The following is a 72,089-nucleotide window of genomic DNA, read 5'->3' as shown; positions in this document are numbered from 1 at the left end:
CATGCAACCATGAACATCCCATCTTTATATTCCCTTCATTATGATCTTTCACTCACTTGAGCTCTTCAAGTCATATTGCAAGCAATAGATGCTTTGTTAAATTCTTTTTTAAGTTGAAATTTATTTGGTACGCATAGATTGATTCAGATAATATTTATGCTGTATATACGTAAAGTGAAAAAGGCAATGGATTTCAAATGTGTTTATATGTTCTCAAATCATCATAATATCACATGGAAAATGTTCAAATATGTTTAGCATAGGGCAAAATCCATTAACCTCCCTTGAGATTCACAAAAAAGACAGATCTCCCCTCACGTTCAAAAAATGACAATGGCCCCCTTTACATGTAAATACAATGACTGGCATACCCCTTCTGTTTGCTGATTTCCCATTACATTGTGACGTGTTTGTCTTAATAATAGATTGGACTAGTTAAATGATTTGGAGGACACCCAACTATTGGAGGAAGCTCACATGTGATTCTTACATGAGTTCAATGACCGTGATTTTGGGAAATGCAAAGCTAGCTCTTTGGAAGATGCATCTATGGAGAATAATATGCATACATGTACAAAGAAATGCTGAGTATTTACTACTTGTCATCATATTTAAATGTTAAAGGAAGTTGATATTTTTTGAATATTAGAGGATGCTTGCGTTTTTTGGCAAATCTTAGGAGAGCTTAGGTTACATTTAACTCATGGAACGTCTATTCATGGAAATATAATGGAATAAATTTGGAATGGAATAGAAATTGTGTAGGGGTATATTATAATTTAGAAAAAATTCACTAATGCAAAACCTTGTGCTATTCCATCCAACTTGGAATAGGATATAGGATATAGGATAGGAAATAAACATTCCCATTATCAAAATTTGGAATAGTCTTTATATGTCCATTCCATGTTATGTATTAATAAAAAAAATTTATATTGTCATTTGTTTTATGATGACAACACATTTTCTTTTTGTAAAAATCCTTAAATTCGGATGACTCTGTTCCTAGGAATGAAAATTTTGCGAAACATAAGGAGAATTTGATGCATCTAAAAACATGGCCTTTGGGATGACAAACAACGATGAATCTTGTATTATAATATGACACCTCTTTGTCATCTTTAGTCTTCTATTGCCATGCTTTTTTCATGATCCTTTCGACCATTAAATTTTCCACCCACTTTCTTCATTCGATCCATCTTATGAGTTTTTCCTTCGCAACCTAAGTGATCTTTTGCCATAATCAAATTCTTGAACTTTGGATCAATCCATGGTTTTCAAGAGGGAGAACATTGTCTTAGTCAACAAGAAATTGCTTATTTTTGAAGAAAAAAAAGTTCATTGTGCACTACAGAGAGAGCCAATTGGCAACTTTTATTCATCTCTCTTTTAGAGAAAATGACGATGATTGTCTTTAGAATGGTGAATATTCCTCTTCTTGAAAACTTTGAATCCTTGGGTGTAGCCTTTGAGGGTACCCGACCATCATGTCATGGTAGGATTGAGAGCTAATGCTGTTGTATGGTACATTTCGATGGAGAGGATACCTAGATGTTAATTGGATGATATGCATACAAGATGGAGACAAGGCAATTAACTTCTGTTAGAAGCTATGGTGCCTCGATCGTGGCTTCCTGAATGTGGGCAAAGACTTTGAAGCACAAACAACATGTAGTAATTTAAAGAGTTGAAGCTCCTCTTCGAGGGCAATGGAGGAATTTTGAGGAGTTTGGGTGAGAAAGGAGAAGTTTTGGGAATGGAAAGCTTGATCCTGTTTGTTTTGTTTTTGGGGGAAGGTTGGGGTGGGGGGGGGGGGGGGGAACCTTTTCTATTTCATGATATCTTTGGTTAGTGTAATTGAGGATTTGAAGAAGGAGAGTAAAAACTTATTGGGCAGTTGAAAGAGTACCAATTCCAAATTAGTAAGAGGCTTCTTCTTCTAGTGCCTAGTTTATTTGGGCAATAAATGCATAGGAAAAGCCCGCTAGACACTTAGCCACAACTCTAGGATTAACTTCAACCTGTTGTAGCAAGCAAGGCAAGGGGAGAATAAGGCACACAACAGTGAGACTCAGGTCTTTTGGATTTTACTTCACATAGACTTTTGAAGGTTTATTGGGAGGGTGAAAATGAGAGCAGTGGGGGAAGTAGATTATCGAGTTAGGATGTGATGAGACTTGCAGGCTTTGAAGATGAGGACAATTCTCTCTACTCATACAATATTGAGAATGATGGGCTATTGATTGAGCAATTCCATAGGAAAGGCGGGGCATCAAAGGCTAATATCGGGGATGATCATGAGATAGAGGATGAGCATGTCGTTGGGGTTTTGGAATTTAAAAGAGATAGTCTATTCAAAAGATAAAGCTGTAAAACAAGTTGAAAATTGAGGAGGTCCCTGCCAAAGTCCTTGGATACTAAGAATGTAGTCAAGCTGCCTTATGACAACTTTGCTGTTCCTAATTCCATCATGATAGCTGGTCTAAGTAATGAACAACTAGAGCCCCAGTAAATAAAATTTTTTCTAAGGTGTTCACCTAGATTTATGGCATTTGATGCAACCTTTGGGTCACTATTGTACTACATACCACAGGGAGTTCATGATTGAGGGGTCGTTCAAAATTGTGGACTTTTTAGAGAGAGAGAGAGAGTATGAAAAAGGAGGGTCCTTAGTGAAACTTATTTGGAGTTAGGGGAAGGTGGAGAGAGAAAGAAGCTTTGGGTTAAGGAACCTAGGGTAGGAAGAAGGCAAAGAAATTTAGTAGGGAGTTGGGTAGGGTAGTGTTGTTGGTTAATTATGAAAAGGGCGGCTGATCCTTAGTGGTTGTTACTTGTTAGAAGTGTCTCAAGTGAAACTTCTTTTTTGAAATGTTTAGTGGTTAGGGTAAGGTGGCAAGAGAAGAGTGGTGAAGGAGTGGAGTTAGTGTTCTCTCTTCTTCTAGTGCGTTTGGGCGTCAAATTGTGGCGTGGGATACAATGGTAGCTTCTATTAAGGATTGCCTTGTGGGATCTTTCTCTATGTATGTTTCTTAGTGAATAGAGGATTCCGAAGTGATGGTTTCTCTATGTCTGTTTATGACCCAAATTCGTCCTCCTTGCGTAACTCTTTCTTCAATGAGTTTGTTAGTGTTTTTGGTTTGTGCAATCTATGGTGGGTGATGTAGGGGTGGTTCATTGTTATCCTCAACTTCAGGAGTAGCCTGGGGGTTTGAGAGTCTCTAACAACATGAGGAGATTTAATTTATTTATATGGGAATGCCAGTGGCCACTATGTCTTATGGTGTTTGGAGATAGATAGGCTGCTTCATGTATTCATAGATTTGTGTTCATGAATGAGTGGGAAGATGCTTTCCCATATGTGGTGAGGAGTCCCTTGCTAGCCTTACTTCAGACCATTGTCCTTTGCTTCTAGATTCCAACTCATTGTAGTAGGGTCCCACCTGTTTTTTCAATTTGAGAACATGTGATTGACATACCCCTTGTTCCAAGAGTCCATGAGAAGATTGGTGAGGTAGTGAGATTCAGGGGTGGAATTTGGGAGGGGTTTTGACTTGATGAAAATGCTGAAGTATGTTAAGTTGAAGAACACCATAATAAAGAGGTCTTTAGGAATGTTGAAGAGATAAAAAAAACAACATTTTTCTTGAAATTCTTGGTTGGAGGAGTTTGGCTTGAAAGATGGGGAGGCTAGGGCTAGAAGATCTACTCTTTGGAATGATTTGGAGGTGGTGGTGTTGAGGGAGGACATGAGTTGGCTCTTGAGAGTGAAATGGGTTGGGGAAAGGGATTGCAGTTTAGGATTTTTTTCACAAGGTGGCAAATGAGAGGAGAAAAGGTGTTTTCAAGGAGCCAGAGTTAGACTCTAGGCACCTAGTTGGGGGGGGGGGGGGGGGATACTGAGATTGGGTATGAGATCCCAAACTTTTACAAGAATGTGTATACATAGGAGTTCCAAAATAGATTGATGTTGGGAGTTTTGATTGGAGTCCCATCTAGGCCAACTTAGCTCATGAGAGGCCTTTTGAAGCTGAAGAAATTAAAAGATACTATTTGAGATGAGTATGAAGAAATATTTTGGCCGTGATGGTTTTACAATGGCCTTTTAGGTTGGCTGGGAGGTTTTGTGGGAAGAAATTTTAAGGTTTTTAAGGAATTTCTACCTTTTAGTCTTAATGACTAAGAAGGAGAGTTCTTTGACACTATCAGTTTGGTTATTAGCCCTTACTAAACTGTTTCTAAGGTCTATCTATGAGGTTGCAAGAGGTTTTCGGTGTTATGGTGACCATGGCTTAGCATTCACTTGAGCTCAACCAATTTGTTAGTCGACGTCAATGGTTTGTTTGGAAAGTGATTCAAGGCTGCTCAAGGGATTTTGGCAAGAGGATCTATTATATGTTTTTGTTTATCTTGGTAATGTCTTGAGCAAGATGTTCTTGCATGCCTAGGGTGAGTGATTAGAGGTTTATTAGTTCTGAGTAAGATGTGGAGGCACATCTCTAATTTGCTAATGATAATGTGGTTTCTTGAGGACAACATTGTGAAATTCCAAAAGATTATTATTTTGTTTAAGATTTTTGAGAAGATTTTGGGGTTACAATATTACCTTGCCCACAAGTGGGTGGCTGATATCAACTTAGACAGTGGGGATCTAAAGAGTTTTATTACTAGCAGGTTGTATTTCTTTAGATTGGCCGCTTTCTTAAATTGGTCTCCCTCTTGTTGAAAATGCTAATTCTATGGCTTTCTGGGATCTCGTAATTGAGAGGGTCGGTAGGAGGTTGGAGGATGGAGGATTGGAAGGCGGTGCACTTATCTCGTAGGGGTTGAATTATTGATGTCTCCTCTCTTACGTTTGTATTTATTTCTTATCCCTTTCTAGAGTTTCTACCATTATAGTCGAGGCTCTTGAGAGGTTAATGTGATGTGTGACTTTCTTTGGTTGGGTTTTTGAGAGAATAAGAGAGATCACCTCATTCGCTAGGAGGTTGTTAGAAGACCTAAATCTGGATGGTTCAAGCTTCGTTTCTAAAAAAAATCTCTCTAATGGGTAAATGGTTGTGGAGGTTCCTTGTGGAGGTTAATTCCTTGTGGTACTAGGTGATAAAGAGTAAATACGGGGTTAATTATTATGGCTGGGATACTAGAGGAAGTCCTGTTGTTCCTTATGTGGGCCCTTGGAAATTCCTAGGGGGCTTGTTTACTCTTTCTACTCTTCATGATGTATGTTTTGCTTCTTGGGACTTCCATTTTTTTTTTTAGGAATTCGAGGAGAGGCTTATGGGCTCGCTACCTTGCTTAATTCCTTGAATCATTTTGCTCCTTTCCATAGGGATGACGTGAGGGTGACTCTTGGTCCTTTTTATACCAAATCTTTTTTCTTCCCTCTTAAAAATTCCTTTCTGCAATCTTTTCCCTTGAGCACATAATTTGGAAGGCAAAAGGTTTTGTTTTAAGATTTAGACCTTTATCTGGACTATGACTCTCAATAGAATTGATACACATGATTTGTTACATATTAGAAGACCCTACAAATCTCTCATATATGTGCTTGACGTGTCGCGAGTCCAATGAAATGAATGCACATTGTTTCCTCCATTGTCAAGTGGCAACCCTTCTTGCTCTTTTTTTCTCGTGTTGTGGAAATACCTTGCTTTTGAGATGTTGGGGTTTTGGCACTGGTGGGTGCGTTTTTTACTATCTCGTGGACCCTTTGGATTGAGAGGAATGCAAGAACCTTCGAGGATTGCACAACCTCTCCTGTTTTATTGGGGGATACAATTGGCTTCACATCTTTCTGGGCTAATCTTTTTTTCCTTCTCCTTTTTTTCCCTTGTATGTGTGTGTCTGCGTGTGGTGGGGCGGGGTCACTGTCTGGACTTTCAAAGGGATTGGAAGGCTGTTTAATTGTAATTTTCTTAGATTTTGCTATTTGCTTCAAGGAAATTTTTTTACCTATTGTTGTACCTTGTTCATTCCCAGTTCATATATTTTTTCTCATCCAAAAACCATAACTGCAGTGTGTTTTTGCTCTCTATACTCTGCCCTGCCTGACCAATAATAAGTACAGTTTTATAACCCAGGAAGGACAGCTAATCTGGTCAACATCTGAGAACTGAAAATTTTATGTAGTAGTTATACTAATGTCATTAAGAGTATGTACAATGGAGTAATGACTAGTGTTAGAACTGTACGTCAAGGTTCTGTTTTGAGCCCTTATCTTTTTGTGTTAGTGATGGATCAATTGACTAGGAGTATCCAAAATGAGGTTTCATGGTGTATGTTGTTTGCAAATGATATTGTCTTGATTGATGAAACTAGGGGTGGAGTAGAGTCTAAGTTAGAATTATGAAGAGAAGATTTAGAATCTAGAGGCTTTAGGATAAGTAGAAATAAGACGGAAAATATGAAATGCAATTTCAGTAATAGTAGGAGGAATATTGGAGACAAAGTTAAACTTGATGAAGAAATCAATAGCACTATTAGATTTCGATACCTTGGATCTATTATGCAAGTTGAGGGAAAAAGTGAAGAGGATTTAATGCATAGAGTAACAGATTGAGTAAAATGGAGAAGTGCTTCAATTGTGCTTTGTGATCGTAGAATACCCTTGAAATTAAAAGGGAAGTTTTATGGGACGGTTGTAAGACCAGCTATGTTATATGGAGAATGTTGGGTGACTTAGAAATAGCATATCCAAAGAGAGAAGTTGTTGAGATGAGAATGCTTAGATGGATGAGTGACATAAAGTTAAAAGATAAATTTAGAAATGAACACATTCACGGTAAGTTAGGCGTAACTCCTATAGAAGATAAGATAAAGGAGGGATGACTCAGATGGTTTGGACACTTGCAATGTAGGCCACATAGTGCACCAGTCGAGAAGAGTGAGTGAGTTACTGTGAGGGGCAGTAGAAGGGGTAGGGGTATGCCTAAATTAATTTGGAATGAGATGGTGAGTAAGGATTTTATAACCCTGAATTTGTCAAAGGAAATTGTCTATGATCACATAAATTGGGGGAAAATGATTCATATAGCTGACCCTACCTAGTGGGACTTAAGACTTGGTTTGTTATTGTTTGTTATTTGTTGTTGTTTTGACCTTAAACTGGCATGAACTAGGGTCGGGGATGGATTAACCTGCCTCCTTGTTTAGGGGGTTAAAACAACATTCTTGGCATGCAGAAGGCGATTAAACCTAGTACCTTGGGAGAATTTGAGGGGCTTACAAGTTGTAGTTTGTTGTTTAATGGCTGGGGACTTGGGGTAAATTATGTGCAAATAACAAGTTATATATGTAAATAACAAGAAATACAGCATATGACAAAATGACTCCAACTTCAACTAGATTTTATTGGAGTAAATTGTAAGGATATTCTATAAAAGTAAGAACAGTAGTACAAATTTTATTCTAGATGACTTTTAATAATTGATTTTTTTTTTTACTTTAATTGGCTACTTTTAATCACCTTTGTAAACATTACTAACAGCCATCTAAATAAAACTTTATAAATATTACAAAAATAATATGACTCTAAAATTTAATTAGCCAATTAAAATAAGTAAAATAAAGGATTTACTAAAGGCCATCTAAATAAAATTCCTATTTGTTTCTATAATATACTAAAAAAATTTCAATCATTGTAATATTTATCTGAGATCCGTGTAACATTATATTTTGTAATTGGTCAACAGTCTAGGTTCTAAAACCATGATAATAAGCCAATTCATAAATTTCTCCCCTGCAAACTCCTTGATGGCCAACACCATGTTTTCCAGAAGCTGGTGTTATTATCTTGGAGAACTAAAATTTGGAACCAAGTCTTTAGCTAGTTAGCTTGAATAAGCTATTAATATTTCATAATAGAATCCAAAAGATTCTTCCACACTTCCTAAATTAGTAGAACTTGTATGGTAGATACATGGCCTGTGAGAGATTCTGTGCTTTAACAATAATTCTAGGCACAACTTATTTTTTTTTTTTTAAAAAAGGGCATACGTAGAGTAGAGTTTTCCAATTAGTTGCAAGATCATTTCCCACTTGTCCTTGTTGTGTGTCAAAGCCAATCATAAATCTGAAGTAACATACACCAAATTGGTGGGGTATGGATTTTCAAGGAGTGGATACTTTTTGAATAAATTGAATTCATTTAGTATGTATAAAGCAGATGATGGAAATCGTAAGACTTTATCATAGCTTCCATTTTTCATTGTGGATTTCAAAATATTGCCTTTTCCCCCAGTTTGTAAGTGTCTTTTTTTTTTTTTTAAATAAAAAAAAAAGGTATTTTCTTTTTCGTTTTGTTCATTGCTTGCAACAAGATGCCTGAAACTGAATAATCAGCTAGAGATCTAGTAATATTCATGCAATGCAATGGTGCATATAAAATTCATGTTAGGCAGTCAATAAATTTGAGGTCCATCACCTAAACATGTGCAAGTGTTTTGATGGGCTACATGCTGTGCTTGAAGCTCCTTCCAAATTCATCGAGTTGTTTCCTTCTTTTGTTTAATTAATACATTCTCTTATGATGCTGCCAAAAGAGTAAGAGAAAACTGATTGTATCATGTAGCCTTATGGCCATAATTTTGTACTCAATTTTGTTGGAGAATGCCCTGATTGTTGTATGTTTTGAAGAGACAGTGGTGACAGTTCTGTAAAACGCATCACAAAGGTGTTAAATGTTTGAAGAAAAATATAATCATGTAAAATACTTCTTTATAAATGTTTTAGTTAGTTTAAGCAATTATTCTTCATGAAGTATCTGGATAATCATTAACATGAACATTTTCTATTTTCAGGTATGGCTTTTATGATGAATGCTTGAGAAAGTATGGGAATGCAAATGTCTGGAAATATTTCACTGACCTATTTGATTATTTGCCGCTTACAGCACTTATTGAGAGTCAGGTTTGTAATCTTCAATGCTTCCTTGCCCTTATCATCCCTGTGATCTCATCTGATGAGTATCTGTTGTTACCATGCAGATATTTTGCATGCATGGTGGACTGTCCCCATCTCTAGATACATTAGATAATATCCGTGCTCTGGACCGTATACAGGAGGTACATGAATGTTTTCTCTTACTGCTGTTGTATTTCCAAGTCTGAACTCTTATTTCTGTCTTTTCATTGCAGAATCTTCATCTTGCTTATTTTGCACATGTGGCAAACTGAGATAAAGTCTAGTACCATATTCTTTTTCTTATTGTTATCAGATGCTTTACCTGCTAAAGAGTGTACCAGATCCTGAGATTGATGCATTTGAAATAGCCAAAACCATTTATCCATAGCATAATTGGTCTGGATGACATTATCTTACAACAGATTCTGAGTTTGATGCATTTGAAGCAGCCAAACCTATTTATCCATAGCATAATTGGTCTGAATGGCATTATATAATAAATGTCGAAGTCATTTTAATTGGTTGCTAGGGATTATTAGCTTCTTGTCAGAAGTTCAACCAAAACATTCTTGAACATTTCCCTTTTTCTCACTGCATGTTCCCAACATCTTATATGCATGCGAGGTAATAGAGTGCATTATTGTTTAAATGATGCCATCTTACAAACTTCAAATAATTAAATTAAATATGATGTGACTGGCAAGTTAACATAAAGATAGTCCTGTAAAAATGTGACAGTTTCGTTGCTCTGGGGGAATGCTTCCATGCATTGATGGATGCTGTATTTTTTCCTTTGGTAGTTGATACTGCCATTTCATTGGGATTGCAATCAGTTGCATGATGGAATGCAAATTAGAATGAAATGTGAGACATGTCTCATGGCCCTAGATTTTGGCATTTCTTTTATTTTATTCCCAGTCCCATGTGTGATTATTGTATGGGACTTCTTATTCAAGGATAGTATCTCACTTATCTAATCAGCTCGCTATATTAATTATAATAACCTTTGCCTGAGTTGTTGAATTACTTATGTTTTTCCCCACTGTGTGTAATTAGGTTCCTCATGAGGGCCCAATGTGTGATCTCTTGTGGTCTGATCCGGATGATCGATGTGGATGGGGAATATCTCCAAGGGGAGCAGGATACACCTTTGGACAGGATATAGCTGCACAGTTCAACCACACTAATGGACTCACTCTTATTGCTAGAGCACATCAGCTTGTCATGGAAGGTTTCAATTGGTGTCAGGTTTGTGAATCTCAAAAAGTGGAAGGCCCCAATCATTTTTGTATTGAATGTTTCATGACACTGATTTTCATATTTTCTGTCTTTGATTATTTGTAGGAAAAAAATGTTGTCACGGTATTTAGTGCACCAAATTACTGCTATCGATGTGGGAATATGGCTGCAATACTGGAGATTGGGGAGAATATGGATCAGAATTTCCTTCAATTTGACCCAGCACCTCGTCAAATTGAACCTGAAACCACACGCCGAACTCCTGATTATTTTTTGTAAACTTCATCACTTACTATCAGTGGCCCTTTTTGTTTACTTCCTGTTGTGCTTTTGTAGATGTGTCGCAGATAAAAAGAGTTTTTGTGTTTGATTCTGGGAGACAACAGAACCATTGTTATGATCATTCTTTGTTTGGAGTTGCCCTTGCTGCTTCATTCATGTGAGTTTTTAGGAATACTTTCTAGAGGATTTTATTCGTCTTGTATTCTAAAGAAGTGACCAAAACAACAATGATGAGGCATCATTTTAGAAATTTTACGTCATTAGGTAAAAAGCATATATGCATCTCTCTCTGTACCAGGCTTGATCCACTGAAGGGAATGCTTATCTGTTCATAAAGTGACGGAAAAAAAAATCATTTGCTTTCTCAGCAACTGAAGGGAAAAACTAATTATTTATTATTTAAAATGATTGTTGGTTATAATTAGTGAATTCATTATGCTGCTGCTTTGGTGAAAAATCTTCTTTGGGTAGTGCTGATTAAAGGAATCTTTAATAAATCTGAGAAAGGCATTTCTGCACTGAGGATTTGCACCAATCAATGATTTAAGTGTTATGTTGGTATTTGGACACATTAAAATCTACTTGTGATTGTTGCATTTTATGATTGTTGGGTTACAAATTTTATGTGGAGGGTGATCTGACTAAGGATTTCCCAATCTTGTTCTTTATCTAACCATGCAGCATCGACGTGCCTACATATCATTTTGTTGTTTTGATCCTATGTATGACATTGTTTTTCTTTGAATTGATATCTATTGCTTAACCTGCGACATTTTGAGAACATTTCCAATGCTGTGGTTATATTGTATTCTTATTTTTAAAATTTTTTTAGTCGTTTAATTGGGATTTTTGTGGGTGAGTATTGAATCGATAATAAGGTTGCTTCTTTGTGATTGGTTGCTCAAGGATCGAGTCCAAGGGAACAACGTCTTTGCACAAAGTAGAGGTAAGTGTGTATACTGTGATGACCCTTCTCCTATACTTGCAAAAGTAGGAAACTTGTGGCCTGGGGACCCTTTTCTTGAAGGGCGAGCTATATCTATCAATTCTAATGTAGGTAAATGTTTATTAAGTAAAGCAAATAGATCAAAATGCAGCTATGATTCTCATCCTCTTAGCCCTTTTCCCGTACGTGTTAAGACTGTTGTTGATGATTTATTTGTTAGTGAACTTAGTAGAGAAGGGGGAAAGGGTTACCTATGTGCTCCAATTGCGATCTTTGCGCTCCATTCCTTTGGTCTGTAGGGTATTGTTAAATTTGAAGGAGCTTAGGAAATACTTGGTAACGTTTTTATATTTTATATTTATATTTATATTTTTTGGTTTTGGCATAAAGTTTCAACTATTGGCGCAATTAAATTCAAAATTTACTTGTATATTAAATCATTGTGTACAAAAAATTTTAATGGGATATATTTCGATGCAAATTTAAAAGAAACTTTAACATAATAAAATATATCATAAAATATTTTTACTAATTTTATTGTAGTTTCTTGTATTTTTACATTTTAATCATATTTATTTATTTTTATTTCATCCAAAGGCCAAAGAGAGGATGTGCTCAATTAGGGTCTTAATTTATTTTACTTCTGAGAATGCTAACCAAAAAGTTTCAGTCCTATGGAGCGTAGTTTTAACAAACACCCCCACCCCCTTTTGGTTGTGTATGTTTGTGGATTTGGGCATATGGGGGATGGAGAAGGACCCAATGCGTTTAAAGGAAGATCCCTCTCGACTCAAATAAAGGGGTTACTTCGTAACATTTCTCTTATTTATTTTTAAACTTTGCTGTACAATGAAAAATAGGTGATGATAATGTATTTGTCTGCGTTGCAAATTTTGTTATTTTTGTTCTTGGTTTCCAAGTGTTGTATAAATAAAAATTAAATTTTATAATTTTTAATAATGGCAATTTGTTTCCAGAGTGCTTTTAAAATTCAGAATTCACTTTTATGAATTTAAATAAATAAATAATAAAATTAAAGTAACATATGAATTTTAAATATAATAAAATAATAAAAATATGAATGAGATCTATCAAATGTTGAAAAAAAAAGAAAAAAAAGCCATTCAAAGAATAATTTTATCAATTTTGAATTGCCATGTATTTTTTGGAGAGCTAAAAAGTGAGTTTAACAACATGATAATTAAGTATTATAATGTTTTCTTATTTGATTCTTTAGTATTTTCGTTATTCAAATAATATTTTTTAGCTTTAAAGACAAAATGAGCATGCATTTAATAAGTTTTTAACTTTTATTTTAAAAAAAAAAAATATTAACCAAACATATTGTTAGTTTTTAGTTTTTAGCATACCATACATCCATGGTGGTCCATCTCTACCCAGACCTGCATGCATGGGAGCCTTGTGCACTAGGCTGCTTTTTTTTCCCCATAATTTTTTACAATGATGCCAAACAATCCCTAGGTGTTTCCTCTAACAAATTAAATGCTCTGAAGACAATGTAATAAAAAAAAGCTGTCAAATTCAGAAAACTTGTTTGATTCTTGAAATATGGATTGCCTTGCCAAATCCAGTCCACACAATCATATCTACTTGCAGGATGGGTCAATAATGCACAAAAATGTTAAACATGTAGTCTTGATCCTCAAAGAGAATTCATCAATTAACAGAACAAAGTTGATCATGCATGAAGCAAGAGAGTGAGAAGAGAAACAAATTATCACTCAAGCTACTTGGTATTTTGAACAGTTCCAAGAGACATTAGGGTCCAACATCTTTGAGCTTTCCTCTAAGATCTATGAAGTTATCTGTGCTGCATTTTCTCCCTTCTCTGACTAGAGCATCAGCTTCTTGCACCCTAGCAACAACAAACAGATATAATACATCAAGAGAAGGGAGAAAGGACCAACAACAAAAGGAAGGATATGTCAGTCAAGCACTGCAACTTTTTCAAGTTTGGACAATTCAATGAAGTGAGGACAATACCACTTCATTTCTACATACCAAACATTTAGTGAGTTGACTACATTGTTCCACTAAAATTAAAATGCTTTGCTGCATTGCAGGTGAAAAACTGGTCAGAGACATCAACAGCAGCTAATCTTATTTGTTTGCACAAAAATGTATCAGAGTTCATGCTTACAAAATTACCATAATATATACGCATAGTATAGCATTGTTTGAACTTCAAGAAACTAGAGCAATCACCAAAAATTTGTTGTCTATGAATCCTTCCATCATCCATCAATTGCTCAGGGAATGAAAAAAATGTAGAAATGTACATATACAAATCCACAATGGGGGGACAACATTCATTACAATGGGGATCTCGTAATGTGTTACTGTTCTACGGGTGGCTCTTGCCCTAAACTATCAGTGTATCATTTGCTCATGAAAAGACTTAAATGGAGAAGTAGGAACATACATTGCTTGGGATATAAAAATCCATGCCTAAGGACCGCCCCTGTCTAGGTGAATTGGTTCTTTGACATAGTATCAAAGCCTCTTTGACCAAATGTCTTAAGAGTTTGATCCTCAGTACCCACATTATGCTTTCTCTACTCTTCAAATCGAATAAGCATGTGTGTGCGGGGCTGTATAGAGTTATTAAAAACCATCCCTAGGCTTGAATAGCTTAAGCATTTTTAGGTGAATTGATTCTTGGACATATATTGCTTGTAACATCAAGCATGCCTTGACTAATAAACATAAAAAGTAGTCATGTTTAGGTTTATATATTTGGTGATTGCCCAACACTTCTGCATAGATAGATTAAGTCACAAAAATATAAAAAAATATAAACAATAAGGCCATGTAAATCCATGATAATTTGTTACAGCCGTTGGACCTGCGATGGCTATTCCAGGCAAAACACAGAAAGCCCTAAAAATTGGGAGAAAAAGAGAAGAAAAGAACATTACCAAAGTCAAAAAAAGGAAGAAAATATCTACAGCTCCTTGAAGCTTCAAAACCAGAAGTTCCAATTTTTTTTTCCAGAATAGGAATAAATGTATTTACATCCTAAAACTTTAAGAAAAAGAATCCTGCAACCAAAAAAAGAACTATATTAATAACTGAATTCTGGCTTATTTAGTTTTAAAGGATAGCTATTCAGCACTCAGGAAAGGCAGAAAGGAATCCTGCGACCAGAAAAATAATTATACAAGTAGCAGAATTCTGGTTTATATAGTTTAATGGACTACCATTCAGTACTTGAAAGGCTGTCTTTGTGCTCACAGCACACTTTGAAATACAAAATACTATTACTATTACCCGATGTTTGGAGAGTTGTCTGAATTACAGAATTAAAGAAAAAGAAAAATTTAAATATGGTGAATCAAAGAGATGATCAACAGTAATGAACTATGCATAGAATGCATCCACCCCCCGCCCCCAAAAAAAAAACAAAATAAATGCATCTTCTGGATAAGCAAGCATCCAATAACCAACAAAAATTTTTTTAACAAGAAAGAAGAAAAAAAGAAAGAACAAAAGAAGCATCCAATAGTCTTCCAAAGAAAAAGAAAAAAAAAAAGAAAAGGCTTTGCCATCAGTTATTCCCTTAGATAGCAGGCACTCACTTCATATAGGAATGAGCTTGCACATGTGTTGCTGGATACATTTACATTTTACAATTTTCAGTGAGGCAACTCTAAAACATGACAATACAATTCTTTTTTTTTTGGGGAGTCATCAATTCACATTAAAAATATCGTAGTGAACAGTTTTTGAAATTAATATAAGCTTGAAAGAAAGTAGCTTGACGTTCCCAATAACAATTAATGAGGAACCTGGGTTTGGGCTTGGCCGTACTTATATTTATAATATGCTTGCTCTTTGATTTTGATGGATAAAGTGGATTAAAATTATTGGCTAACAGTTATGCAGTAACTGCCCTGAGAAAAGTTATTTAGGAAGTAGTTACCATGAAATATTAGGATGAAAATCATGCAGCAACATCTTTCCTGGTCATTTTCTCCAAATGCCGAAGCTTCTGCAAGTGTTGAGCTATCTCTGTCAAAAGCTGTGTTCCGTCATTACCCTTCTGAATTGTCATAGCAGCATGCTTTAAGAATCCACTATCTGCTTCGAGGGCCCTCAATCTCTCACTGAGATAGGATATTTCTCTTGCAATGAAGGCACTAGTTCCCTCTCCTGCCACCACAGAAAGACACACTTAAATGTTATTGGAAATGTAAAAGAGTGAAACAGTCAGTTACCTCTATCTTCCTTTTCATGACTAGCCAAGTCTGTACTTGATAGTGAGGATTGCACCCCATCATCTGCAGTTTTCATCCTCTTCTCCAGCTTTTTCAAGTGATCAAAAAGATATAATCTCTCGCCTTCAAAATCCAATATAGACTCATCAAGGACCCCCCTTCCATTCTCTTCTTGCAATGACCCAGCTCGACCAGAATTATGCTCATTTTCTTCATTATTTCCCCCTTCACTAAAACTAGAAGAAGGGCTGCCACATTCAGATTTTTCACTGAAGGATGAATACGATTGGGAATGCAACTCTTGGTAATCGTTAGCAGCCCGGTCATCACATCCCTCAGTACCTACTTTCCCGTTGCACCCATATTTTTCTCTATAAGTTCCAATCTCAGTTTCTAAATCTTTCATTTCTTCCTCTCTCTTGGCAAGCAAATCCTTCATTACTTGCAGTGCTTCTTCGTCATACTCTGCCTGCTCCTCCATCATTCTCTGATACTGCAAGGCCTCCATCTGAACAGCAGCCTTTTCTGCTTGCAATCGTGTGATCATGGCCATCGCATTGTTTGCAGCAATGGCAGAAGCACTTCTTTCTTCATCCAGTTCCATGTACAGAGCTATCAGCGACTTGCGATCCAATCGAACCTGTCGCTTCAGACGATGCAAGATGGACTCGCAATCTATTTCATTTGTTGAATTTCCCTCAATTGATTCTGAAGCCAACTCCGATTTTTCAAGCGGAGACTTCCTGAGAAGTCTAGTAGTCCACCTTGGACTATTTGTAGCCGAATCAGTGAGTGGGATTCCAAAGAACTTGTTTCCTCTATGGAAATTGGGGCTCTTGCACACTTCATTTAAATATTCAGATTCTGCTAGCAATGGCACTGTAGCAGCTTTGGCATCTTCTCTGCCCGCTGAACAAGATCAAACCGTTCAATGAGGGAGAAGGCATTTAGTAACAAGTCAAAACAAATATACAGAAGATATGACCAATAATGGAGGCATTTATAATTTTAGAGTACTCTAAATTATTATTAACATGTTCAAAAACTAGTCTTGGAAAAATCAGAAAGGAAAATATGCTTTGTATTGATTAATCATTCATGAACTACTGCAATATATAATGTGGTAGTTCTCTGAACTTTTAGGTTCTGACATGTCAAAACTGCACCATGAAATGGCAAAGAAATACTTCAGATGCACTCAATATTTATTTTTCTGTTTTTGATTTAGATTCACATTGCTTACCTGCAATGAATGCATTTGAGCCTTCCTCCTCCTCCGTCATTTCATTATCTGACATAAACTTGAGTTCAGAGTATTGAATGTGGGGCAATTCTGAGCTCCGAGACTCCTCATTCTTCAATGTCACGAAGGATGCCCGAGGAGTAGGTGCGGGAACATGTGAAAGATGATTTCCATTTGTTACAGAGCGATTAACACTGCTCCTAGGCAAGGACGATTTCATCTTCAGGGGTTCCCCACAGCACGAACACCGAAGTTCACTACTCTTCTCAACGTGCACAACTTCATCCTTCTTTCCGACAGGCAATTTCAAATTAACTCCGTGATCATCTTCAACAAAGCACTCAAAATCCTTATGCAGAATCCCAACCAGAGATTTATATGTATCACAATCAGATTCTTTCCCCGTGGCAAAGGAAAGGAGACATTGCTCACACATCCTCCGGATATCAGAAAGCTTCCGGTGAACATGACAATACGCCAGGAACGAAACATCCTTCTTGTGAGCTTCACAAACAGAATCATTATAATAGAAGTCCGAGTTTCTACGGACCAGAACATGATCGATCCTTGTGCAAAGCAAACATGGGATTTGCATTTCGAAAAACTTGGCTAATTCGTTGGCAATGAAAGAGAGAAACCCATCAATAAAAAGCATAACTATCAACACCCATTCGAGAACAGCATAGATCACAAAATGTGGAAACTTGCCCAGCTCCTGTTCAACAAAACGCCTGAATGACCGAGACGCCATGTTTCCTTAACTCTAGAACGAGAATCAAAGAATTCCTATTCCCTCTTGCAGTATAATTAAAGAACTCAAAATGGGTATCGATTGAAAAGGGTCAAAACGTCGGAGAGAAAGAAGCACAATGCAGGAATGATGATGAGATCATGACCTTGGCATGAAGAACCAGACCCAGATCATGATCTCCCTCTCTGTCTCTCTTTGTGGGCGCCCGTGTGAAGAAGGAGAGGAAAGAGAGCAGAGAAGGTAAAGTCCAATTGGAGGGTTTCAGAAGTTGGGTGGTGGTGTTCGTCTGGCCATAAATAGAAATGCTTTTGAAGGAAGTAGAGGCTACTAGGAGGACCGTGTACCTGAAATAACGGTCTGTCGTGAAAATTAAGTGAAAAAAAAAAGAAAGAAAGGCAAAGTCGTATAACAATATAAATAAATAATTATACATTTCAAGTATACATTGGTGCGTTCACTCACATACACATCTTTTATAGGATTGGACGTGACTTTATTTACCCAATTAAAGTTTCAGCTCATTACATGAGCTAAAACTGAATTTTTTAAATAATTAATTAAAATTTAGTTAATTAATTAATTAATTTTTTTTTTTTGAATTACTACAAAAATTTCATTTAGTAATGATTAATATTTAACAATGAGAGCAAGATATAATCATAAAAATTTATAAGTGATGAGGATTTTTTTGAATGGTTATTAAATAATAATCTATTATTAACGATGGTCTAAAAGCCTGTCATTCAATAAATAAATGGGTGGACTTCCATTAGTGTAAAATTTGGGTGCCATAGAGAGTTAACCATTGCTGCAAGGGTAATATGTGCGCGGTACCTGTAGCAAGCAAGGGGAAATGTCGACCTTCACTCTGATCTCCCACACCCCCTCCCTCTTTCCTTTCAATCTCGGCACCTCCCCCCCCCAAAATTTACTTTGTGTGTGTGTGTGTGTGTTTTAAATGTTCTATTGTGCGGGGCCTGCATCAAGCAAGGGGAAATGTCGACTTTCACAATGATCTCCCGCACCCCTCCCTCTTCCATTTCAATCTCAACACCTCCCTTCCCCCCCTCCAAAAATCTCCCTTCCCTCTCAACCTGAATCTGCTTCCCCCCAGAATTTACTGTGTGTGTGTGTGTGTGTGTGTTTTTTTTTTTTTAATATTCCGTTGTGTTTTTATTTTCAAGTTCAAAGCTATTATAGATTTCTATTTTATGTCCAATTGGATTATGCATGGGTTTCTTATTTGAAAATCCTAGTTTGGCCATGGATGCTCCCAACCCATTCAGTCTCGCCTCATATAATCAAAGAAGGCAAAATTGCACATGATGTAGCAGGATTGTTGTAGTCGGCTGGTGTAAATAAATAATAAAACAAGGAGAGGCAAAGGCTTGCTGGTGGGCAGATTTGGTTGTGTGGTGGCACACACTCCAAGGAGGAAAAGTTGGCTTTGTAGGAGATTTGCAGCAAATAATTTTTTCTCTCCGTCTATAAAAAGGAGCACTACTCCTTCATTGAGTCGGCCTCCGGTTGTGAATAAATACACAGAAAAAGAAAGCTTTCCGTGAGTGAGAGTGAGTGAAAACACAATAAGTGTGAGTGCACTGTGAGTGTTTATTAAAGTGAGTGAATTGAGTGTGTTGTAATCCTCCTCCTTCTTCACTGTATACCCATATATAGAGTGAAGTTACTCATCTCTCGTGGACGTAGGCTAAATTGGCCGAATCACGTAAATCTTGTGTGTTTTTTGTGTGTGTATTATTTGATCTTGGGCGGGATTCATATCCCAACATGTGTGTGTGTGTGTGTTTTTTTTTTTTTAAATGTTCTACTGTGCCGGGCCTATAGCAAGCAAGGGGAAATGTTGACTTTCACTCTGATCTTCCGCACCCCCTCCCTCTTCCCTTTCAATCTCAGCACCTCCCCTCCCTTCCCCCCCCCCGCCCTGCGCCAAAAATCTCGCGTCACTCTCAACCTGCATCTACTCCCCCTAGAATTTACTATGTTTTATTTTTTTTAATGTTCTGATGTGTTTTTATTTTCAAGTTCAAAGCTATTATAAATTTTTATTTTAAGTCCAATTGGATTATGCATAGGTTTCTTATTTGAAAATCCCTATTTGGCCATGGATGCTCCCAACCCATTTTAGTTCATTCCTCTCCTTTCAAGGTGATATTTATTGATATTGTTGACTTTTTGAATCCGATCACTATTTTGATTATGACAAATCATAGCATCTCATGTGTGCGTTTAGTCTTTAAACAAATCTATAATGCAGAAGGCATAAATGAGAGATGCAATATGGGAGCCTTGATTCATACCAACGATCATATTCCAAGGCGTATTCCATAGACAATCAGAGGAGCAGAACACTTAAAGACTTTATTTATTATTTTATAAGTTGTAATAATTATTTAGGTTTAATGTGTGCATGCATATCATATTATCTAAATTGAAACTCAACCAATACCTTCGATAGACCATAAGACCTCCAAGTAAAATGAAAAACCTTTTTCATAAAATTCCTAACTTATACAAAGGTTTTAAAATGGTTTTGAAGTTAAAATAAGGCAAAAATTAATTTTTACAAAGGGGTCGGTTAACCGGCCAGCCGACCAGACAGTAGAAATAAGCATTTTTTTTTTCTATGCATAACTTCTTATCTTAAAAATTGTTCAACATGAAAGTTTTGAGATTTTCTCTTACCTTTCTGTTGATACCAAGAACGTTCAATTTGGAGTCATATAGAAAAAGATATGGCTAAAACACCGAAAGGTATCCGTAGTAGAAAAATTCCCTTCATGTTTCTTCTGTCTTAGTGATGAATGTTTTTCTCAATCCATATATTTTTATCTTAAAAGGTGTTCAACATGAAAGTTTTGAGATTTTCTCTTAGCTTTCCGTTGATACCAAGAACATTGAATTTGGAGTTGTATAGAAAAAAGTTAAGGCCAAAAGACCAAAGGGTGTCCGCACAGAAAGCTCCCCAACGGCCGAAAAACGCCTAGTTTTCAAATTAAATCATATTTTAATACCCCAACGGTCATAAAACAGTTAGTTTTGGTTTTTGCTTATAAATACAAGCCAAAGACATTTGAAAAATTAAGGAGAGATATCTTAAGAACATATCTATACATTCTTTTGTTCTCCCTCATTTTTCATACCCCCTTTGTGCATTAAATTTCATATTTCTCCTATTCTTTCACTTTGAAAATTCTTTTTGGGAGAAAATATTGTGGGTTATTGAAGGAAACTTGGAGCATATATCCACTCGTATATTTTTACTTCAAAGACTTCTTTTTCTTGAGGTAATTTTGAAAAGGTTTGAATATATATTCAAGTTTATATATATTGTTTGAAGGTCTCTACTTTTTATTCTTGTTGTCTTTCAAAGATCAAATTTCTCCTACCCTTTTTGAAAATATTTTTGGAGAAAAATATTTTGGAGGTTTTATTTAGAAAGGCCTGAGCTTATATTCAAGTTTTATATATATATATATAGCTTGATAGCCTTTTTATTATTATTTTCTTCAAAGATCAAATTTCTCCCATACTTTTTATTTGAAAATATTTTGGAGAAATTTATTTTGAAATTGTCTTGAAGGCTTAAGCATATATTTAAGCTCATACATACATATATATATAAAGGTCAATCATTTTAAATGAAAACCCTAACTTCTCCCATTCATTTATTTGGAAATATTTTTATTGGAGAAAATGGGTTAGTTCAAGAATGCTTTGAGCATATATATTCATTGATATATATATATATATATATATATATATATTGTTCTTGAGAAGTTTCTTGACAATGGCTTGAGCTAATATTCCCTTTCAAATATTTAGCTTGGAAGCCTTATTTAAATTAAATTTTAAAAAGTAATTTTCATAAAGAAAATCATTTTTCATACTCTCATTGGTTTACTTGAAAAATATTTTGAGAGAGGACTATCATACTCTATTGAGCTTCATTTTAATATTATATGAGAGTGCATTTTAGTGCTTCATATTGTACATCATCTGCTTAGTATAAAAGTAGTTGTATTATACACAAATTTATTTTTCTATTATATTTCCGGCGTGTGGTCGGAAGAGGATTGCATTGTCCTGTAAAGTGCACCAGAGTAGCTCAGGCCCAGTTAGAAGAGCTAGGAGCATCGTCCTATAAGGTGTGGTTGTAAGTTGTGGCTTAGCCTCGAAATTTGAGCTGAGGAGACTCCACCTTGTAAGGAGATTCGTAACCGGCTTCTACTCTGCTCGTTTAAGTGAGTAGGTTAGTGGAATCCTTAGGGGTATACTCAAGGTGGGGATGTAGGCAGGATTGGACGAACCTCGATAGCAAATATTCTCTCTCTCTCTCTCTCTCTCTCTCTCTCTCTCTCTCTCTCTCTCTCTCTCTCTAATTTAAATTCCACACTTTAATTTCCTTATGTGTATGAATGTTTATTTATTGTTATTCTTATTTTTCATACAAGTTTTAATTTTTAAATGAGATTTAATGTGGTGAATCGGTGAAGTTTAAATTAGCAAAATATTTTTTAAATCCCAATTCAGCCCCCTCTTAGGATCACACCATAACTCTCAATTGGTATAAGAGTCTAGTTGCAATAAGCTTAATCGTTTTTGCATAAAGATTGCAAGGGCTCATATGTATGTATCCTTGTTTTGTGAGGGTAAATCCTTTACATATCCTCCACAACTTTTATTGCATAGATTTTACTTTTGAATATTGAAAATGATTTTTGTAAAATCAATTGTTTGGGGGATTTGGAAAGTATTTTTCAAAAGAAGTTATGTCCAAATGAAAATATTTTTTAAATGCATAGTTTCCCAACATTGAAAATAAAATGAAAAAGCATGACATGGTTTTTATGCATATCATCTTGTGTGTCATGCAAATATTTATATTGTACCTTAGTTACTAATGCTCTTGAAAGAGATTATGTTTTGTATTTGTGCTAAGGAAATTTTGGGAAAAATAAGCGGTATGGAAAAATTGAGAGAGAGGAAAACACCACTTCGAGCTTAAACGTCTAAGGAGTCATTTGAAAAGGTATATCTTTTCTCCTTCAACTTTATTAAATATTTCATGTCATGATTCATGTCATTTTTTTTTTTGTGTTGAATCTTTTATGAATCATGATGTCGTTTGCAATAATAGCATGCTATCTTATGAGGTGCATTTCAAAGAAATATTTTTTAATACTCATAAGATTTTAGGATATAACATATAAGGGGTTATAATGATTTAAATGCTTAAATAGTGTTTTATGCTTAAAATTTTACATTTTAGTATACACTACTGTTATGCTAAGATTATTAGAAAAGTAAGCCAATATGAAAATCTTAATTGATAATATCCAATCCAATTGCTTAAATTATATTTATTATGATTGGTTAAATTTTGAAAATATTGGCAAATTGCATGCTTTAATGTGTAAATCCACTTCATATGGTCAATGCCTCTGAATTGGTGAAATAATTCATAATGTTATATATATATATATACTTAAAGTTTAAATAATTTTGAATATAGCATATTTTTTGTCCACCAAATTGAATTGAGTTTTAGGAAATTAATCTAGTGCTATGTATCATATAGCCCTAAACTCATAATGGAACTTAAATGATTATTCACATTTAAGTTTATTTAAAACTCATCCCCTTAGAAAAATTAGCTTAAATCTTAGAATAAAATGCCAAATAATATTTATTGAAAATATAATCTCTTTGGAAAATAAGTTGAATATAAAAGGGGTGAAAAAGTGGCTAAATGTGTCAAGCCCAAGGACTCAAGGCCAAAGTTATGTTATTAAAAATTTAAAGTATTTGGCTAAGTTTTAAGCATTAAAAATGAAAATCTAACAACATAAGATAATAATGCTTAGGTTAAGGGGGAGTTCTTTAAAATTCATCAAATGTGCAATCAAGTGTATTGTGCTTAATTTAGAAATATTTTATTGTTTTATTTATATTGGATGACATGAGAGCTGCATGCCAACTATCCATTCTTAGCTTTAAAGTTGTTGGTTTTTTGAGTTCAATCTCTATTTGATGCTAGCAAACAACTAGTATCTTATGCGTGCATTTAGTGTGTAAACATGTTTTCATTTCAGTACGAACATAAGATATCGATAAATGGATGCTAGAAGAACTTGAAGAGCGATATTATCTGGCATAGTTCATAAGGATAGGAGACCAAAGAAGAAGAAGAAGAAGAAGAAGAAAAAGACATTTGTTTCAATTTGTATATGCATTTTTATTTTTATCATTCTGGTTTGTAATAATGTATGTATATGCATGAAATGATTTGAATGCTCAGACAAAACCGCAGACAGACCTTAGGGCTTCGGTCGATTGACTCTAGATTTTTTAGCGTAAATTAAATTGTCTAAACCTTAGATTGACCTTAGGTCCCTCCACATAATTTTGCTAGAAATCAGGACAAAATCTTAAGTGTGAAAGGGCTTCGGGCGATTGAACTGTGTGTGTTGAAAATGCCTCGATCAATCGAATGGCTGACTAGTTAATAAGTTTGACTTGGTTCGGGCGACTAAACCAAATTGAGTTGAGCGTCCCTAGATGACTGAACCCTTGAACGGTCACTTTTCACTTTCCTAGGCACCCGAACTTCACGTTCAAATATGCCTTGGTTGACCCAAAGTTGAAGTTCGGCATATCGAACTTTAGACTGGGCGACCGAATTGCGCTTTTTTGAAATCGCATTCGGTTCAGCAAACCAAGCCCATTTTCAGGCACCTGAATGTTCAAAAATGACTTTTTTTGTTGTGTCTATTTGGGCGACCGAACTTTAGGTCAGGCGCCCGAAACTCTCGGGTTGCTCATTTTTAATTGCGGTAATTAAGGTTAAAACTTAATTAAACTTTTTTAAAAATTCCCAATAAGTCCCTAACAGTCGTATTTTGTTGAAAAACTATAAATACCCCTTTCATAACTTAGATTAGTAACTTTGATTAGCCTCAATTTTTCTCTTTGATTTTATCCTAATCAAAGTTTCCCCAAAAACATTTTTATTGCAAAAACTCTTTCATTGGGGCAAATCTTTTACTTTCCGAATTTCTCTTTATTATTCTTTAGAAAATTTTTTCAAAGAGAGTATATATTTATTTGGACTTTTACTTGCTTTGATTTGCACATGGATCTTCAAATGCATATATTTTGTTTTGTGCAAAATTTTTGAAACCATAACCCTAGGCTCTCTTATGTCTTATTGAAAATATTTGTGGAGAAATTTTTGATTTAGGGTTTCAATTTTTGAAGTCTTCATCATACATATTATGTTCAAAGATTGGAAAAATATTTTGAGAAACATACCCCTACTCTACTGAGCATACATTTCATATCATGCTAGAGTATTTGCATTTGAACTTAAATGCGTACATTTCTATTTGTATTTAGAAGCACTGTATTATGTGCAAAAATGATTTTTATTGTACTAGTTGGGTTCAGCCCGTTAATTAAATTGGGGAGTCTCATCCCCGTAAGTGAGATCGATTCGGCTTAGCCCAAAAATTGAACTAGGGAGTCTCAGCCCCGTAAGTGAGACTAGTTCGGCTCAGCCTAGTAATTGAGTTGGAGTTTTCCTCACCCCATAAAGAGATGATGTAACGGCTTCTGCTTCGCCCGATTAAGTGAGTAAGTTTAGTGGAATCCTTGGGGGGTATGCCTAAGGCGGGGATGTAGGCTGGTTTGGCCAAATCTCGATAACAAATCTTGTGTCTCTCTCTCCCTGTCTCATTTAAATTACTGCACTTTAAATTCAGTATGTGTATGCCTATTTATTTACTGTTATATTTAGTTGCATGCACACATTTACTTTGAATGAGATACGCATGTATGCATGAACCAAATAGCTTAATCTTTTTACATACACGCGTTTAATATTGAATGAGATATGATATGTGGTGAATCGGCGAAACATTAAAATTAGCTGAAAATTTTTTAAATCTCCAATCCACCCCACTCTTGGGATCACACCATTTCCAACAAAAGTTACATCAATTGATGGATGGTTAATTATGATCCTTTAAGCTGGATGCAAATATCCATCTGTGCTAAATGTTTATATTATGGGTGGATAACTTATAACATAAGTTGTTATTTGAGTTTAAATAGATCGCATGCTATTTGAATTGAATTCTATATGTACATTCTTATTTAATGCTTATATTATCTGATGAATGGATATCTTTTAGCGTGATCTATTATTTGACCCGCATGCTTGAACCAGAACCCCATCTGCATGGCTGATGTAGATTTATGAATTGCATGCTGGTAGTTGACTAGGTTTTGCATGTTATTTTGAATGATCATATATAGACATATATGCTAGCTAGTTGACTAGAATTAAAATTCCATAAGACTTATTGTAAATTTTAAATGACTTTTACAAGTTTTATGTAGGATCAAAATAGTGGCCTTATTGAACAATAGTTCTTTAATCTTAAAATGGTCACTTAGACTGGTGCATGTACATGGTGATTATTGAATATTTATGGTCGTTACATACTAAATAAAAATGCTTTGAAGCTTATTGCATGCTAGTTAGTTTTTATAAATATCATTAGGCATGCAAAATAATTTAATAAGTTACATGTTGAATTTTAAAATGGTATATGCATATTTGAAAAACATATACAATTTTTATGTTCCTCGATTTTTCCTAGAATGCTCAAAACTTTACACATTCTATGTACCTAGGAAAGTCTAGTTGTTGACTTTTTGAGTCCGATCCCTAGTTTTGATAATGACAAACCACAAGTTACTTATGTGTGCACTCAGTACTTGAACAAGACTCTAATTCAAACACACACATAAGGCAAGTAAATGGAAGCCAGAAAGGATGTAAAACACATATATTTCGTGGCATTTTCTATGAAACTTCAAAAGAGCAAAGAATAAGAATACTTATTGTTTATTTTGTATAATGCATTTTGTTTCATTATTTGGTTTGTAATATTATGGTCTGTAATATTTGCATCTGCATGCATGATATGAATGAGCTTAAATGACCATAGATTCGATCGACCGACGTCAGGTTTTTAGGCTAAATTAAAAAGCCTTAGCCTTAGATAGACCCTAGGTCCTCGCACGTAACTTTTGCTCAAAAATAGGACCTAATCTTAAGTTTGAAAGGGTTTCAGGCGACCGAACCTTGTGCATTGAAAACGCCTCGATCTACCGAACAGTTGAAAAGTCAAACTGTTGACTATGGCTCAGGACGACCGAACAAATTTGAAGTAAATGTTCACGATTGACCGAACCCAAGTCTTGATTTTTTCCAACGTCCCCAGGCGCCCGAACTTTAAGTTCATTTTCACCTCGAGTGACTGAATGCTAAAGTTTGGTAGACTAAACTGGGAACTGGGTGACCGAACCTCAAGTAGTTTGGAAAATCGCCTTGGTTTAGCCAGTCGACCCTTCCCTCGGGCACCCGAGCTTGAAAAACACATTTTCTTCATGTGTCTATTTAGGCGACCGAACCTAAGGTCTGGGTGACCGAATCTCTCGAGTTGCCTTATTTTAACCGCGGTAATTAGGGTAATTTTTCATTAAACATTTCTAAAAATCTCTAATATGTCCCTAACGATCAGATTTTCTAAGGAGTCTATATATACCTCCTCTATTACTCATTTTTAACAATTAGATTAGTGAGGAAAATTCTCCCAAAATTTTTATCTTCAAAAGCTTTATTGTACATACTCTCTTATACTATTTTATTTGAAAATCGTTTTGAAGAGAGAATTTGATTAATTCCTTTACTTCTTTCACTTGCAAGTTCTTTGCATTTAAAGGTTGTTGAATAGGAACATTTATTTTTGGGCATTCGGTTTTGTAAAGCATTATACTCTCACTTGTGTTTATTTATTGAAAACCTTTTTGAAAGTGAGCTTATAAGTTTCTCCACATATTTTCTTGGTAAATAATCTTTTTCTCAGTGTTTTCCAAGTTCCAAACAGAGCCTTAATTTCCAGGCAATGTCTAAATACACCTCAGGTTTTCATAAGACTTGCAATAATAATTTTTGACATCTTGTGTAGAAATCTTGAGTATCTTCAAATATCTTGAAGTAATTTAGGGAAGTATATATTGTATATTATTGAGAGAGATTTGTTTAGGTGATTATTTCCTTAATTAGATCTTCCAATTGTATTATAAATATTGTAAATTAGTCCGTACAAAATTATTCAAAAAATAAAGAAATTCCATTCTATTTTCATGGTATCAGAGCTGACGGATCGACTCGTAACTTTGGGTGAGCAACATTGTAAAAATTTGAGACGTGAAGCTAATTCTCCTGACGTGCTAACAGTTGGAGGACCAAGTGTGTGACCAAGGCCAATAAGGATCATGTAGGCTGGGGGTGGATCCGAATAGGGTCAAAATGTAGGAGGTAAGATTGGTTTGGAGGCACATGGAATGCAATCCGAGGCATGTAAGGTGACGGTGGTAAGGCTCACTCAAACAACTGTTGGGGAATTGGGCTTACTCCCATAAAAAAATAGTTTCCGTTCAAGGGGGAGCAGTTGGAACTCACAAGCGATGGGGAGATTGTTGAGAATTCCACTTGTGAGCTTGTCCCACATTAAAAATTTGAGTGGATGATAAGTGCTTATATACATGGTTGGACCCAAGACCTAATAGGCTTAAGCTTTTGGGTCAAGTTGGCGTTCACCCATGTGTATTAAGATCACCCATGGACTCCTCCGGTGCTAACAAGTGGTATTAGAGCTTGGAGATTAAGTCTAACTATCAATGGCAGAAACCGCCAGCCAAAGTAGAGGTTTGATGACCTTTGAATCTCACGAAGTCCTCCAACAGAGTTCCACAAGGTTCGAGAACTCCATAGATTCCTCTTTGTCACTACATCTAGCCATCTTTGCCTTGCTCGGTGCCTCTGCCAGAGCATCACCAAGGCCTTCATCACCTTCTACTAGAAGCAGGTCAACGAGCAGTCCAATAAGGAGATCAAGGATGTCTCGGTCTGCTACGTTTGGACCCTCCTCGTTACCGATCTCCTCCGGTGTGAGTCCAAGAAGTTTGGTGGGCTCTTCCCATCCTGATAGAGAGAGAGAGAGAGAGAGAGAGAGAGAGAGAGAGAGAGAGAGAGAGAGAGAGAGAGAGAGAGAAGCAGAGATGTCTTCCTTTGATGCATACAGTAATGACAAAGACATGATGGAACCGAATCGTCTGTTCGAAGAAGATGGCTACTCAGGTTACGAAGTCACTGTCAACCACCAACACGATGGCGACCCCCCATCCACCGAACCTGAAATTAGGAATAGCTTCCCAAGAGGGGGGGGGGGTGAATTGGATTTTAAAAAAAAGTGTTCCTTTAGAATTAGTTCTTTTAAATTGTAAATCTTAGAAACAATCACAATCAACACAGTAAGATCAAACACTCAATTTATGTAACAATATATGTGAAAATTTTGTTGCACTCAGTATAAGCCCTGTATCACAATTATTCTTCCCAATGTTCAATTTTTAAATAAACTTTCTGATTAATAGGTCAAAGATAATCAACCAACGTAGTCCCTTTCGGTTCCCGCAATCAATGTTGATTTATCCAAAAAGAATTACCTTTCGGTCTATTTAACAACCAAACATTCAGAATTGAAATTTAAAGCAATCATGTAGATTATATCCTTGAAAAATAAAGGGTAGAGTAGAGAAAGAACACTTGGATTCTTACGAGGTTCGGCTTCAACACGGCCTACGTCATGACCCTTGGCCAAAACGCCAAAGAATTCACCATTACCGTTCCTTTATCAGTCGGAACAAAACCAATTACAAGCATTCCTTGGGTAAGACTAGAGCCCGCCTTCTCCAAACAATCTCCCCTTGTTTGGTCCAACGATTCAATACTCAAATCGTCAACAAATCCTATTACAAAGATAGAAAAACAATACGTACAAGAACTTGCTCCTCAAAGAGCTGATTAGTACAAATTTGAAATACTTATGCACTTCAGTAAATTCAAAATATGAATTTTAGAATGAAGCTCTAAGAAATTTATCACCGCGGGTATCTTTCAATGAAAGAATCAGCAACTCAATGATCAAACACAGTGAGAGATTCAGCAAAAACTTCTCTTAATTTCGAGCAAGGATGACAGCAATTTGAAGCACCTTTAGAAATTAAGAATGAGAGAAAGTATGACAGCAGAATGTGATTTCTTAATGATCTTTGGTGTAGAAATCAATGTGTCTTAGGGGTATTTGTAGATGTAGAAAACCTTCTTGCTTATTCCCTAAGAATAATTAGACTTGTTTCCATATATTAAACTTATTTGAGTTTCCAAATATTTGAATTTCAAAAATTATATCCATTGGAAAAAATAAAAATGCCGCGATACAGACGGCTGTGAAGTCGTGGCAGTCATCTGTCCATTTAATATAACTATTAAAATCATAGGCAGAAAGGTGACAGTCATTTGTCCCTTGAGTGGCAGTCGTCTGTCACTAGAATATGAGGTGACAGTCGTCTGTCCATATGGTGACAGTCGTCTGTCCATGTGTAATTTTAAGCCTTTTGGTAACATAGAAGGTGGACAGTCGTCTGGTGAAACCTACACAGTCTTCTCACTTTTCATTGACAGTCGTCTGTTAGAGCCTTGATAGTCGTTTGTCAGGCTTCTGTGTTTCAGTTTTAAGCCTTGTTAATTTAGCCAGTCGTCTTTCTAGTAACATACAGTCGTCTATCCACTGAATAATTTTCTTTTCTAGTCAATTTTTGATTTCTCTCTCATTGTTGCTTGGAATATAGATTTGTTTTAACTTTAAAAACATATTCCAAGTTTTTTCTTAAGGTCTTCAAGTCTCTTTGCCTAATGAGCTTCAAAATGAAAACTTCATACTTAAATAAACTTAAAGTACTTACAAAGACTTGTCCTGAGTACTCAAAAATTCTTCTTTGCTCTGAACTTTCTTTGTTGCTAGTCTCTAATCTCTTAGAATTGTCTGATCTTTCATCTCTTTAAACCCTCTTGATAATTCTTCATTAATTTAGACTTTGAGCTCTTATGTTGATTTTCTTTAATTATCATGCTCTTATGGTCTTCAGACTTTGATCTATACTATCAGACTTTGATCCATGCTACATGAGTGCTTTCAATATGGATTCCTGAGAAAACACAACACTCAACTGAAGCATATTAAGTCCTACTTGTTTGTTAGCATCAAAATAGAGTATTAAACCTTGTAAGGCCAACAATCTCCCCCTTTTTGATGATGACAAATAAGAAGCAAAAATTTGAGTGAGCCTTAAAAAGACTCCCCCTTTCTATAAGCTTCATCTTAATAGAATCAAAAATAATTTCATCAATCATGCTCATTTCTTTATTTTAAAAACATACATCATTCATGCTCATTTCAAGTTCAAGCAAGCTTAAGTTCAAGCTCAATTTTTGCTAAACATTTCTCCCCCTTTAACATCAATCAAAAAATATAATTTGAGTATATAATGATCAAGGGCAAATATCAATTTGAGTATATGTGATGCCAGTGTTAATGTATTAACGTTAAGGATTATTCTCAAGTGATAACTCATAATACTCCCCCTGTCAATCAGCATACTCAATAATTTCTTGTAATTTATAAGGTCAGAAGTTGCAAAGTTTTCAGAGTTATCATTAACATTAGTACTTGTTGACTCTACGAGTCCAATCCTATTTTGAAAATGACAAATCACTTGATAATTGATTTGTGCATTGAGTTTGTGAACAAGACTTACACTAAGCATGCATGGAAAGATAACGAGTCATGGACGCCATAAAGTAAAGCTTATACATTTTAGAAAGCACCATGGAACTCAAAGAGTATGAGAATCAAGATGCAAGCGGCAAAGTTCAAGAATATTTTGGGAGTGGGTATTTAGATCTCATGTACTTACATTTTCGTATGATTTAATTTGAGGCTCATAACTTAGAATGATTGTTAGGATTCATGCATTTCATGTACATCATTAGGGAATCTTCATGGATTTAGAAATGTTTGGAAAATCATGAAATATATGTTTTATAAAAGGCCCAAGAAAAAGTGCAAAGCATTTTTTTTTAATTAGAAAAAGGACATAAAAAAAAATGAGGGGACTTCGGTAGCCTGAAGTAAACCTCAGGCGCCTGAAGAATTTCTTCGGTAGCCTGAAGATTAAGTTCAATAGCCTAAAGAATTAAATGGGAAAGACAGAACCTGGCAGAGGTACCTCGGTCGCCTGACCTTGGAACCTCAAGCACCTGAAGTTGCCACTTCAGGAGCCTGAAGTCGAGTTCGGTTGTCTGAACTCGTAGGAAAGCCTAAAAATCAGTTTTTTATTAAAAAGACTCGCGAGCTATCTTATTGATCCAACGGTTGAGATCAATCCTAAAGGTAATATACTATATATTATGAATATCTAAACCCTAGAACACAAGTTAGACACACAAGAAAGAGAAGAACACACCTTGTTGCAAGATCATTGAAAAGTGTTATACGATTGCCTATACATCAATCTAAAATCTTCAAGCTTGGGCACATCAAATCAGATTTTCAAAGGGAACTTGTTTACTCTACTGGACTTCAATCTAGTATTGAGGTTTGATCTTTCAAATTATTAGTGTTGTGACTTTTCATCTCATCTCATTGCTTGTTCTTGACTAAGTATTGAAAAGTTTTGATCTTGAGTGTGCCTATTTATATAAAATATATTTTTGAGAAGATCATTACTTGAGAAAACTTATTTAACTTGCTTGATTGATTTTTGATTCAAGTGTGGATTTTCTAAAGGATATATATTTTAGTTATATTAATACTTGATTAAATATCCTTGGTACTTACAACTATACATTTAATTGAGGGATATTTTCTGAAAATTAATATTCTCAGTTTGTGATTGAATACATGAAATAAAGCTTTGTGATTTTGATTGAGTTTGTATTCAAGACAAATATTTTGTTAACGAGTTCACTTCAAACATACTTTTGCATCTTTACAAAGTGAACCAAGAACCCTAGTTAACTCCAAGGCATTTCAAATATATTTTTACTTGGGAGTTTTGATTAAATACGAATTTGTGTATTGATACATATCATACATCAAACGATTGTATCATTTTTTATACATTCATGAGCTTCAAGTTATATCATATGTTAATGTTCTAGGAATTTGAATTGTACTCACAAGCTTTTGTTAGAAGCATTGTTTTGAGTGTATTTTCCATATTTTATTGTATACACGGTTCGGGGTGTGAACCAGTGTGTGAGGAGAGAGTTGTATCTCTTGTAAGCAGTGGAGTAGGAGGAAGCTGTGCCTCTTGTAAGTAGCGGATTGTACAGGAAGCTCCGCTTCATTTTAAGGAGCAGGGTTTTAGTGAATCCTTGAGTGGTTGCTCAAGGCGAGGATGTAGGTCAAGTCGGCTGAACCTCGTAAAATTGTGTTTGTCTTCTCTCTTCCCTTCACTCTTTATTTTCAGCATTATATTTAATTTGTGTATATTGCATGCATAGATAGGATAGTCTTGCACTTAAGTAATTGAGTAACAAGAATTTATAGGTAAATTTATAAGAAGGGTGTAAGAGGTAACTAGCCTTAGAATTTTTTAGATACCCTAGAATTTTTTAAATACCCAATTCTCCCCCCTTTTGGGATTACACCTTAATCAACAGTACTTATAATACAACAAATTGATAACAAAGCATTGCAAAAGTTCAGGGTTTCAGAGCTAGAAACAAATACATATAAAGACTCATAGTCTTTGCTTACACATACTCCCCTTTTTACAGTAAAAACAAAATATATTTAGAATTTAAGCACGTGTAGCATACGGAATAGCAAAAATACCAACAAAAGTCTATATGTCAGAGTTAGTGTCACTGTCTTCAGCAATTCTTTTTCCTTTGGATTGCTGTGAGCCTTCTTCTTCTTCCTTTTCTTCTTCTTCTTCTTCTTCTTCTTCTTCTTCTTCTTCTTCTTCTTCTTCTTCATCATCATCATCATCATCATCATCATCATCTCCTTCACCTTCTTCATCTTCATCTTCTTCCTCATCAGAATTTTTTTTATCCTCATTATCTGAATCAGTGTTAGCAATACGACTGTCTAATGAGGTATACTTGTCATCAATGGTTGAGAGTTTATCTTGAAGAGAAGCAAAGTTTTCTCGCATTTCGGAACTAAAGCTAGTATAATTATGATAAAATGGAACAAACCAAGGTGGCATATCAGCTTCTTCAGGAGCTAGACTCCTTTCTTCATGTGTAGGTCTTGCCGATCTATTGCCCCGGAACATCCAAGCCTCGATATACTTTTTGTAACCCATTCGTTTCAATGTAGTAGATGAGAAAACATGGTAATGGGTTCTTTTTACTATTTTTGAAGCTGGAGAGAGGACTTGAAAATAGGTAAAGATTAAGGAAAGAATACTGCTGTATGGAAGTCCAATTCTAGGAGATTCAAGCTTCATCACCATCCACTTCAATATAATACTGGATAAGTCTAATTTCTTCCCTTTTAGTAAACACCACATAACAAAACAATCAAAATATGACACATGATCAAAAGATCCAGACCTCGGAATTATATTGTATGCAATGATCTTATGCAGGATTTGTGCCTGAAGATTAAGCTACTTATATGGTGGAGGATGTCCAAAATACACAGGTGCATCATTCATCACAAGAGACATAAATTCTTGTGGTGAAAATTCTTATTCCATGGTCCATTGCTTCTCAACTGGTGTACACTCAAAATTTTCATGCTTGATATGAAGAATTTTCCATAATGAGTGTGGGGTAAGTGTAATCCTTTGACCATAAATCTCAGAAGTAATTCCATCTTCCTTCTTAACCAAGTTAGAATAAAAAATCTTATTCTGATCTGGGTAATACCCTTTTACTTGATGAAGAATGAACTTGTCCCATCCTATAGCTTTGAACATTTCAATAATTTCAGGAAAATTTTCTTCAAAGAAAGTGACATCTAAAATCTTACAGAACATTGGTTCAATTGTAGATATGTGATTCTGATACAATGATTTTGCATGTGAAGAGACCAGCCATTTTTCTATGTCATCGTTGCTTGTAGTCTTTGAAGACGACGAGGAGGCTTTGTCCTTCTTTCCCACAGTTTTGGTACGAACCATCTTGATATGTAGAAACCCTAGATATGTATGGAGTAGGTGTGTGATGGATAATCGTTGTGTGTAGCTTGGGAGAGAAAGAACTGAGAAGAAAGAGAAGAGAAGATGTTTTAGAAGAAGGAAGACGAATGGACAGACGTCTGTAGGGTTTAAAAATCATATTTTTAAGTGAAAGGAACATCACCCGCCGCAAGACAATCGTCTGTCACTAATTGGAAAATCGTTTGTCTAAAGATAGTAGCCTACCAGTCGTCTGCTATCTTACTGGTAGTCATCTGTCTATTGTCTTTTATAAAGACAGTAGCCTGCTAGTCGTCTGCTAGCTCACTGGCAGTCGTCTGTCCTGACCAACTGAACTTCTTCCTTTTTAGTTAACTTCTCTTATATGTAACATGCCTAATTCTCATTGAATAAATACAAATTGATCCTCAGCTAATGGTTTGGTAAATATATCAGCTAATTGAGCATGAGTATTGACAAATTCAAGAACTATTTCTTTCTTGTCTACATTATCTCTTAAAAAGTGATGACGTATATCAATATGTTTAGTTCTTGAATGTGATACTGGATTCTTTGAAATATTTATTACACTTGTATTATCGCATTTTATAGGGATTGTTTGATATTGAATTTTGAAGTCCCTTAATTGTTATTTCATGTATAAAATTTGAGCACAGCAGCTCCCAGCTGCTATGTAGTCTGCTTCAGCTGTAGACAATGCTACATAATTTTGTTTCTTTGAAAACCATGAAACTAATGAGTGTCCTAAAAAGTGACAAGTCCCATTAGTGGTTTTTCTATCTATTTTGCATCTTGCATAATCTGCATCTGAATAACTCATCATTTCGAAATTAGTTCCTTTTGGATACCATAACCCTAAATCTAGTGTGCCTAGCAAATATCTAAGGATCCGTTTTACTGCTGTTTGATGTGATTCCTTTGGAGCTGATTGGAACCTAGCACACATACATACACTGAACATTATATCTGGTCTACTTGTTGTTAAGTAAAGTAAACTTCCTATCATACCTCGATAATGTTTGGTATCAACTTGTTTCCCTTTTTCATCATTGTCTAAACTAGTTGAAGTGCTCATGGGAGTTCCTATAGGTTTACTTTCTTCCATATCAAACTTCTTTAACATGTCTTTAATATACTTAGTTTGATTTATGAAAGTTCCATTTTTAGCTTGTTTCATTTGCAAACCTATAAAGTAATTTAATTCTCCCATCATGCTCATTTCAAACTCTCTCTGCATAGTTATAGCAAATTCATTACACAAGTCTTCCTGAGTAGCTCCAAATATAATATCATCAACATAAATTAGAACTATAAGCATATTATTATCTTTGGTTTTTATAAATAAAGTGTTGTCTATCTTTCCTCACGAAAAATTATTTTGGAGTAGAAATTTGCTTAGCCTATCATACCAAGCTCTAGGAGCTTGTTTCAATCCATATAGGGCCTTAGTTAACTTAAATACATGATTTGGATTTTTAGAGTCTTCAAAACCTAGAGGTTGTTTAACATAAACTTCTTCATTAATATAGCCATTTAGAAATGCACTTTTTACATCTATTTGGTATAATTTGAAGTCTTTATAGGCTGCATAGGCAAGAAGCATCCTTGTTGCTTCCATTCTTGCTACAGGAGCAAAGGTTTCTTCATAATCAATGCCTTCTTCTTGATTGTATCCTTGTGCTACAAGCCTAGCTTTATTTCTTACAACTACCCCAGTTTCATCTTTTTTTTTTCTAAACACTCATTTAGTTCCTATGATTGACTTATCTTTGGGTTTAGGTATAAGTTTCCATACTTGACTTCTTTCGAATTGATTTAGTTCCTCGTGCATAGCTATGATCCAAGAGTCGTCTTTTAAGGCTTCTTCTATATTCTTGGGTTCATCTTGAGATAAGAAAGCATAATGATTACAAATGTTTTTTAATGAGGCTCTAGTGGTTATTCCTTTTGACGGTTCTCCAAGAATTTGATCTTTTGGGTGACTTTTAGCATATTTCCATTCTTTAGGAAGCTTTATATTTTCTATAAGGTTTTCATTTGGAGCATCATTATTGTTTTTTTCTTTTATTTCAAGATCTTCTTCTTTTTGTGGAGTATCTTCTTTTTCATCATTCTCATTTTTGTTGTCATGATTGTTTGATTCATCAAATGTTATGTGTATTGATTCCATAATAGTAAAGGTTTTTTTATTATAAACCCTATAAGCTTTACTATTTATAGAGTACCCTACGAAGATACCTTCATTAGATTTTGCATCAAATTTTCCTAGATCATCTTTAGTATTAAGGATAAAACATTTGCATCTGAATACATGAAAGTAAGAAATATTAGGTTTTCTACCTTTCCAAAGTTCATATGGTGTTTTGTCTATTTTTGATCTTATTGATACCCTATGTACAATGTAGCATGTTGTATTTACAACTTCTGCTCAAAAGTATTTAGGTAGATTATTTTCATTCAACATTGTTCTCGCCATTTCTTGTAGAGTTCTATTTTTTCTTTCTACAACTCCATTTTGTTGTGGAGTTCTAGGTGCGGAAAAATTATGGTTTATTCCATATTCATTACAAAATTTTTCAACATTTTTGTTTTTAAATTCCCTACCTTGATCACTCCTAAAGTTTGTTATATTATAGCCCTTTTCATTTTGTAATTTCTTACATAATGTAATAAGCATATCATAGGCTTCATCTTTGTTTGCTAGAAATAATACTCCAGTGAATCTTGAATAATCATCCACTATTACAAAAGCATATTGTTTACCTCCTAGGCTTAAGGTTCTAGTTAGACCAAATAAGTCTAGGTGCAGCAATTCTAGGGGTCTTTTTGTAGATATGTATTTTTTTTTTTAAAAAAAACTTGTTTTAACTTGCTTTCCCTTTTGGCATGTATCACATATCTTGTCTTTTATGAATTTTGTATTAGGTAGTCCTTTGACAAAATTTTTCTTTGATAATTTGGATAATAGGTCATGCTAGCATGTCCTAGTTTCCTATGCCATAGCCAACTTATTCAATCATCGCTGCCAAACAAGTTACATTCTGATTTACTAAGTTCTCAAAATTTATACAATAGACATTGTTTATCCTATGAGCTATAAACAAGGTTTCATTGTTCTTAAGATTTTGAATAACACTTTTTTCTTTCTTAAAGGTTATTTCAAACCCTTTGTCACTTAATTGGCTAATGCTTAAAAGGTTGTGTTTCAATCCTTCTACTAAGAGCACATTGTTAATAGTGATAGAAGGTTCCTTACCTATTTTTCCAATGCCAATAATTTTGCCCTTAGCATTGTCGCCGAAAGTAACATATCCTCCATCCTTTTGTCTTAGAGAGGTAAACTTGGTCTTATCGCTAGTCATGTGCCTTGAACATCCACTTGTCCAAGTACCACTTATCCGTTGATGGTGTTGTCCTAAAGCATACCTACAATGGAGGATTTTTTGTGTTAGTCTTTGGAACCCAAATTCTTTTAATTTTCTTTGTTTTGTTGTTAGTTCCATTATTGACTTTCCATTCCTTTTGCACTTTAACATACTTTCTCTTTAGTGGGCAGTCAAACATTACGTGACCTTTAGTCTTGCACATATAACAAATGGTGTGTTCATGTTTGTTGTTTGAGAAAGTGCTAGCATAGTGCTTGGCCTCCTTGACAAAGTATCCCATGTATAATTTCTTATTCTTTTTATATGTCTTACCATTATAACCTATCCCTTCTTTATTTCCATGTAGCCTTTGTTGTCAAATCATCTTTTCAAAATTATCTTTACCTTTGGTAAAATATATATAATTTTCTCTTTATCCTCTACTAATATCTTAAGTTCATTTAATTCTAAATCTTTTTTATTCAAACTATCTTTATGAGTTTTGCTTAATTCTTGAGTTACTTTATTTACTTCTTCTTCTAACTTCTCAATACAAGTGTCTTTTTCTTTTTCAATGATTTTGAATGATTCAAGTTGCTTTAATAGTTCTTTATTTTGATCTTTTCAAAGTTATATTTCTCTTAGAAATTTTTATGAATCTCTTATGCAAAGAAAACAACTTAGCTTGCAATTCCTTATAGGAAGGCATGCTGTCACATGACTCATCACACGACTCATTGTAAGATTCTGTAGAGGAATAGTATGGGTTTACCTCTTCTTCATTCGCCATGAAACATATGTTTTCCATCTCTTATCCGCTTGATTCATTTTCTGTCTCGCTGGAGCTTGAATCATCCCACGTACCTTTCATAGCTTCCTTCTTTTTCTTCTTGTCTTTCTTGAGCAACAGACAGTCTAGTTTGATATGCCCTGGTTTCCTGCAATGATAACATATTGGAGGTTCATTCTTACTTTTATTTTCCTTCTTACTTGTCTCTCCTTTTTTAGGTTTCTTTTTATTGAACTTCCTAAGAAATCTCTTATTTCTTTTATAGAACTTGCTTAGTCTCTTAGTGATGAATGCTAATTCATCTTGATCTAAGTAACTTGTCTCACTTTCCTCTTCACTAAAGCTGTGGCTAGACGCTTTTAGTGCAATAGATATTTTATGTTTTGGTTCAGGATTCCTTTCTTTTAAGGCCATTTCATAGGTAAGAAGTGAACCTATGAGTTCATCTACAAAGGTAGTCTTAAGGTTTCTACATTCAGTGATAGCTGTAGCCTTTGGTTCCTATATTGAGGGAAGGCCTCTGAGGATTTTTCTAATCATTTCGTAGGTAGTATAAGTTTTCCTTAAGGCACTTAAGGAATTTATTATGTGGGTAAATCTAGTGTACATACTTGATATCGTTTCATCAAAATTCATCCTGAATGCTTCATATTCGCTTGTTAACATGTCTATCCTATTGTCTCTAACATCAATAGTTCCTTCATATGTCACTTCTAATTTGTCCCATATTTCTTTAGCCGTCTTGCATGCCATGACCCTATTAAATTCGTTAGCATCTAAGGCACAATATAAAGCATTTATAGCACTTGAATTGATTTGAAGCATTTTATAGTCTGAATCGATCATATCCCTTTTTTCTTCTAAAATCTGTTTTCCATCAACTATTTTAGTGGGAATAAGGTCTCCATCCATAACTACTTCCCATGCTTTCCAATCCATGTGTTGGAGATAGATTTGCATTCTCTTTTTTCAAAACTTATAATTATGTCCACAAAAAATTGGTGGACGAGTTGAGGATTGGCCTTCACCAAAGGATGTTACTCTTATATTTGTCATTTGATCTTTTTATAGTTTCTTGTTAGGAATTACTATAACTAGGCTCTAATACCAATTGAAATTAGGAATAGCTTCCCGAGAAAGGGGGTGAATTGGATTTAAAAAAAAAAATTGTTCCTTTAGAATTAGTTCTTTTAAGTTGTAAATCTTAGAAACAATCACAATCAACACAGCAAGATCAAACACTCAATTTATGTAACAATATATGTGAAAATTTTGATGCACTCAGTATAAGCCCTGTATCACAATTATTCTTCTTCCCAATGTTCAATTTTTAAATAAACTTTCAGATTAATAGGTCAAGGATAATCAACCCACGTAATCCCTTTTGGTTTCCGCAATCAATGCTAATTTATCCAAAACGAATTACCTTCCGGTCTATTTAACAACCAAACATTCAGAATTGAAATTTAAAGCAACCACGCAGATTATATCCTTGAAAAATAAAGAGTAGAGTAGAGAAAGAAGAACACAGGGATTTTTACGAGGTTCGGCTTCAACACAGCCTACGTCCTTGCCCTTGGCCAAATCGCCAAAGGATTCACTATTACCGTTCCTTTATCAGTCGAAACAAAACCGATTACAAGTACTCCTTGGGTAAGGCTAGAGCCCACCTTTTCCAAACAATCTCCCCTTGTTTGGTCCAATAATTCAATACTCAAATCGTCAACAAATCCTGTTACGAAGATAGAAAAACAACATGTACAAGAACTTGCTCCTCAAAGAGCTGATTAGTACAAATTTGAAATACTTATGCACTTCAGTAAATTCAGAATATGAATTTCAGAATGAAGCTCTTAGAGATTTATCACCGTGGGTATCTTTCAATGAAAGAATTAGCAACTCAATGATTAAACATAGTGAGAGATTCAGCAAAAACTTCTCTTAATTTTGAGCAAGGATGAGAGCAATTTGAAGCACCTTCAGAAATTAAGAATGAGAGAGAGTATGACAGCAGAATGTGATTTCTTAATGATCTTTGGTGTAGAAATCAATGTGTCTTAGGGGTATTTATAGATGTAGAAAACCTTCTTGCTTATTCCCTAAGAATACTTAGACTTGTTTCCATATATTAAACTTATTTGAGTTTCCAAATATTTGAATTTCAAAAATTATATCCGTTAGAAAAAATAAAAATGCCGTGAGGCAGACGGCTGTGATGTCATGGCAGTCGTTTGTCCATTTAATATAACTATTAAAATCATAGGCAGAAAGGTGACAGTCGTCTGTCCCTTGAGTGGCAGTCGTCTGTCACTAGAATATGAGATGACAGTCGTTTGTCCATATGGTGACAGTCGTCTGTCCATGTGTAATTTTAAGCCTTTCGGTAACATAGAAGGTGGACAGTCGTCTGGTGAAGCCTACACAGTCTTCTCACTTTTCACTGACAGTCGTCTGTCAGGTTCTGTGTTTCAGTTTTAAACTTTGTTAATTTAGCCAGTCGTCTGTCTACTAACAGACAGTCGTCTGTCCACTGAATGATTTTCTTTTCTAGTTAATTTTTGATTTCTCTCTCATTATTACTTGGAATATAGATTTGTTTTAACTTTAAAAACATATTCCAAGTTTTATCTTAAGGTCTCTAAGTCTCTTTGGCAAATGAGCTTCAAAATGAAAACTTCATACTTGAATAAACTTAAAGTACTTACAAAGACTTGTCCTAAGTATTCAAAAATTCTTCTTTGCTCTGAACTTTCTTTGTTGCTAGTCTCTGATCTCTTAGAATTGTTTGATCTTTCATCTCTTTAAACCCTCTTGATATTTCTTCATTAATTCAGACTTTGAGCTCTCATGTTGATCTTCTTTAATCATCATGCTCTTATGGTCTTTAGACTTTGATTCATACTATCAGACTTTGATCCATGCTACATGAGTACTTTCAATATGGATTCCTGAGAAAACACAACACTCAACTGAAGCATGTTAAGTCCTACTTGTTTATTTGCATCAAAATTGAGTATTAAACCTTGTAAGGCCAACAAAACCATATGGTTTCGACGTTTTTTTCCCAGTTTCAAAGCCAGAATCGACTATGTCAACAAGGAAGATCACGCTGAGGAGCTCCGACAGCGAGATCTTTGAGATCGACGATATTGTGGCACTCGAGTCTCAGACGATCAAGCACATGCTCGAGGACGATTGTGCCAACAATGGTATTCCCTTGCCCACTGTCACAAGCAAGATCTTGGCCAAGGTAATCGAATATTGCAAGAAACACATCGAGAGTCCGAAAAATGATGATCAAAATGCCAATGACAAACTCAAGTCCTTGGACACCAATTTCGTCAATGTTGACCAGACGATTCTCTTTGACCTCATTTTGGCTGCAAACTATTAGAACATTAAAAGCCTACTAGATCTTACATGCCAGACGGTTACCGACAGAGAGATTAGGATTAATGAAAAAATGTTGAGGTAGGGTTTATGATGGTTGGCGGACTAGACCTTGTTTAATTATTACAGAGTTTCGTCTTCCACAAATATTTCTTTGGGTTCTTTAGCCCAAATAGGTAATTTTTTACAAGCTTTGAATATAACCTCTAAATCCAAAACTCCTTGGATTATTGATTCCGGTGCTTCTAACCACATGACCGATGCCTATCATCTTTTCTCATCATATTCACCTTGTACGGGAAATTCGAAAGTAAAATTGCAGATGGATCACTCTCGTCTATTGCAAGCAAAGGGAATATCCGACTCTCTGACTCAATCACACTAGAGTTTGTTCTTCATGTTCCTAATTTATCCTACAAATTACTATCCATTAGCTAGTTAACTAAAAAACTCCAATTGTTCTACTAAATTTCTTCCCTCTCATTGTGTTTTTCAAGACCTATCATCAGGGAATACGATTGGCAGTGCTAAGGAGTGTGAGGGACTCTACTACTTTGAGAAGGCTAATGTGAGTGAACAATGTAAAACTACTATTTGTGATTCTGCATCTGTTTCTAGTGATAAAGAAATTTTGTTAGGGCATTCTAGGATGGGTCATCCAAATTTTCAATATCTAAGACGTTTATTTCCTTCCATTTTTTCAAATAAAACGTCCTCTAAATTTCAGTGTGAGATTTGTGAACTTGCAAAATACCAGCGCAATTCCTTTCCAAAATCCACATACAAACCATCTAGACCCTTTACTATGATTCATAGTGATTTATGGGGGCCCTCACGCTCTTTTAATCGCACTTACATGAGATGGTTTGTTACTTTTATTGATGAACATACTCAAATTTGTTGGGTTTACTTGTTGAAAGATAAAACTGAAGTCCGTTCTATTTTCACCAATTTTCACTTCATGATTCAAACCCAATTCCAAACTCACATTTAAATTTTACGTACTGATAATTGTACGAAATATTTCAATGATATCTTGGAACATTATCTTCAAGAAAATGGAATTTTTCATCAAAGTTCCTATGTGGATACCCCTTAACAAAACAGGGTTGCTGAACGTAAAAATAGGCATATTCTTGAAGTAGCTTGGGCATTGATGTTCACTACAAATATGAAAAAATATTTTTGGAGCAATGCCATTTTAACAGCTACACATCTTATTAATCGAATGCCTAGTCGAGTTCTTTCTTTTGCTACTCCTCTTTAGAAACTCTAGGAATGGTTTCCCAACACTCGGCTCCACTCCAATCTCTCTCTGAAAATCTTTGGATGTACTGCATTTGTTTATGTTCATGCTCACAGTCAAGATAAATTGGAACCTCATGCCATTAAGTGCGTTTTTATTGGTTACTCTCTTACTCAGAAAGGCTACAAATGTTATGATCCTGTCACAAAAAAAAATTGTTTGTTAGCCTTGATGTCACGTTCCTTGAAACCACTCCTTACTTCCTAAAGTCCTCTCTTCAAGGGGAGAAATGAAGTGAAGATCGATTCTTTGATTTCTTTGTTGATGAATCTGTGCCATACACTGAGTCTACCATTGCATCATTCCCTAAGTTTAACATTGCATCATTTCCTGACCTGTCATGTACAAAAGATCACTTAACCTCATGGAGAGATACAGAAAAACAAAATAATATAGAAATATTTGTTTACTCAAGAAAGCCAAACACAAAGAACAGGGAGAATCTCATACCTCAAGCACCAAGAGAGTTGGAACCGGTGATAGCTTCGAGTAACCATGAGTCCACACCCAATCCTGATTAGGTAATAAATGGTCATGAGCTCCCTTCTAATAAGCCTGTATCTGATGACATCAATTTATCCATTGCAGTCAGAAAACAAATCAGGTCATGTACTCAATATCCCTGGTCAAATTACATATCTTATAAAAGTCTGTCTATAGAATATCGTGATTTTACTTCTAACATTGATAGGATAAAAATTCCAAAGAATATCTAGGAAGCCTTGGAGATTCCTAAATGGAGGGAAGTTATTATGGAGGAAATGTGGGCTTTGGAAAAGAATGGAACTTGGGGCGGGCGTTATAAATTTGTCAAGAGAGAAGAAGTCAGTTGGTTGTAAATGGGTCTTCACAATGAAATATAAAGCTGATGGGATAGTTGAATGATATAAAGTCAGACTCGTTGCAAAAGGGTTTTCATAGACCTATGACATTGACTACACAGAGACGTTTGCACTAGTGGCAAAATTGAATACAGTTCGGGTTCTCCTATCCTTGGCAGCTAACTTAGATAGGTCACTACAGCAACTCAACATTAAGAATGCATTTCTAAATGACAAGTTAGAAAAAGAAGTTTACATGACGATACCACCAAGTTTCAATAATAAAGGAGAAGAAAACAGAGTATGTAAACTCAATAAGTCCTTGTATGGACTCAAGCAGTCTCCTAGAGCATGATTTGATAGATTTGTGAAAGTGATAAAGAATCAAGGATATCGACAAGAGCAATCAGATCACACTATGTTCTTCCAACAGTCTGAAAGTGGTAAGAAAACAATTCTGATAGTGTATGTTGATGATATAATCCTAACTGAAGATGACATTGTGGAGATGGAAAGATTAAAGAAAGTCCTAACTGCTGAGTTTGAAGTTAAAGACCAGGGACAAATGCTATACTTCTTGGGAATGGAAGTTGCTAGATCAAAAAAAGGTATTAGTGTCTCTCAGCGAAAGTATATCCTCGATCTCCTAACCGAAACTAGCATGTTTGGATGCAAACCTAGTGAAACCTCAATTGAAGCAGTAAAGAGGGTCGAAGACTGCGGAATAGCAATTGAAAATGAGAGGTATCAGAAATTGGTTGGTAAACCAATTTACCTATCGCATACCAAACTCGACATTGCGCTTGCGGCAAGTGTGGTAAGTCAACACATGCATTCACTGAAAAAGATTCACTTAGATGCTGTGTATAAGACCCTCAGATACCTCAAGGGTTCTCCGGGAAAATAACTCTTCTTCAAGAAATGTAAAAGTAAGGAAGTAGAATTTTTCATAGATGCAGATTGGGCGGGATCAACAGAAGATAGAAAGTCTACCACCGGATATTGCACCTTTGTATGGGGAAATTTGATAACTTGGAAGAGTAAAAAACAAAATGTAGTGGCTCGAAGCAATGCTGAAGCTAAATTCAGGACAGTTGCACAATGGATATGTGAAGGACTGTGGTTACGAAAACTCTTGGAAGAATTACAAATCCTAATGAAATTTCCTATTAAACTCTATTGTAACAACAAAGCAGCCATCGATATCTCTCTCAATTCAGTTCAACATGACAGGACTAAGCATGTAAAAGTAGACCGATATTTTATCAAATAGAGTGTTGAAAAAGGAACCATCTATCTGACTTATGTACCTACCAAGGAACAAACCGCAGACATCTTTACTAAAGGGCTAGCCCACAAGAGTTTTGATGATTTCATTTGCAAATTGAATATGATCAATATCTATGATCCAACTTGAGGGGGAATGTAGAAATCCCGAGTATCTTCGAATATCTTAAGAGTAATTCAGGGAAGCATATATTGTATATTATTGAGAGAGATTTGTTCAGTAGATTATTTCCATATTTAGATCTTCCGATTGTATTATAAATATTGTAAATTGGTCCATACAAAATTATTCAAGAAATACAGAAATTTCATTCTATTTTCATCTTGTCATTTAGGTGAAGTTATAAAATGCTTGTCATTTACCTATGTAAGGCAATCTCCATGAATCCAAGTTGATTGTTTACAATATGAGGTGATTAGGCCGTTTAACCTAATTATTTCTCTTCATTGAATATATATTAAATCCCAAAAAAATAAAAATAAAATAAAAAATACATTTCCTTTCATCCATGATCATCTACAGCTTGGTGCAATCTGGTTATGTATATTTATTATATTTGATCCAATAGGTTCAGTATCACATTTAAAACAAAGCCTCACTTCTGAATTTTGTTTAATGAAAAAAGCCCCTGTTCTCCAGGATAATTCGTCATTCAGGGGCCGTGCGAAAACATTAGACATAATTATGTGGCTGAGACCAGTAGCTCTAGTGCTCATCCCTTGAAAGCTTGCAAGCTTTGGAAGTAACCAGCTCATCACCACAAAGGGAAGTGTGTGGAAAACTTTTCAGGGCACCACCATCTGTGCATCTGCCAGCTTGTAGGCAGAACATATGGAAGGCGTCATGATCAGCAGCCTGAAAATATTTTAGCATTTTTGACTTAGAGATGGAAAAAATGGAAATTAACTGCTTCAATGGAAAATGAAAAAACGAATGGGATGGCATGTGACAATTATGATGTTACTAACAAATTTTTGACTTGAGATGGAAGAAATGGAAATTAACTGCTTCAATGGAAAATGAAAAAACAAATGGGATGGCACGCGACGATTATGATGTTACTAACAGAACACTGTGTTCTGCATACAATGCAGTGTGAGTCGAACCATCTGCAACTGCGAAAAATCAGTGTCCTCAATTTTATGGAGGGATGCTGGTTAGTCAAACCAGACACAAGAATTGCAGTACTTTTTCCAGAAATCTCTCATGATCTGCTTATGTGTTCTATCACCCACAGAATATTGACAGGCAGAGTCAACCTCACAATAGATCATGGATTCCTGTCATGATCTGCAGGCACTTACACCTTTGAATAGCATGATACTAATACACAGGGCTGCGTTCTAATTTTGGCCCAGTGCACTTCCAACATAGGACCAATTTACCCTCTGCACTAAATATCCTCATCAACAGAACCATATTTTGAGCTTCTGCACGCATGCTCGGAGGTGCGTGGGTGGGTGGGTCTAGGTCAGTTAGGACTTACCTGCAACAAACAAGTAGGGATTTGGATGAGCCCCTGCAGAATAAGATCCACCTTCTCTAGGGTGCTCTGTGGAACAGGTGAAATAACATAGAGCAACTGCCTGAATGTGTCGATGCCTCTTACAATCCCTGTTTAAATCAAGTAGAAGGAATACTTAAGAATTCAAACTCCAGAGGAAAACCACCATATTATTATCAGCTTTTGCACTGAAAACAAAAGGAATAGTATTGTCAAAACTCAGAACCTGTATTATTATTCTAAACATGTTAATCAAGGAAAGGTGTAGTGCTAACTCAAAATGGACACATAATAATAATGCAATAATAAATTAATTAATTAAACAAAAGGCATCTAATGAGTAAGCAGAATTTACACTCCACTTGGTTGGGGAGAAGTCAACAGAAGAGATCAGATCTCTACCTCTCTTGTCTGGTTCACATACAGTCAGCAGAAGAGAATGGTGCGTGGAGAGAAGGAAGAAAAAGGCTCACCTTTTTTTTTTTCATCCAAATCAGAGAGACAACTTAAAAAGACTCAGCAGTCAGACAATTTTTCAAAAAATCCTGCAAGAGGCATTATTTTTAAATGATAGTTTTGACTTTTGTTGTCTTTTCCTATGTTTCTCTTCACGTTATTCTGTTGAATCAAATATAGTGGAGAAAAAAATAATTATCTTTCTCATTACTTCTCATCTTCAATAAATTTCTTCTCTTCTGTCCACTTTGTCCAACTGAACAAATTGTTAAGGCACACGTCATATCTCCAATAAGATAGCTCGTCCTTTAGCAAAAAGATGCAACTTGAGTAGGTTGTCAATTTAAGAGAAAGGGTAGCAGGGATTCTATATTGAGGACACTGATCATCAGGATGAAATAACAAATCATAGAAATATCGAAAGATGAACTTTTTTTTAGCACAACATTGAAAATACCACCATTTATCAGAACCAAACAAGAAAATAAAATGAATCAGTCAACAGAATATCAATGATCTTTCAATTTTTTTTTTTTCAGCATGATGCAGCAGGTAGAGTACTATGAAGCCATAGGAGCTTTCAGTGTACCAGGATTGTTGGACAATCACCTCTCTTTTGATATCTTCATCAATTTTTCAAACATTGCTAATGAGAAGCCATATTCTTTTATATCCTTGACTGCTAAAAGTCACATGACCAGGCAGCCACTATTTTCTAAACAAATCTTTGAAAATACACACACACACACACACATATATATATATGTATATGTATATATATAGGCAGGTGGTAATCGGAAGCTCACAGACAGGAGCTTTAAGTGTGTACCAGGATCATTGTTGGACAATCACCTCTGTCGATATCACCATCAGTGTTTCTAACATTGCTAATGACAGCCATACTATTTTATATCTTTTCTGCTAAAATTCATATGATCAGCCAGCCATATTATTTTATAGGTACTTGGCCTGGAAAATTACCATCATGTTTAATAAATTCACAACTAATGTGACAAATTACGGAGAGCTACATAGTAAGGTAAACTAGATAAAAACCATTGAACTGATAGCAAGAAAGTGTAGCAGAAGCATCTTACCAAGACCAACACACTCGGGTAAGTGTTCAGCATCATCAGAGCTAATTGCCAAACCAATAATGGTAGCCTTTGAACTTTGGCAGATTTCCGTACTTGGGATCTAGCATGAAAAAGAAATGCCACAAACAATGTCATGCTCAACATACATTGCAATAAAAAGAAGCAGCAATGTCATAAAATAATTAAACATAAAAGTAGCTCCACTTTTTTCCTTGGCAACGTTTTAGACAATCCTAATGGAGGGAGTTTGGGTAAGATAGCTAACAGCCAGCATAAAATTTTGTCAGATATTTAGACATGGATCCTTAGCAATTATTAGCTAGAGATCCCCTATGAGTTGCCATAGACCATGCAGAATGGCAAAACAAAAAAGGATTCATATAGTCAACCCCACTTACAAGAAGTTAATACTTGGTTGTTGTCATGATTGTGGTTGTTGCTTATCTAAGAGAGATTGTTAGCAAATCACCAAGCTTTGCACCTACCCTGCAATGGAGATATCTAATCTTGATTTTTGAGAAGTGAATCTCATAAGGAAGGTGAGAAGCTAATGTATGCACAAATTCTTTCATTGTGGAGACATTCAGATCACTTGGGATGCATTGCCTGAAATAAGCCATTATCCGTAAATCTCGCAGAAGGTGTGCATCCCTTCGTACTTGTACCCTATAAAACACAATGGCAATAAATCATTTATGCATAGTGAGAGAAAAACTATATCCCCAAAGATGCCCCATTCTTCAAGCAAGTTATAATATACATTATTAAAATAACCTAGTTTACAAAGCGGATAGATATTGAATAGTTAGGAGAAGAATCTCAATATACTAGGACTATGTTACACAAACTCTAGTATAGGTGTTTTGTGTGTGTGTGTTTAAGCATCCAAAATTTCAAAATTTAAACCCATAAGCAAAAGCACACAACAAAATGCTTCGTACTTTTTTTAAAATAATTTCCATAATTTTTTATGTGAAACAGTGTCTTTAAATACATAAATAATTCAGTATGCATACTATCGATAGTCAATTTTTTGACCAAACAAATTTTAACCCAAATGAAGATACTAAAATACAAGAAAAAATAAAAGAAGTACAATTTTTTCATTGGATGGTTGACCGGTTTCTTAGGGCGGTCAACCAGGCTTCCCTCCATAAGTAGCTGTTGGCGCCTTCCACAAGCAGTTGATCAGCATCTAAAGGCGGTCGACTTGTCCAGCTATTTTTCAAAATTTTAACTTGTTTCCACGTGATTGGCTGGAGATTTTGGGCCCACCATGCATCCCATTGATGCCACATGTCAACCTCCGACATTGGCAACTGATGGTTGGTGATTATCGGTAGTCATTTTCAAATTTGAATTTTTGAAATTCAAATTCAAAAAGGATTTTCCTTCCCTTCCATTAAAAGTCTATAAAAGGACCTCCTATGGGAGACTTTAGGGCACATCCAAGCAGGGGGAAAGGTGGAAATTTCAAGATGAATTTGTGGGTTTCAAGGGGCATTTCTTTTTAAAGGAGAGAGAACGAGGAAAAACTACAATCATCTTTGTTTGAAAGGGACTTTGGGAGTGAGATTCAAAGTAAGGAGCATTCCACTTGATCTACAGAGGGTTATTCTTCCAAGAGGTTGTTGGGTTTTATGGAGCCTAGTTATGTTTGATCCATGGAGTGAAGGCCTTGGCCGATAGGCCCAGGCCTGGCTAGAAATATTGAGACTCTCACCCAAGTGCTCGACCAGGAAGACCCTGAAGGGCAACCAAGTCGAGATTCTGAGATATCCTGAAGGACGAGATCTTGAGAGGCTCAACCATCATCTCGACCAGCAAGACTTAATGGTGCGACTAGGTTAAGAATGCTGAAGTTAAAGATTCCTAATTTCCCGCGAGGCTCGACCAGGTCGCGACCATGGGGAACAGGGGTGCTACTAGGTCAACGGCGACGATCTTCTGTGCGAGATTTCGGCAGAACTTTCCTATTTTGAAAGTTATGATCTTGTAAACCCTAAGATATATATTTCTAATGTTCGTCTACGTGTGGAGAGCGGCGTAGAAGTGTGCAGCAGCGTGGAGAGTGTTGTGAGCTCTTGTGTGCATGATCCAAAGGTGTTCGCTTTGGTGTTTAGGGTGTGTGCACGTCGTTTCTTCCTTGTTAAAAGTGAGAGAAACTCTGTAATTGTTGCACTCTGTATACTTCCCTAATAGTAGTGAAATCCCTGCAACTCCATAGACGTAGGCAAAATTGCCGAACCATGTAAATATTGTCTTGTGCGTGTGTGTGATTATTTTCTTTGGCGTGTGCTTGTCTCTATCTTGTTTCTCACAGGTTTAGTGTTCTGGGAATTTCCGCACGTTTGTTTATTCCCCTTTCAACTGGTATCAGAGCCTACGGTTAGGCTTGAGTGGGAGCAATGGCAGAGGAAGCAGGGAAGGCGCCTGGGATAGAAAAGTTCAATGGCACAAACTTTGGATTTTGGAGAATGCAAATCGAGGATTATCTCTATGGGAAGAAGTTGCATCTACCGCTTCTAGGAGAAAGACACGCAACCATGAAGGACGAGGAATGGACTCTCCTTGACAGATAGGTACTTGGAGTTATCAGATTTAACTTTGTCTAGGTCTGTTGCACATAATGAAGAAAGTTCTTAGCAGATTCAACATGAATGAAGCTAAACCAGTAAGCACACCCTTGGGTAGTCATTTCAAACTAAGCAAAGAACAGTCACCGAAGACAGAAGAAGAAAGGGACCACATGAGCAAGGTGCCCTATGCCTCAGCTATTGGCAGCTTGATGCATGCCATGGTGTGTACAAGGTCAGACATTGCACATGCAGTGGGAGTTGTAAGTAGATTTATGAGTAGGCCTGGAAAGCAGCATTGGGAGGCAGTCAAGTGGATTCTGAGATATCTGAGGGGTACATCAGATACATGTCTTTGCTTCACAGGTGCAAGTTTGAAACTGTAGGGTTATGTAGATGCTGATTTTGCTGGTGATACTGACAGTAGAAAAAGTACTATTGGGTTTGTATTTACCCTGCGTGGTACAACTATATCTTGGGCCTCAAATCTACAAAAGATTGTTACTTTGTCTATTATAGAAGCTGAGTATGTTGCAGTAACTGAAGCTGGAAAGGAAATGATTTGGCTACATGGTTTCTTAGATGAATTGGGTAAGAAATAGAAGATAGGTTTTTTACATAGTGACAGTCAGAGTGCAATCTTTCTTGTTAAAAATTCGGATTTTATTCAAAGTTGAAGCATATACAGACAAAATCATACTTTATTCGTTACCTTGTTGAAGATAAACTGGAAATACTTGAGAAGATTTGTGGATCTAAGAACCCGACAGACATGTTGACTAAGGGTGTCACTATTGAGAAGTTGAAGCTGTGTGCAGCTTCAGTTGACCTTCTAGCTTGAGAACAGGAGGATGAGTTGCAAGGATGAGGGATTGCTCTTTCAGAGAATTGCGGTTGATGTTGGTGATTGAACTAGTCTCCAAGTGGAAGATTTGTTGGGTTTTGTGGAGCCTAGTTATGTTTGATCTCGGCCCAGGCCTAACCAGAAATACTGAGAGTCTTGCCCAAGTGCTCGACCAGGAAGACCCTGAAGGGCGACCAAGTCGAGATTCTGAGATATCCTGAAGGACAAGACCCTGAGAGGCTCGACCATCATCTCGACCAGCAAGACTTAATGGTGCGACGGTCGAGGATGCTGAAGTTCAAGATTCCTGATTTCCCGCGAGGCTCAACCAAGTCGTGACCATGGGGAACAAGGGTGCAACTAGGTCGACGACAATGATTTTCTGTGCGAGATTTCGACAAAACTTTCCTATTTCGAAAGTTATGATCTTGTAAACGCTAAGATATATATTTCTAATGTTCGTCTATGTGTGGAGAGTGGCGTAGAAGTGTGCAGCAACGTGGAGTGTTGTGAGCTCTTGTGTGCACAATCTAAAGGTGTTCGCTTTGGTGTTTAGGGTGTGTGCACATCGTTTCTTCCTTGCTAAGAGTGAGAGAAGCACTGTAATTGCTGCACTCTGTTTACTTCCCTGATAGTAGTGAAATCCTTGCAACTCCATGGACATAGGCAAAATTGCCAAACCACGTAAATATTGTCTTGTGCATGCATGTGATTATTTTCTTTGACGTCTGTTTGTCACTATCTTGTTTCTCACAGGTTTAGTGTTATGGGAATTTCCGCATGTTTGTTTATTCCCTTTTCAACTGGTATCAGAGCCTATGGTTAGGCTTGAGTGGGAGCAATGGCAGAGGAAGCAGGAAAGGCACCTAGGATAGAAAAGTTCGATGGCACAGACTTTGGATTTTGGAGAATGAAAATCGAAGATTATCTCTATAGGAAGAAGTTGTATCTACTGCTTCTAGGAGAAAAACCCGCAACCATGAAGGATGAGGAATGGACTCTCCTTGACAGACAGGTACTTGGAGTTATCAAATTAACTTTGTCTAGGTATATTGCACATAATGTTGTAAAGGAGAAGACCACAGCAGATCCGATGAAGACTTTGTTAGGTATGTATGAAAAGCCACCTGCAAATAACAAGGTACACCTGATGAAGAAACTATTTAATTTAAAGATGACTGAGAATGCATTGGTTGCACAACATCTGAATGATTTTAACACAATCGCAAATCAATTGTCGTCTGTAGAAGATTTTGATGATGAGATACGTGCACTGGTCGTTTTGGCTTCATTGCCAAACAGTTGGGAGGCCATGAGGATGGCTGTAAGTAACTCCACGGGAAAAGAAAAACTAAAGTATAACGACATACGAGATTTAGTTTTGGCTGAGGAGATTCGTAGAAAGGATACTGGTGAAACCTCAGGATCTGGTTCTTCCCAAAACCTTGAAACAAGAGGCAGAGGTAATGATAGAAATTCAAATCGGGGCAAATCAAAATCTAGAAATTCTAATAGGAACAGAAGTAAATCGAGATCTGGCCAAAAAGGACAATGCTGGAACTGTGGGAAAACGGGTCACTTTAGGAGGTAATGCAAAAGTCTCAAGAAGAAGAATGAAGATGACTCTGCTAATTTCGTAACAGAGGAGGTATAGTATGCACTATTTATTGCAGTAGACAGTCCACTTGATGATTGGGTTTTGGACTCAGGAGCTTTGTTTCATTCCACTTCACACCAAGAAATCATATAAAACTATATTGCAGGTGATTTTGGTAAGGTGTATTTGACTGATGGTACAGCCTTGGATGTTGTGGGTATGGGAAACGTCCAGATGTCGTTACCCAATGGGTCTGTTTGGTTACTAGAGAAGGTACGACATATTCCTGACCTGAGAAGGAATTTAATTTCTGTCAGACAACTTGATGATGAAAGGCATGCGATGTTGTTCACTGGTGGCACTTGGAAGGTTACAAAGGGAGCCAGAGTATTGGCTCATGGAAAGAAGTCTGGTACTCTATATATGACCTCAAGTCCAAGAGACACAGTTGTAGTTACTGAAGCGAGTACTGATACAAGTTTATGGCACCGCAGACTTGGTCACATGAGTGAGAAAGGGATGAAGATGCTATTGTCACAAGGGAAACTACCAGAATTGAAGTCCATTGATTTTGACTTGTGTGAAAGCTGCATTTTAGGGAAACAAAAAATGGTGAGTTTCTTGAAAACCGGCAAGACACCAAAGGCTGAAAAATTAGAGTTAGTGCATACTGATTTGTGGGGGCCTTCTCCGATTGCATCCCTTGGAGGATCAAGATATTACATCACATTCATTGATGACTTAACCAAAAAGGTATGAGTTTATTTTCTGAAAAATAAATTTGATGTATTTGACATTGTTAGCCTTAGAGGCTATGTGAGCTTAATTGCATTGTTTTGATGATAACAACCCATTAGTGGTTCTAGGTAAGCTTATCTTTGCACATCAAGCCATGATTAGTCTAAATATAAATGCAAAGATTAAGTAAATTAGTAATAGGTTAGACATCATCAAAAAGGAGGAGAATGTTAGCCTTAGTGGCTACACCATCATTGTTTAATGTGTTTTGATGATATTAACCTATATGTTGTTCCTAGTGTTTTCCTATCTTTGCAGATCATGTTTAGTATAGGTACTCGTATATGAATTATTGGATCGAAGGCAAAGATCGGACCGAGTAGACGTCAAGAAGGAAAGATCAAATGGACACGTACTCGGAATGACCCAAGCACAACCAAAGGAAGCTTAATTGTAGAATTATTTGTAATAAGGGTTGTGTGAGGTAGTATGTTATGTAACTCTTGTGAGTGTGTTTCTTGCATGATTTCTAAGCAAGAGTTGAGCAAAACACATGCATGCTAGGACACATGAGTTTATAGGATTGCACTAAAGATAAACACAAACTCACATTTCAAGGCTTTCAAAGTTAAACTTAAAGAGTTTGTTAAATGAATCCTAAACTCAAATATGTTTTCTAAAGAGACAAGTTTTAAAACAACTTGGTATTTTGAACATTTTTATACTTGGTCCCGATTGTGTTAAAACAAGTTTTATGTCCTAAAGGTTTAAAGAAAGTCAAGTATATTTATAAAAGGACATACTAAGCATATAAAATATCAAAATAGGTTTTCAAACGTGTTTTATTAATTAAGATATCTTATATTCAAAAGGAAACTCATTTGGATAAGTTTTAATCTTCATTAGACTTAATATATTTCATATACTTTTGTCCAAGAATGTTTTGAGTCATTAAAACACTTTTTGATAAGGAAAAACAAAGCAATCGTCACTACCGTAGTGCAGCCTTGAGTCCTGAACATCTTTCGGTATTTTGGGCATAACTTTTGCTAGAAAAGTCCAAATGGGACGATCTTGGTGTCCCTGGAAAGCTAAGACAAAATGCCACAACTTTCATGTTGATGACTTTTTCTAATTCAGGGACCTCGTCGACGAACACAGGGGATTCGTCGACGAGTTGCAGTATATGATTAGTCGACGAGTGCAGGGGCCTAGTCGACGAGTCCAATTGGCAAAATGACGCTAACGAGCGGAAAACGGCTAGTTTACCAAATAAAATATCTTTTCTTCCCCCCAACGGCTAGTTAACGGCTCCTAAGGCTCTTGGGCTATAAATACAAGCTTTTAGACTTGTATTAACATGGTTTTGAAGGCTTTTGATCATTCTTAGTGAAAAACCAAAACCTAAGCACCTAACACTTTGCATTGTTGTTCTTCATTCACAAGTGCTCATTCTCTCTTGCTCTTTAATTGTGTTTGATTCATTACTTGAGAGGTAGTGTGAGGTTTGCTTTGTATTAATATTTGCTCATTTGAGGAGCATCATATTATATTTCCATCATCTTCTTGTAAGGTTCTTTGTGGACTATTTGGTGAAAGTTCTTTGTGAACCGAAGAGGCTCTTGGTGAGCGGGTAGGGATTTGTTCTCAAGTTGTAAGGCTTCTCCGCTGATGAAGGAGATCGTATAGTGGAATCCTTGAGTTGGCCTCAAGGCTTGGATATAGGCTTTGTGCCGAACCACGTAAAAATACCGGTGTTGATTTTCTCTCCCTATACTCTTTATTATTTGTCTTGTGTATGATTTAAATTTCATATATTGTGATATAATTGCTTGCATAGAGCCAAGTGTTTTATTTTGTAGAGAAAGTTTGTAATTCGACAAAAATAGTCCATTCACCCTCCCTCTGGACTATATACTCCCGGACTGGGACGTCTAACAAGTGGTGTCAGAGCGAGGCGCTTGTATTTTCGGAGTAAAATCCAGAGCGTGAAAGATCAAATGGAGTATTCGGTGAGAATCTCTTCATATGGACGATCCATTTATCAACCACCGATATTCAACGGTTCAAACTACCATGCATGAAAAAATCAAATGTCCATGTTCATTCAAGCATACGACTTGGATTTGTGGGAGATCATCTCCAAAGGAGACTTCTCAATCACAAAGAAAAATGAGGATATTCCAAAGGCTTTATTGGAACAATCACCAAGCAAAAAAAGGTTAGTTGAACTAAATTTTAAAGCAAAGCATATTATTCTTTGTGGTTTAAATGATGATGTTCATAGTCTTATTTGCGAATGTCAAACTGCAAAAAAAATGTGGGATGTACTTGAAAACTTCTGTGGAAACACATCACAAAATGAACAATCAAAAATATGCATGCTAGTTAGAGAATATGAAATGTTTAAATTAAATGAAGATGGAGAAATTTTATCCATGCTCACTTGATTCACACACCTCATAAACAATTTAAAGGCACATGATAGAGTTTATTCATTGAACGATTATATTCAAAAAATTCTCCAAACTTTACCTAAGTCATCAATAACCATTGAAGAAGTTAGAAATCTAGAAAAACCTAAGATAGAAAATGGTCTTGCCTTAGATACACTTTGTGCTAATTACCAAAAAATAGGTGAGGATGATATTGCATTCTTTACAAGAAAACTTAACAAAATCTTAAGCAAAAGAATGCAACAAAAAGAAAAGGAAGAGTCATGCATTGAATGCCATTTTTGTATTAACTCTAGGCATGATATGATAAATTTCCCCCTAAATCAAAATGAAGAAAATAATCTAAATGAAGATCATAATCCCATGAATGATGCTACTTGGGATCAAATCGATGGATTAGCCACCGATGATGAAAATGAGAAAGAAGCACATCCTTGCTTCATGGCTAATGAACATGAAGATGAAGTAAGTTCAGATGAAGAGGATTATGCACCTTCGTATGATGAAATTGTGAATAGTTGTGTTAAATTGTTTGAAGAATTACTTTTAGTAAAAAAGAAGAATAAAAATGTTGAGAAAGAGCTTGTTTTGTCAAAACAAATGGAATTTTCTTTGAAAGAAGAAAATGAATCCTTTAAAAGGAAAAATGAAAAGTTTGTTTTAAATTCTCAAAAAGGGCCTGAAACTTTAAAAGAAAAGACAAAATATTTGGAAGGAAATTTGTCAAAATCCAAAGGCAAAGAGCCTTGTCTTTGTTCTATTTTAAAAAAAGAAAATTGCTCCTTAAAAAGAGAAAATGAGGAGCTTATAGAAAAGGCTCAAAAAGACCATGGATCTTTTCAAGTTGAGGTGAAAAATTTGAAAAATAAAATTAAAAATGTTTTAAAGGAAAATACTATCTTGAAAAAGAAAAATGAAGATCATGGCAAAGTAATAAGAGGAAAAGAAAACTCCAAGAAATCTTTGGGAGTAAAGAAAAATAATGTTTCCAAAAATAATTCAAGATCCTCTCATAAATCACAAGGTTATGCCTCAATAAGTAAAAATAATGCAAATAAGTCAAGACCTTTACATGAAAACAAGATTTGTTTATATTGTGAAAGAAAGGGTCATATTAGATATTTTTACCCTTATAGAGCACAAAGAGGCAAAGAGAGGAAGATGGAATGGGTTGTCAAGAAAAGAAACCCATGGAGACCCAAAGAAGAGTGGGAACCCAAAGTTACCAAGTCCGGTTAAACATCGCTTCCTTAGAACCTAGGATTAAGAATTAGAATTTAGGTTGACCTAGGTTAAAAGTTAAAAGGGATATGGTGACTAAGTTTGTGCTTAAAATCTTAAAATTCTAGCCTATGCATTTTAAACTGTTTAAATTACTTTATTGGGAACTTTTGATATCTATGCCATTATTGATCTTCAAATTTGAAAACCAATAAAATGCTTTAATTGCATATATCCTCAGTTGTTTGGTTTATTTCATTTTGAAATATTGGCTATTGCTTATGGGATGAAATAGCATGCAAAACTTGTTATTTAGAAATATATATTTTTTTGATAAATGACAAAACCTTGTTCTTCTCATGTGAATTACTAAGGTTTTAAATATAAAATTTCTAAAGCTCGCATGTTAGATAAGTCCATCTCTTATGAAGAAAAGATATTTTCTTAGTCACATAACTTGTTTTGATGATATATGACTGCTTGGATATATAGTTAGAATACTTAGATCATAGCATTCATGAAATTAATTTTTAGTAAAAATCATCATAACAACAAGTGGTATTCAAATTAAGTACTAACATGTAATATCTTTATAACATATGTTTTGAATACCTTCCCTTTAGTGGCAATTTAGGAGAGCATGTCTCCTAGAGCATTATTAAGTTAAGTCTAGTATACCCCTAATGCTCTTTGCCAAGTAGTAAGGACATATTTGCTATACGTAAAGTACAAGTCATCTTGGACTCAGGACTATTGACCTCTACCTTGGATAAAGTAGCATCCCCACCCTCACAATCTCTATAGTTAGGCTTGTACTATAAGATTTGTAAGGAATGCAACAATATTTGTTATTGTGAAACATTAGACATCATTCCTCCAAAATGCAAGGCATAAGGGACTAAAAAAACCTATTTTTGGGAAAAAGGTAGAAACCTTTAATTTTTTATATGAAAAACTTAGGTGTTAAATAAAGGTTCAGGAGCATGCTATAGTAGGTAGATCCATCTCTTATGGACAAGAGACATTCCTTAGTTACATAATCTATTTTTTTTAATGATATATGATTAAAATTTAAAAACATAGTAAGTACATCTAGACTATAAGCATATTTTATCCCTCCATAAGAAGTTGAGTGTTAGGAAAATTAATTATAACAACATGGACACTACGGACCATCCAATTCTAAATTCATCTTTGAATATGAGTCATCACTGGGAAATCAAACTAGTAAAAAGTTTCTAGAAACAATCTCTAATGCTTACCAAAAGATATCCCATCATGATCATTTAGAAATATCTACCTAGGGATTCTTAGTTATATTGACTCAAAGATAGAGTATTCCCTCTATGGTTGATTTAAAGGAAACTTCTTAACCTTTGTTAATGCAAGAGCATTCCCTTCCCCGACAAAATGCTACCATAGAAAAATACTCCAGGACCAAATGACACACTTACCATGCTTAAATCACAGGCATGAATTCTTCATAGGAAAAATGTCAATTTTGATAGCTTTGGAACAATTTACTGCATTGGCAAAATAGCTCTCGAGTTATACTCAAATTTGATAAGCATCCCCTACCAAGGGATGTATGACTCATTATTTGGATGCAAATAAAACCAAAGTAATTCAAGAAGAGGTTTTCTTGACATTGGAATTATCTACCTCTTATCTTAGATTTACTTCGTTGAGATATTTGCTCAACAAAAGCTTCAAGCGCTCAACAAAATTCTTAGGAAAATTCAATATCATATATTAGAGCTACTAAACTGCCACAAAATTCAATGTTCCTTACCTTTAAGAGGAAAATTTGTCCTCTATAGTGGCAATAATGGAAGCTTCTAATTGACAAGTGATGAACTGACTAGATCTTATCCTTAACTCACTTGCATTAGGTCAAGCATCGCTTTGAGAATCAAAACTACATATATATATATATCCAAGTCAATAGGATGAAAAGAAATTTTTTGAATAAACTGAGAATTCATTTTATCATTACCTCAAAGCAATAATGGGTTCTTAAAATGAACATTCATTCTTATCCAGGAAACTCACACCCTACCATGAGCATCAATGTGTTTGTGATATGCAATTTGGTTTCAAGCATTCACAAATTTTTTTGGTTGATAGAAAAAGAAGAAAGTTTCTTCTTATACTCTTATTCATCCATTGTTGAATTATCCTTTAATATAAGAGTATTCTACCATATTTTAGTATCAGCACTCAATCTTTAACAAATGGTAATAAACCTAAGAGATCATCATTCGTGAGTAAGTAAGGAAGCCAATCTAGGCTTTTCTAATATTATGGTTTACCATCCAAAATTTTGGTATATGTGTTTAGCACACACTCACCTCACCACCATGGAATCTTAGATTAAGGGGGAGAAATCATTTTTAGGTAAAATAAATTGTGTCTTTCTTTTTTTGATGATGATCAAAGGGGGAGAAGATATTTTGGTGTCCTCTTTGTTAAGAGAATGTTGTGTGGTGTTATGTGTGGAGGAGAAGTGAAATGCATGTAAAATGCATGTGGGCTATGCATGTAGTAATTCAAAGATAATATGAAAGTTCTAATTGCTTACTTGTTTTATCTTACATGAACTTTCTATTTTATGGTATGCATGTTTAAAGATCTAATAGATATGAAAAGTATAGTTAAATATTTTTACACCTTATATGCATAAAGTAAGGGGGGGCATATTTTAGTACCATTCTAGAATATGCATAAATTAAGGGGGAGCTTTGAATTTCACCCTATAGGAGAACACCAATAGTTTGCCATCATCAAAAAGGGGGAGAATGTTAGCCTTAGAGGCTATGTGAGCTTAATTGCATTGTTTTGATGATAACAACCCATTAGTGGTTCTAGGTAAGCTTATCTTTGCATATCAAGTCATGATTAGTATAAATATAAATGCAAAGATTAAGTAAATTAGTAATAGGTTAGACATTAACAAAAAGGGGGAAAATGTTAGCCTTAGTGGCTACACCATCATTGCTTAATGTGTTTTGATGATATTAACCTATATGTTGTTCCTAGTGTTTTCCTATCTTTGCAGATCATGTTTAGTACAGGTACTCGTACATGAATTGTTGGATCGAAGGAAAACATCGGACCGAGTAGACGTCAAGAAGGAAAAATCAAATGAACACGTACTCGGAATGACCCAAGCACAACCAAAGGAAGCTTAATTGTAGAATTATTTGTAATAAGGGTTATGTGAGGTAGTATGTTTTATAACTCTTGCGAGTGTGTTTCTTGCATGATTTCTGAGCAAGAGTTGAGCAAAGCACATGCATGCTAGGACACATGAGTTTATAGGATTGCACTAAAGATAAACACAAACTCACCTTTCAAGGCTTTCAAAGTTAAACTTAAAGAGTTTGTTAAATGATCCTAAATTCAAATATGTTTTCTAAAGAGACAAGTTTTCAAACATCTTGGTATTTTGAACATTTTTATACTTAGTCTCGATTGTGTTAAAACAAGTTTTATGTCCTAAAGGTTTAAAGAAAGTCAAGTATATTTATAAAAGGACATACTAAGCATATAAGATATCAAAATAGGTTTTCAAACGTGTTTTATTAATTAAGATATTTTATATTCAAAAGGAAACTCATTTGGATAAGTTTTAATCTTCATTAGACTTAATATATTTCATATACTTTTGTCCAAGAATGTTTTGAGTCATTAAAACACTTTTTGATAAGGAAAAACAAAGCAATCGTCACTACCATAGTGCAGCCTTGAGTCCTGAACATCTTTCGGTATTTTGGGCATAACTTTTGCTAGAAAAGTCCAAATGGGACGATCTTGGTGTCCCTGGAAAGCTAAGACAAAATGCCACAACTTTCATGTTGATGACTTTTTCTAATTCAGGGACCTCGTCGACGAACACAGGGGATTCGTCGACGAGTTGCAGTATATGATTAGTCGACGAGTGCAGGGGCCTAGTCGACGAGTCCAATGGGCAAAATGACGCTAACGAGCGGAAAACGGCTAGTTTACCAAATAAAATATCTTTTCTTCCCCCCAACGGCTAGTTAACGGCTCCTAAGGCTCTTGGGCTATAAATACAAGCTTTTAGACTTGTATTAACATGGTTTTGAAGGCTTTTGATCATTCTTAGTGAAAAACCAAAACCTAAGCACCTAACACTTTGCATTGTTGTTCTTCATTCACAAGTGCTCATTCTCTCTTGCTCTTTAATTGTGTTTGATTCATTACTTGAGAGATAGTGTAGGTTTGTTTTGTATTTAATATTTGCTCATTTGAGGAGCATCATATTATATTTCCATCATCTTCTTGTAAGGTTCTTTGTGGACTATTTGGTGAAAGTTCTTTGTGAACCGAAGAGGCTCTTGGTGAGCGGGCAGGGATTTGTTCCCAAGTTGTAAGGCTTCTCCTCCGGTGAAGGAGATCGTATAGTGGAATCCTTGAGTTGGTCTCAAGGCGTGGATATAGGCTTGGTGTCGAACCACGTAAAAATACCAATGTTGATTTTCTCTCCCTATACTCCTTATTATTTGTCTTGTGTATGATTTAAATTTCATATATTGTGATATAAATTGTTTGCATAGAGCCAAGTGTTTTATTTTGTAGAGAAAGTTTGTAATTCCGCAAAAGAGTCCATTCACCCCCCCTCTGGACTATATACTCCCGGGCTGGGACGTCTAACAGACACTTTTAAGAAGTGGAAGACTATGGTTGATACTGAGACAGGTTTGAAAGTAAAATGTTTGAGATCAGACAATGGAGGAGAGTACATAGATGGAGAGTTCAGAGAGTATTGTGCTGCACATGGAATAAGAATGGCTAAGACCATTCCTAGGACACCACAGCAAAATGGTGTGGCTGAGCGCATGAACAAAACTCTCAATGAGTGTGTTAGGAGCATGAGGTTGCATGCTGGACTACAAAAAACTTTCTGGACTAATGCTATTAGCACTGCAGCTCACCTGATAAACCAAGGACCTTCGTTTCCCATGAATTTCAGACTTCCTAAAGAGGTTTGGAGCAATAAAGAGGTAAAGTTTTCATATTTAAAAGTTTTTGGTTGTGTTTCTTATGTTTATATTGATTCTGATGCTCATAGTAAACTTGATGCAAAGTCTAAAATATGTTTTTTCATTGGCTATGGTGATGAGAAATTTGACTATCGATTTTGGGATGAACAAAACAGGAAAATCATCAGAAGTAGAAATGTGATATTTAATGAACAGGTTATGTACAAGGACAGGTCAACTGTAGTGTCTGATGTCACAGAGATAGATAAGAAGAAATCCGAGTTTGTTAACTTAGATGAGTTGACTAAAAGCACTGTCCAAGAAAGGGGTGAAGAGGACAAGGAGAATATAGAATCATAGGTAGATCAGAGTACACCTATAGCTGCGGTCCGTAGATCTTCTAGGACTATTAAACCTCCACAGCGTTATTTACCCCCTCTAAATTATCTCCTGTTGACTGATGTGGTGAGCCAGAATGTTGCGATGAAGCCTTGTAGGATGAAAATTCAAGCAAGTGGGAGTTAGCCATGAAGGATGAAATGGATTCCTTGTTGGGGAACTAGATATGGGAACTGACTAAATTGCCAATAGGGAAGAAGGCTTTGCGCAACAAGTGGGTATTCAGAATAAAGAATGAGCATGATGGTAGCAAGCGCTACAAAGCCAGATTAGTTGTTAAAGAATTCTAGCATAAGGAGGGCAGTGAATTCATAGAAATATTTTCTCCAGTTGTGAAGATGTCTACAATTAGACTGGTACTGGGAATGGTGGCTACTAAAAACCTACATCATGAGTAGTTAGATGTGAAAACGACATTCCTTCATGGTGACTTGGAGGAAGACATTTACATCAGTCAACCATAAGGGTTAATTGTCTAAGGACAAGAGAATTTAATCTGCAAACTGAGGAAGAGCTTGTATGGCCTAAAACAAGTTCCAAGACAGTGGTACAAGAAATTTGACAATTTTATGCATAGAATTGAGTTCAAGAGATGTGAAGTTGAACACTGTTGCTATGTTAAGTTCTTTGGTGATTCTTACATCATTCTACTGCTGTATGTAGATGATATGCTCATTGCAGGATTTAGCATTGAGGAGATTAATAATCTAAAGAAGCAATTGTCAAAATAGTTTGCAATGAAGGATTTGGGAGCTGCAAAGCAAATCCTTGGAATGAGGATCATTAGAGACAAGGCTAATGATACATTGAAGTTTTCACAGTCAGAGTATGTGAAGAAAGTTCTTAGTAGGTTCAACATGAATGAAGCTAAACCAGTGAGCACACCTTTGGGTAGTCATTTCAAACGAAGCAAAGAACAGTCACCGAAGACAGAAGAAGAAAGGGACCACATGAGCAAGGTGCCCTATGCCTCAGCTATTGGCAACTTGATGCATGTCATGGTGTGTACAAGGCCAGGCATTACACATGCAGTGGGAGTTGTGAGCAGATTCATGAGTAGGCCTGGAAAGCAGCATTGGGAGGCAGTCAAGTGGATTCTGAGATATCTGAGGGGTACATCAGATACATGTCTTTGCTTCACAAGTTTGAAACTACAGGGTTATGTAGATGCTGATTTTGCTAGTGATACTAATAGTAGAAAGAGTACTACTGGGTTTGTATTTACTCTGCGTGGTACAACTATATCTTGGGCCTCAAATCTACAAAAGATTGTTACTTTGTATACTATAGAAGCTGAGTATGTTGCAGCAACTGAAGCTGGAAAGGAAATGATTTGGCTACATGGTTTCTTAGATGAATTGGGTAAGAAGGAGAAGATAGGCATTCTACACAGTGACAGTCAGAGTGCAATCTTTCTTATTAAAAATTCGGCTTTTCATTCAAAGTTGAAGCATATACAGACAAAATACCACTTTATTAGTTACCTTGTTGAAGATAAGCTAGTAATACTTTGAGAAGATTTGTGGATCTAAGAACCCGACAGACATGTTGACTAAGGGTGTCACTATTGAGAAGCTAAAGCTGTGTGCAGCTTCAGTTCTCCTTCTAACTTGAGAATAGGAGGATGAGTTGCAAGGATGAGGGATTGCACTTTCAGAGAATTGCGGTTGATGTTGGTGATTGAACTAGTCTCCAAGTGGGAGATTTGTTGGGTTTTGTGGAGCCTAGTTATGTTTGATCTCAGCCCAGGCCTAGCCAGAAATACAGAGAGTCTCGCCCAAGTGCTCAACTAGGAAGACCCTGAAGGGTGACCAAGTCGATATTCTGAGATATCCTGAAGGATGAGACCCTGAAAGGCTTTACAATCATCTCGACCAGCAAGACTTAATGGTGCGACTAGGTCGAGGATGCTGAAGTTCAAGATTCCTGATTTCCTGCGAGGCTCGACCAAGTCACGACCATTGGGAATAGGGATGCGACTAGGTCGACGGCAACGATCTTCTGTGCGAGATTTCGGCAAAACTTTCCTATTTCAAAAGTTATGATCTTGTAAACCCTAAGATATATATTTTTAATGTTCGTCTATGTGTGGAGAGCGACGTAGAAGTGTGCAGCAGCGTGGAGAGTGTTGTGAGCTCTTGTGTGCACGATCCAAAGGTGTTCGCTTTGGTGTTTAGGGTGTGCACGTCGTTTCTTCCTTGTTGAGTGAGAGAAACTCTGTAATTGCTGCACTCTGCATACTTCCCTGATAGTAGTGAAATCCCTACAACTCCGTGGACCTAGGCAAAATTGCCGAACCACATAAAAATTATCTTGTGCGTGCGTGTGATTATTTTCTTTGGCGTGTGCTTGTCTTTATCTTGTTTCTCACAGGTTTAGTGTTCTAGGAATTTCCATGTGTTTCTTTATTCCCCTTTCAGAGGTCACTATCAAACCCAAAATTACTTCATTCATTTCCACACATTATATTGATTTTGGCATGTTGAAGCATGATTGTGTTTTCTTTTCATCATATGATCGATTTGTATTAGGCATTAAAGCAGTAGGGATTTCATGAGATTAAGTCTCCATAAGCCCTATGAAAGGCTTTTCAAAAGGATTAAGGATGAGACATTTTCTTAAATGAATAACATCGAAGGAACGAGGAAATGCAGAGGGCGATCGATCAACCTCTATAGGCAGTCGATCACTTGGTTTTTAGAGTTGCTCCAAATGTTTATTTTCAGAAAATTCTTTCAAAATGGGATGTACAGAGACACACACACAAAAGATAAGCATGGAAACCATTCAAAGGAATGGGTGTTTTATGTTGCTAGCGCTTTGAATTCAAATGGAATGAATTTAAAGTGTTACCTTCCCTATTCACAATTATATTCTCGAACCTAACTTCTTTTAAAAGTTTTCCTCTATTTTTCCTTTTCCAAAATTAAAATAAAGTGGCGACTCCATTTTCAAAGATAAAAAGGGCAAGTTTGATGTATCAATGGTTTGGTAATCTCTACTTGTTTGATTCCAAAACAGTCACCAAATGTTGGCAAGCCAAAACGGGTTTTCAAAACTCGATGCCAACACATACTACATCTGTCTTGAAGCAAATATACAGTAAAGTCAAACTACTAAAATTTGGAACTATGTCCAATGATACATGTCAGAACACATATACCATACACTTTGTCCAAGTCCCATGCATCCAACATGGGTGCTCACAGGTAAATAAATTGTCAATCTATCAAAGGCATTGAAAAAATAAAATATTCAAACAAACATACAAGACATAGGATCCCATCAAACTGGAAAATGCAAATAACAAAAAGCAGGATATACTTAATTATGTTTATCAAGCAATCAAAGGGACACAACAGCCACAAAATGCAGAATGTAGAAAATTAATGAAGCACAATCTTTCAAACTAATTCTTTTACTGCAGTTTATTTGTGTTTATGAATAAGTATATACATGACAAGGACTAGACCTCAAGAAATGGATTGCTAAATTTAAAAATTGAATAAATACCCAATATGAAAAATGCCAACCAGGGTAAAAATGATACAACAGATATGTGCACCAAAGCAAAAATTGTTTTTCCCAAGAGATGATCTTTGAGCAAGAAAAATAAAAAAGGCATGTATGAACTTACAACCTATTAGAAGATTCTTGACGTGCTGAGTTAATTTCAATTAGAGTGTGAGTTCCATCATCATCTCTGTCCAACCAAAATGCCCCGGCTGGAAGATTTTTTCCCTCAGCAGATATGCCAATCTTTACGACATGGGTAGGAGCAATATATCTCACCATGTCCACTAGTAAGTCATAACCAATACCTTGTACACAAGGGAATGATGAAATTATAGTGTAAAGATCATAGCTAATTGAATAATAGTGAGAAAGAGGTGGCAGTAAGGAAATAACACAAACTGCAGCAGTCTACTTAATTAAGTATAAATCAAAAGAAAAGAAATATACACAAATAAAACAAATAATACCTTTCACCCAGCCAGGGGTATTAACAACAAGGGGCAACTCAGTTCTGCCAGGGTTTTTGCTCTTGTTAAACATGCGAAACTCGTCTTTATAGTAATCATACAGAGCAAATATATAATTCATGTATGCTGCTGGGTCCTTTTTTGAAGACACGTCACCAAAGAAAAAGGATCTGACAGAATAAAAAGAATCATATAAAATAAAATAACCTATCACTAACAATATCAGTAATTCACTAGTTCTGTTCTATTCTTTCAGTGAAATCTGATTCATGCGTATTGAAATTACCCTTGCCTGCCTTCAATAGATAGTGGGTTCACAGCAAATATAAACAGAGAGATACAACAACAGAACTCCAGTTCCACAATGACATTTCTCAATAAATTCTTAAAGAATAATACCATTAAAGGGGGACACAGTCAAGAGATCCTGTTGTTTTTATTTCATGTAATAGGCTACTAGTCATGCTGAAATTTGTATATTTCTACTTAATGTGGTTACATCCAATGCCAAATTGATGCAGCTTCGGTTTTTAGTATAATTTTATTCATTTGTTTTTGTTTAGCTGCTATTCATGACTTGCTTCTGCTTATTCTAACTCTGACTAATTTATAACATTGTGAAAATTGTAAATGCCATGATAAAATCAGAAATCATACCTTTCTGGTGTTTTCAGGCACGGAATTGTCAAATCTAACAAGGAGATGGGGAAGAAAGAAGAACATTTATTAGAATAACCATGGATAATGCAGATTGCAGAAGATACCAGTCTAACTATATTTAACAGGACTAAAAATTTAACTGTACAATTGAAATATTAATAACCGGTTATTAAACTGAAGAAAAGAGTACCTGGAGTTATTTTGACAATTACAATCAGGGATATACAACCAGGAGGAGTGAACTCCGGCTGCCCAACATCTGTATCTAAATAAGCTACTTTCCTGTACCTGGACGAAACAAAAAATGATAAAGCATTATACACAGTCAAAAAAGATACTTTACGCCAAAAGAATACCAGCACAAATTATAATGCTTTGGCATGGTATTGTCCTGCACTAAGCAGAACCAAAACAGGCAACTCAAAACGAAAATATTCAAGAGCATATCATCTGACATCTGGATAGCATGCGCTTGGTTCGCGGTTCGCACAGGAACACGAATAAAATTTTCTGGGTTTTTTCATGCAGCACCTTGGAGCTAGGAATCGGAAGACGCATCACTCAGAGGGATTAAGAACATCGAATCGAATTGAAGGAAAGAGAAAAAAACCCGAATATTGAAACATATATATTAAGCCAGTCCCATTCACCTAGAAGAACACAACGGTAGTTCCGCATTTTGATCGATAGGCACGCCCAAATGAATAAATTTCTCATTCGAGGCACCCATTCAGCTAATATACGAACGCATAAAATGAATTAGGAGAAGAGAAACCTCAAGAGGAAAGTGTTGAGGAGGTGACGGGAGAAGGTGGTTTTGCCGCAGTTCTTGGCGCCGCAGATCAGGGCAATGGGAGGCGGCGAAGTGGTGGAATCGTAGGCTATGGCATCCGCAGCTTCCGACCATTCTTCTGGTATGAAAATGCTGAGACTGGGACACTCTGCCTCCATCTCTCTGGAACACAGACTCTGTTCTGCACAGGACACGGGCTCGGCGTGCCTGCATCCTCGTTAAATAGTGGATGCCTTGCTCTTGCCATTGCCGTGGGGGCGTGTAAAGTTGCAGAGCACGCTGATATTGTGACATAAATATTCCAGATTACATTCTCTGCCCTGAGTCTTGAATGATGAATCTTGGGGATCTGGGAGCTCTGTTTTTGCTTCCATTGGAACCATACAGGTCCATGCATTCATCAGCTGAACTGCGTTTTCCCCTTTTTATTTGAACATTAACAACTCTATTAGTATTTGAAATTATTAATTATAATTTAATTAGTACAATTAGATAATATTTTGATATTTTGGGACAATATCAAAAGCAGGGTTAAATTGAGGATACTCAAAAGATTATAAAACTAAATAATTCTATATTAGGGGTGTCTTAAAAAAAAACAACTGATTTTTTTTAACCATTCCACCCATCATTCAAGGTTCCAGAATTAGAATTGTGATTTTGAAAGTCATTCTACTTAAATAACGAAAAGCATGAATCGCATTCTTACTTCAATTTCATTCCCACCTTAATCACATTCTTACACCTATTTGCTTTAACTTTATTCCACTACTCGAATAGTGTTAAGATCTAGTTGAACACAAACATGATTATTCCCTTCCCTTGTAGGGCGGGCTCTAGCCAAAAGATTGGACTATAATGAGCAATATTAGTAGTACTCTATAGTTAGCCTCATTATTTGTTGCTTTGAATTTAGATAATAATGCATACTTCAGAATGCATTGGTAGAGAGAGATCAAACTCCAACCCATATGTCATAAGGATCCCTTGCTATAGAGGGCTTATATTGACTCCATGTTGGTCTTATACTGATAAGGGATGGTGCATTCAAGGGTGTGGACCTAATCCGCTATGAACAATCTAGGTTTGTATTGAATGTCGAATGTCCTTAACTCCCACAAACACTTGATAGCCTTCATAAGTCTCCAATTTTTGTCAATTAGTACAATGACTATATGTAAGGCCTCTGTTGCTTGTTGAGATTATGAGCGCATAGGCCAATCTCTTCATTTGTTGGTATTTTAAGTCTAGTCCACCTAGTATGCAACAAAAAACAATAAACAAGTTAATGCTATTAATCTTCCTTGGCTAGAACTAAGCTAATAACAAAGTTAAAACTGATATGCTCTAAATATATCAACTTATAAAAGGAAGTCAAAACCCAACAATCACTACCCAAGTCAAATCTTCTGACAAGAGCAATAATCTCTAATCCAATAATGAATCGAGAGATCCACGCTGGCGCCTTAAACGCCTAGAGTGATCCACGCTGGTACTTTAAACCTTCGGAATGATCCACGCCCTCACGTCATAATGACGGATCACCCCAAGGGTCAAACCTTGCCACTATAAAGAAGGGTGATGCAAACAAGTCAAGGTAACTCACTCTTAACCCACTTTACTATTGCATTCAGTGTTCCCTTACTTAGGCATTGGAGTGATCCCCCGGGTCCTCCAAGCCTGTTGTACTTCCATTCTTTTCAGGTCATCAGAAGTCGAAGAGCAACGTCGCAGGTCATCACCAATTTTATCCTGCAACAGTTGGCGTCGTCTGTGGGAACTTGCTTCTGAGAGGTACTCATTTTGCTCTCGACCTCTGACGTTCTAATAATGCCAACCACACACAACTCTAGCTTTGGCCCTATTGCTGGAAAAGAATCGCCTCAATCCATCCACTCCACACCAACAGAACATTTAGGAGTCACTGGGGAGGAATTTTTTGTCTTCCAAAAGAAGATGGAGAATATGTTCAACCTACTATTGCAGCAAAAGAGTCCAGAAGAGCATGTCCCCCACCAACAACAGGTTAGCCCTAGCCCACCTAAGAAAGTAGAGGTACTAAAGGAGAGTAAAGAAAAAACTAACCTCATTAAGAAGGTGGAAGACAAGAATAGCATAGGTGTAGAGACCCAAAGAATTATAGTATTTAAATAAAAAAAAGGGAGAAAAGGAAATTTTAAAGGGGATCACGGCAAGATCTCGTCAACGAACGTGAAGCGTTCATTGACAAATCAGCTTATTGTGATCGTCGACAGAGGCACATGTCTCGTAGACGAGAAATTACTGAGATGCTATTTTGAAGGGCCTAAAGTTCGTCGACGAACTCTCTACTTGGCCTCGTTGACAAAGTGACGTGTCTCATCGACGAAGGTAGGTGTATAAATAGTTCAAACTCAAATTTCCAACGTGAAATCTTGCATGCAACCTTTTCGTTTCTCTCTCTACTTCGTCCTCCACCCCTTCTCTCTAGATTTCTAACTCCGACTTTTGCCGGATTGACAATCCAAAGTCGCCACGCTACTCCTGGGAAGTTTCTCTTCATTTCTGTTAGAGTGGATCGTTGGTTAGGCTAACTTGGGAACCATTCCAAAATTTGGGTACATTGGTTAATTTCAGTTTTATTAGGTATTTGGTGTTTTTGGACTGAGGAGGAGATGTTAGGTAGGATAATACTAAAGTTTTGTTGGGGGGAAATGTTAATTTCAGGGTGTTATGCTGGGAACATTGCGGGTGTAGGATTGAGTGTTTTTGTGAGCTTCTCAGTAAGTCAGGTAAGGGAATAAACTAAGTCAGTATTTTAATGAAGTTATTTATTAATATTCAGCTTTTATTTTCAAGGAAATTATGTATGTTATAGAACTAAGTTTGGAAATACTGTTGTTTTCAAGAAAATGATTTTAATACTATTCAACAGGGAATATGGTTTTGTGCATATTTTATGAATAGAATAATATTCACTTTTGTGTGGCATGAGTAGGAAATTATATGATTTTATGAATTATCATAATATTATGTTTTCAGAATCAGCATGTTATTAATATTTTC

At 35.9% G+C, this 72,089-nt stretch overlaps 4 protein-coding genes across 7 annotated transcripts in view; 2 read left to right on the top strand and 2 right to left on the bottom strand.

Moving 5' to 3' along the window:
- Window positions 1–10,672, top strand: part of LOC131146287 (serine/threonine-protein phosphatase PP2A catalytic subunit-like) — a 13,053-nt gene extending 2,381 nt beyond the window's left edge. The window contains exons 3-6 of the mRNA XM_058095768.1: window positions 8,799–8,907; window positions 8,985–9,062; window positions 9,958–10,149; window positions 10,246–10,672. Coding sequence (XP_057951751.1) covers window positions 8,799–8,907; window positions 8,985–9,062; window positions 9,958–10,149; window positions 10,246–10,419 — 553 coding nt within the window. The 3' untranslated portion in view covers window positions 10,420–10,672. The remainder of the gene's footprint in view (window positions 1–8,798; window positions 8,908–8,984; window positions 9,063–9,957; window positions 10,150–10,245) is intronic.
- Window positions 10,673–12,900: 2,228 nt separating this feature from the next.
- LOC131146286 (probable myosin-binding protein 5) lies at window positions 12,901–17,921 on the bottom strand. 3 transcript variants are annotated; one of them, XR_009134295.1, is made up of 5 exons: window positions 16,850–17,921; window positions 15,607–16,515; window positions 15,312–15,541; window positions 14,308–14,430; window positions 12,901–13,244 (listed from the first exon to the last, which is right to left on the bottom strand). XR_009134295.1 is itself a non-coding variant. In XM_058095767.1 (4 exons), exons 1-3 carry the CDS (start codon window positions 17,598–17,600, stop codon window positions 15,333–15,335), a joined length of 1,869 nt encoding a protein of 622 aa, XP_057951750.1. In that variant the 5' UTR covers window positions 17,601–17,834; the 3' UTR covers window positions 12,901–13,244; window positions 15,312–15,332. The 3 variants fall into 3 exon arrangements, 1 of the variants encoding a protein (XP_057951750.1); XR_009134296.1 differs by having other exon boundaries at window positions 15,643–16,515; window positions 16,850–17,834; XM_058095767.1 differs by lacking the exon at window positions 14,308–14,430 and having other exon boundaries at window positions 16,850–17,834.
- Window positions 17,922–41,997: 24,076 nt separating this feature from the next.
- On the top strand, window positions 41,998–42,303 carry LOC131145817 (SKP1-like protein 1B). The gene has a single exon (XM_058095002.1). It carries the CDS (start codon window positions 41,998–42,000, stop codon window positions 42,301–42,303), a length of 306 nt encoding a protein of 101 aa, XP_057950985.1.
- Window positions 42,304–46,237: 3,934 nt separating this feature from the next.
- Window positions 46,238–69,443, bottom strand: LOC131146363 (polynucleotide 5'-hydroxyl-kinase NOL9-like). 2 transcript variants are annotated; one of them, XM_058095938.1, is made up of 9 exons: window positions 69,027–69,443; window positions 68,442–68,539; window positions 68,249–68,282; window positions 67,592–67,761; window positions 67,249–67,429; window positions 49,257–49,437; window positions 48,772–48,871; window positions 47,201–47,328; window positions 46,238–46,569 (listed from the first exon to the last, which is right to left on the bottom strand). In XM_058095938.1, exons 1-9 carry the CDS (start codon window positions 69,200–69,202, stop codon window positions 46,420–46,422), a joined length of 1,218 nt encoding a protein of 405 aa, XP_057951921.1. In that variant the 5' UTR covers window positions 69,203–69,443; the 3' UTR covers window positions 46,238–46,419. The 2 variants fall into 2 exon arrangements, with proteins under 2 accessions (XP_057951921.1, XP_057951920.1); XM_058095937.1 differs by having other exon boundaries at window positions 67,246–67,429; window positions 69,027–69,433.
- Window positions 69,444–72,089: the final 2,646 nt, after the last annotated feature.

The sequence above is a fragment of the Malania oleifera genome, chromosome 13 (genome assembly GCF_029873635.1).
Source record: "Malania oleifera isolate guangnan ecotype guangnan chromosome 13, ASM2987363v1, whole genome shotgun sequence".
NCBI classification, from domain to species: Eukaryota; Viridiplantae; Streptophyta; class Magnoliopsida; order Santalales; family Ximeniaceae; genus Malania; species Malania oleifera.
This window is presented reverse-complemented; position numbering and strand designations above follow the sequence as displayed.

Coding starts and splice junctions, on each gene's coding strand:
- LOC131146286 (XM_058095767.1), bottom strand. CDS start 17,600: ATGGCGTCTCGGTCATTCAGGCGTTTTGTTGAACAGGAGCTGGGCAAG. Junction 16,516..16,849: donor CTCAAATGCATTCATTGCAG/GTAAGCAATGTG, acceptor GATCTTGTTCAG/CGGGCAGAGAAGATGCCAAA. Junction 15,542..15,606: donor TCATGAAAAGGAAGATAGAG/GTAACTGACTGT, acceptor CTGTGGTGGCAG/GAGAGGGAACTAGTGCCTTC.
- LOC131145817 (XM_058095002.1), top strand. CDS start 41,998: ATGTCAACAAGGAAGATCACGCTGAGGAGCTCCGACAGCGAGATCTTT.
- LOC131146363 (XM_058095937.1), bottom strand. CDS start 69,202: ATGGAGGCAGAGTGTCCCAGTCTCAGCATTTTCATACCAGAAGAATGG. Junction 48,872..49,256: donor TTAGATATCTCCATTGCAGG/GTAGGTGCAAAG, acceptor TTTTCATGCTAG/ATCCCAAGTACGGAAATCTG. Junction 47,329..48,771: donor ACCCGAGTGTGTTGGTCTTG/GTAAGATGCTTC, acceptor TGATTTAAACAG/GGATTGTAAGAGGCATCGAC.